Source organism: Silene latifolia, chromosome 9, assembly GCF_048544455.1.
Source record: "Silene latifolia isolate original U9 population chromosome 9, ASM4854445v1, whole genome shotgun sequence".
In the NCBI taxonomy this organism is placed as follows: Eukaryota; Viridiplantae; Streptophyta; class Magnoliopsida; order Caryophyllales; family Caryophyllaceae; genus Silene; species Silene latifolia.
This window is the reverse complement of record NC_133534.1, coordinates 85,755,610-85,827,698: the sequence shown is the minus strand read 5'-3', so window position 1 is coordinate 85,827,698 and position 72,089 is coordinate 85,755,610. Positions and strand designations below refer to the sequence as shown.

At 39.0% G+C, this 72,089-nt stretch overlaps 1 non-coding gene across 1 annotated transcript; it reads left to right on the top strand.

The window, feature by feature from the left end:
• Window positions 1-58,130: 58,130 nt before the first annotated feature.
• Window positions 58,131-58,237, top strand: LOC141602790 (small nucleolar RNA R71). The gene has a single exon (XR_012524699.1). It is a non-coding gene; the product is annotated as a small nucleolar RNA R71 (small nucleolar RNA).
• Window positions 58,238-72,089: the final 13,852 nt, after the last annotated feature.

Genomic DNA, 72,089 nt, shown 5'->3' with positions numbered 1-72,089 from the left:
ATCATGGGAATTATCTTGTTATTGACTTATTATGCCCTAGGCATATTTTTCATCACAAAGACATGCGTCTGTTGGCATACATAATCGTTCTAATGGCGGAAACATTAGCAATCGATTTCATGTAATCAACAACTTAATAGGTTCAGTGAACGACTATGATTCCATCATAGTAATTCCACTTTCATCATCATGAATAAGCCATTCAACCTTGTTGATGTTACAACAGATACGAAAGATCTTATCCTCATAAGACTCTCAACTCTATGCCAATATACTCTCACATAGATTCGGTAATCTAACGTATATTGCATCCTTTCCTAGTCTCCCAATCACTCTTGCCGGAAGAGAGCATTGGTACATTATTCTCAATAATTAATATGTCATCAACATATAAGACATGGAAAAACAATTCTAGCTCCCACTTAACTTCATGTATATCATGATTCTTCAATCATGTGAATGAAACAATTCACTATAATCACATGAATGAAAAGTATAATCCTTTAATGCTAGCTTAAAACCAACTTGTGATCACTTAAGATAGCTACGCATAATATGTTAGGATTCTTAGATCTTAATCTAAGGTTTTGTGTTTGAAACACTTCCTTCTCTAAATTCCCATTTTAGAAAAGCGAATTTTTATTTGCCATTCTTCATTAAAATGAAATGCGGCAATTCCTAACACAATTTGTCTTGATCAACATCTTTATGTAAATCTTATGCATTTGTGTACTCTAAAGCTCTATTTCCCTTTAAAGAGACCCTCACTTTAAAGTAAATCTACTCATGAGCAACAATTTTCGGATTGTAATGCTTCGGCTCGTATGTAACAAGGTCATGATACTATCACTTTCACAAAGTAATATTTTTGAACAATAAGACATGTGCGATAAACTCCCACTGAACTATGCTCTCATACTATCTTCATAGATAATAGTTCAATACCAACTCCCACTCTATAATTCAATTACTTTCACAAAGTAACATTTCAACTATAAGAGATGTTTGTGACGATTCAATCTACTCCCACTCTATCTCTCAAAAATATATCAATATTCATGAGAGATAGCTTTGTGAGTCACAAACACATATATTTAACGGAGTATTAGGAGTTTATCTAGACTATGTATTAGCTTTCAATGGGCCATCCTAACATGACAGCTAGATAATATACGAGTCTTATCCATGTCATCTGTTTAATAGACTCTCTATTCTATGTATCTCATGGTTGACCATCCAATTAGAATTACTTGTCCGTTTTGGATTGCAAATTCCCAAAATTGAGTTCATCAACTCAAACCGACTCATATTAGTTTGATCTTATGGGTAGTGACGCTAGGTCATAATCCATCTTTAATAAATCAAATTTATTACTTAGATCTTTGCCACTACGATTGGGTCGTAATGCTTAGAACTTTATTCAATTGGTTCTCTACATCATTTTAGAAATTTCTCAAATCTCTCAAATGCTTCACTTTTATTAGATTAAGTAAATATACCCTTATCTACTTGAATCATTGGTAAAAGTGACGAAGTAGTCATAAATTCCCCTTGCGGTGATGCTCATTAGAACACATACATCGGCATGTATTAGTCTCAACAAATCACTTGCTGGTGTCCCTTTACCACTAAAGGAAGTACAAATTATATTGCAAAGGAGACAAGATTCGCATATTCCATATGATTGAAAATCAAATGGTTCAATAATTCTAGTCGACACTAGCGTTTAATGCGTTTCTTATTTATGTACCCGAATTGAAAAATCAAATGTTCAAATCATTTGGATTACTAGTTATGAGTCTTTTCGATCGTATTATGTAGATATCTTTACATGAGTTGGAACTGTCTAAAACTTGTGTATCATAAGGATAAGTGACATGGCTCACATCCACGTCTATTTTCAATAAAATACAACAATTGTCTTTGAGGACAAAATATAGATCCTTTCATGTCTCACATAGAAATGATGTTTTAGACTAAGTGGGAACATAATAACAATTATGTAAATCATAACTCAAAGCTATTAGCAAAAACAAGTATATAAATTTCTCTTGAAGTGGTGGCTACCCGAGCTCCATTTCGTTGTCGGAGATTCATATCACTCTTGTTTAGCTTTTCCACATTTCCAAGTCCCACTTGGAGTAACAAGCCCAACTTTGATATCTTCTAAATACTTGGGGGCAATATATGCTTCCATTGGCCCATGACATAATGATATTCATGGTAGGATTGGATACCCATCTTGGTTTTGTGGTAGTCTCACTATCAACTTCCAATTCACAATCGGATTTGGGTTTCTTTTGCTTTTCCTTTATTAATACCAATACTCCTTTCATTTGCAAGGACACTCTTTCTAGAACTCCCACTTGATATGATATTTCTCCTTGTTTCATCAAACAAGGATATCTTGTAATCTATGAGATTCCCCTCATATGAACCTCTTACCTGAGAGGTAGGCATGAGTATGAGGTGTAGAAGTAGTAAAAAGACAAAGATTCCCATCTTCACCAATGCTAAAGCGTAGTACTCTAATCGGGTCGTTGATATACAAGAAGCATTTTTCATAGAATGATTGGAGCCAAGAATTAATGGTGATCGGTGTATGATTATTAGATGATATTGGAGTTGTCATTGCAATTGATAAAACAAATTTGACTACAAAATAGGAAATGAAGGAATTAATTATCATCTATCGTTTTAATAATACTCGTAAATTTAATTACAAGCATTGCATTTATATAGTGACCTCCACCCAACTATATAAATGATTCCGAGATCCAAATTCATATCAACTCGGGCACGGTGAGCCGATTCATCCCTTATTAATATAACTCGGTGGATTAACCTTTTAATCGATTCTACTTTTAGAACTCTCGGTCGATAAAAATTACTCTAATTCTCATCTTTAGCCCGGAACACATGCGACTACGGTCAACAATACTTCCGTTGAGCTCAATCCAAATTTCGATGTAATAACATTTTACTACCCCACTTCGCCAACGTAACAAGGTTTGTATTACGGTGAAGCCGGATTAACTCCCTTGCGAAATTGGTACTTCATGAGTTTCTACTATTTGGTAAGGCTTTATCTCAATTTTTAATATGTGAGAGGTCTTGTCAATTTATTATCTATCACGTTTTAAGTGAACTAAAGCGGTGAACTACGATAATTATAATTGACACGGTTGATAACTCGATATGATATGCATGTGTTGTTACGGCGATTTGGCAATGCATGCAACATATTAAAAGAAATGCAAAGCAATAAATAAAATTCCTAGTATGGCCTTCCTAAAAATAGAAAATCAAATAATCTATTACATATTCGGAAACCAACTCCTTTGGTCCCTTGATTCTTCAAATGGCACGCCTCCCAAGACACCGTCTTTGTCGGATCACCTTTCCGAATGGCACCGTCTTTGAAGATGCTCCATGATTACAAATAATAATAAAAATACAAAGCTATTCCTATTATACATTTGTAAAATGGAAAAACTAATGAAATAAAAATAAAAATAAAAGTGATACGAGATCACATTAAATTACAACCGAATCAATATTCCCTTTCATTACGGGTAATATTGATTAAAACTAAGGCCATACTAAGATAAAATTACATAATTCAAAATTATATAAATAAAAGACATTCAACAATTGAAATATGCAGCATTATAATATGTACCTATCATGCAAAATCATGTGCCAAATCGCCCTATTTAACTTATGTCGTACATATAACCCGGTTTCATGGATATGCGTGATAATAACCTTTTAAAATCACTAATTAACACTTAAATCACATCTAAGCTCAAGTTAATTATCCTAACACATTTTAGGACTCAAAAATTAGTCATCACATAATTTTTGACAATAATTCAACTTGATTTAATTTTATGCTCATTTTTGACCTTAAAATCATAATTTATATGAAATAAATCCAAATTAATACATAAAAGTTTCAAAATTTGAATTTTAAATTTTTGAACATTCTGGAATAATTCCATGACCCTCATAATGTCAAAAAACATGGTTAAAATTTTCGAATTAATTTTGAGAAAATATAGTTGCATTTTTATCGTTTTTATCTCATAAAATGTATAAAGTATACGAAAATTAAACCAATAATTTTTACAACTTTAGATCTGATTAGTGGGATATTAATGCAACTTAAAATAATTTTCTCAAGCCATGCAATACGTTTTAGCTAATTTTTGCTAAAATAGTCACTATTTATGCCATTTTTACTCAAAAATCCATAAATCATGCTAAAGAAGATATTTAAATCTAGAAATTTACATACTCTCTGTAAATATTGCATGTGACATCATATTGAAAGATCATGGCTTAATTCGAAATTTAACTAATTTTAACCATTTTACCTCTTTTAATCCATTTTTATCTCATAAAAATCATAAATCATGCAAAATTAATCAAATTAACTCGTCCTTTTACACACAACTTGTAAAATATGCATGTGAGGTCATATAAATGTTTCAAGGTCAGAAACGAAATTTAACTATTTTTAGCATTTTAATTCCCATTTTAGTCATAAAAATGTAATAAAATGACCAAAAATCCTTAAAATGAGCAATAAATTTCCATGAATCATAAAAATGACCTAAAAACATTTTAGGACCAGAATATATAACATGCATGGTGATTTCGTGGCTTATGCTCATAAATCACAAATTTTTAAGTTTTATATGTTAACCTTTTAACTCGGAAAAACAATAACCGATTATGCATGCAACATCCTTATGCTCTGATACCACTTGTTAGGTTCATATACCTTTTATTAGACTCCTCTAATAGTGAACTAATTAACTTGTTAATTATTTGTTCTTTAGATCTAGTGCATGCATAACAAAATGAAAGATTTATAAGAAAACAATGTCCCTTACATTGTAAATTTCGGTTTTATGGGCACAAGTAAGGTCTCCTACCTTCACTTGTTCTTGAGCTATGATGAGTAATAGGATGATCCTCCAAGACCTCAAGTATAGAAGTCACTCCTCTTGATTGCACCCAAGATTATCCCTTATCCCCACTAAATAATATTTGCTAGATATTTGTTTAGTAGTTTACCTTAAAATTGATTACTAATACTCATATATTACACTAATAATATTAGTAATCTTTATGAACAAATTGAATCAAACTTCTCAAGTTTTTGGAGGAAAAACTATGAACAAGAGAGAGGTTTTGCATGTTGTATTTTTGAGAGTATGAGAGAGCAAAAACAAGAACAACAAAAGTGTTGTGTGTTCACATGTGGACCGGCCACTATGCTCTTAATGAGAGCATTTTCACTTCTCAAAAAACTCTTTTATAAATGCTCTAAAAGTTTTAGGTAGTAGTGTAAGCATGCCATAATTTGTTGGAGAATCTTCCAACAAGAAATGACAAAAACCAAAAGCAACTCCACCATCTACCATTTGGACGGTTTACATAGTTTATTTGGGTCCATTTTTGTCTTATAATATTTGTCCCACAAATGCTTATAAGTCTTATGATTAATTATCTTACATAATTAAATATTAATTTGATCATACAACAATTATGACACAAATTAATAAACATATATTCACTCAACTTATTGAGTAATATTTTATCATTATATCAACATATAATGGGTCCCATAATTACTAGTTGGTTAAAATTACAACTTCTTGTAACTTTAAATAACTAATTACCTCTACCTCAAAACTTATATTAATACCTCAACATAATTTAGTGAATTAACATATTAATCCACTAAATGTGATCTTATTTAATCACATTAACATAAGATACATATTTCCTCTTATTAAAAATAAATTGTTCATTTTTAAGGAATTAATCAACTTGTATCAACATACAATTAATTAACTTTATAGATAAGGGCATCATCCTTTAGGTGTGACCTTAAGGGATCAACTGACCACCACCGTCCCACGACAGTAACGTCAAACTCTAGCAAGCCAATCGTTACCGATTAATGTTGATCAGTTGACTATATAATTGAATCATCCCTTATGTATTCTTTATATGAGATTTAATTATGATATTAAATCATGTGATCGCACTATTGTTGAGGACACATTTCCCAACATAGAATGCAAAGGGAGAACAGAAGGGCGGACACTCGCATGAAAAATATGGAGACCGGAGGTCTCTATTTATACCAAAAAATATGAAGAGTTTTGGAATGACACAAACTTTGGACATAAATCACGGAAATATTCCGTAAACAGCAAAAATAGGCTGGAGAAGAGGCGCAGCATCTGCTGCGGTCCTTCTAAGAGGCGCAGCACCTGCTGCGTCTTTTCCCCAAAGGTTTCCTCAAGCGGAAGAAAGATTTCCGCGTTTCTATTATGAAATTGCGGTGGATCTCTACTTCGTTATTCCGTAAAATATGATATATGAGATATATTTTTCCAAAAGATATAAAATTTAATTTAGGAATAAATATCTAGAACATTCTAGAACGTTTTGACTCGGCATTTTAAACGGTTTCTTAGAAAATGAAGTGGTTTTTGACCCGGACTCCAAATGAACTCTAATTACTTCCAAAACGACCGTATCAGCGCGTAGATGACGACCAAGGGGTAGACACAAGTGTTTGAGCTATCACTTGATAATAAACTTACGGACTGTCATAAATCATTCCGCGTACCAAACATGCGGCCAAATCATCACTGGGTGGTTCACAGAAGGTGTAGAAATGAGGTATCTACAAGATGATGTGAATTTGTCATGTGGTGCTGTGGAATTTAACAGATGATTGATGTTGTATACCGTTGTGAATAAGTGTAACAATGTGAATTATAACTTGTGCTCGCCGGATTGTGCGTGATATGTCAAGTAATAGAGTAAAGTATGGGTAATAAGTGGTAGTTGATTTCCTGAATGTAATATTTAATAAAATTGAATGCACATGTTGGATGGTGGAATTTGATATGCATAAGTAAAAGTAGAGTAATGTTGTTGTTATATATATATATATATATATATATATATATATATATATATAGATTTGGGATCCGGTGAGAAACATCAAGATAATGAGAACAGTTAGAACCACTCACAGCCCTTGGATCTAATGCCGAATGGACGACGAGATTAACTCATCTAACTTAAAATATCTCGCACAACAAACCGCCCCCACCCCAAAACCATAATAATCACCTCATTTTACCAAAACCTATTCTCACTCATCTTGTTTTCTCTCTCTACGATACCATCGCTCTCCTTCATTTCCAACCAACGACCACCGCTGTCACCTACCTACAACGACATTAATTGGCGACGAGATGACTACTCCCACGCAAGAAGAGTCACTCTTGCTTAATTGTTCCTAATTTACGTAATTATTTCCCCCAAATTTTACCTAATTAAAGAGATCGAACCCTAATTCGCCATCTTGTTATTACTTTTCATCTTCAACCTTTGAAAATGCTTCATTTCGCTTTGTCGATCATACAACTTGTGTTTATGGTTCGAGTATTGCCGACATCACCGAGAAAGATTCAATGTTTCTGGTAAAGAACTTCTCCTCATAATACGAACTCTTTCAATTATTTATTTTATAAAGTTTTATTTAAAATTAGTTGTTGATGAGTTTTATGAAATTGTTGAAGTTTTGATTACATACTTTTCTACAGTTTATAATAGTTCGAAATCTCATTAATTAGCAAGTAATTTTTGGCTTATTCAAATGTGGCTTATTGCGTTTCCTGTGTCGGAATCGTTGTTTCGTCGTTAATTAGGCAGGATTGTATCGATTTGTTACTGAAATTGTTTGTATATCGAGTTTAACCATTGTAGATTTAGCATAGGCGCTGTGTTTTGAGCTATTAAATATTCGTTCGGTTTTGGAAACTTTAGGATCAAAATTCTCATTACATTTCGTAACTATTTTGATTTTTCCTCTTTTCTAGCTATTTTCTGAACTATTTTTGGTAAACATTTCACATTAGATTTCAAAACTTTTCTTTTTGAGGCAAGACTTAGGTCAAATTAGCATAGTCTTATTTCCTGAAACTCCTAACAAAGTGAGGTTACAAATTTAAACACACGAATAAGGCAAGGCTTCAAAAGTAGTTGATAGCCAGACATGGGTTCTATCTTCCACTTCCTCTGTCTCGACAAATAATTTACGCTAGCTTTTAGATCGGTTTTTAATATAAGCATGTGCAAGTTCGGTAAAAAGTCAAAGACCCACTTTTCACCGCACGAAGAATACTAAGGAAACACAAGCTGTAGAGCCTATTGGTCAGGGTATACAAAAGAGATAGAGCTAGTATATCATGTGTGGGTTGAAGGTGGTGAGACTAGGAGCTAGGCAGGTTAAGATAAACTATGAATTTTTTGATACGACTTTTGAATTGATTCCCACTACTCCTTGGTCTACGAGTCTGAATTTTCTCATCTAACTGAATATCTTTGTTTGGTTGTTGGTATCTTATCATTCTGCTAATAATCAGGTGGTCTAGTATGGGTCAGTGAATGGAAAGCTCTTCAGTAGCTTGTTGCAGCTGAATTTTTTGGTAGTGTTGTATAGTGATTAATGCTTTCTTCTGAAACTACAACGTTAACCTGTGGTGGAGAATCCTACAAGCCATCCGAAATCAGAAAATTTGTAATATCACTGGTGTGTATGAGTGTTAAATGAGTCAAACTTGTTCAAAAAAATGTGGTTTAGATAGATAGATAGATAGAAATGTGTCACGAGCAGTGGAACTTAATATTGTTGGTTGAAACCAATACGGACGTACTACCCATTTCAATTATTGTGCTTTCTCAAATTGCATACCTATACAAGGTTTCAAGTTTCGATCTATATTTGAAGAGTTTTAGTTCCAATATAGGAGAACGCATATCTTCTTATATGTCCGCCCTAGAATAAGAAACTTTTAATATAGTAGAGTAAGTGACTAATAAGCTCCACGCTGACGTATCTGTCTCTAGAGAGGCGCCTTTTAATATAGTAGAGTATGTGACTAATATCTTCTTTTGATTATTTATGTGCATGAAATAATGTTTTATGTGCATGAAATGAGATTCTATGTGCATGAAATAAGATTATATGTGCATGAAACAAGGTTCTATGTGAATAAAATAAGGTTCTATGTGCATGATATAAGTATTAAATGGGCATGAAATAAGATTATATGTGCATGAAATAAAGTTCTATGTGCATGAAATAAGTGCTAGATGGGCATGAAATAAAATTATATGTGCATGAAATAAAATTATATGTGCGTGAAATAAGGTTCTATGCGAATGAAATAAGGTTCTATGTGCATTAAAAAGTTCTTCAGTTGCATCAGTTGGTTATATCATGATACTAATTACTATTGGTTCAGTTGCAAATTTATTTATTTTGGTGATGGACCCTATATGTTACCTTTGTTTGGACCACCCTGAAGATCATTTTCATCTGTATTTCCATTTCAAGTACAGTAAAATTTGCTTGATGTTGATTAATGACTGGCTGGGAATTCAGGTGCCTTTGAGTTCATCGTTACAATGGTGTATGCAATTTAGATGCAGATCTCTTATGCTTAAGAAGGTGGTCTGGTGTGCTGTTTGTAGTCTCATTTACGGATATGAACAACACGTAATGTTTGTAGGGTGTGTGGCTCCTTACCTTCCTCATCCAACTTTGGTGTTGAATGCAGTGCAGGCTGATGTTAGGACTCGATGGCAGCAGAGGGTTTGGTCAGTGAAGCTATAGGATGTCAGGGACCTGGCTGAGCTCAATTGGTTTTCTATAATGTGTGTTGAGTGTTAAGTTAGGGTAAGATTATGTAATCGAGGGCTCGTTGACACCGTCGTCAGGTACCGAAAAAAAAACCTAGATATACTAACAGAAGCTAGCAGTAAGTAGGGTCGATCTCCACAGGGAGATGGGAAAATGTCAGCTTTAACTAAGTCCGTCAAGCTAACCAATTTCTGGGGGTTTGAATTGTTTGTTCTAATTTAATGAGATTAAGAAAGAGAGGTAAGATGAAGGAATAAAGATTAAGCAAACAAAGAGAGAATAGCTAAGACAGTCGGTTCACTATGATTATTCAGTCAAGCAATCTAGGTTTCAGGTTAATGCAAATACGGTCTATGGGGCAGTGAATATCTCCTTCCGGTCTCAATTCGCCCTAAAGCACAAATAGCTTAGCTTCCGCCCTAACTACGTGCCCTAATGTTCGCTACAAGTCTCACCCTTTCCAATCTTCTGATCTAGGTCAAGGTTTACTGCGATTTAATAACTAATTGCGTCGACTCAATTAGACAGAAACAATTGAATATAGCGATTAACAACATGAACCAAACTATCATTAAACCTAATACTTCAAATTACAATTCCTTAATAATCATAGTTCCCCTATGTCCTAGCAAAGAGATTTAGCGATGCATTATTATTGAATTAGCAATAATCATACATAAACAAGAGAAATTAAACATTATAATAATGCAACAAAAAGATTGAATGGAGGTAATTGTAAATAAAGGAAGAGAAAAAATAAAGAACAATAAAGGAATTCGGATTAAGAAATAAAAGAGGGTAGTGATACCGATTACAAGATTCAAGTCCGAGCAATAGTAGTCTAGAGTAAGAGAGTGTATGAGAGAGTACTCAGAAAAAGAGTATCGTAGTCTAAGGAATGATCTCCCAAGAAGTAACACACGTCCTACTTAACCTAAAATAAATCCTAATTACAAACCCACTCGAAATAAGGCAAAAAACATGATTACAGGATGAAACCTCTCGATCGAGTGGAATAAAACCACTCGATCGAGGACACAACTGGCAATTCCTCTCGATCGAACAGAATTGGGGTTTGATCGAGGACTTCTTATATTAGTCATCTCGATCGAGTATCAAAAAAACTCGATCAAGTGAATCTTCAAGGGATAAAGCATTCGATCGACTGAAAATGATCGATCGAGCTGTATTAGCACGTAAGAGACCTTGACACCTTCCGAAATCTGCTCCCCCGTCTTTTAAGTGATAGATTCCAAGCTCCAATTAATTACTCTCCATAAATGCACGCAAGTGAGACAAGTTTAGGCTCGATTTATCTTCTTTCTGGTCCGTACCTGCAATTTACACAAGACAAACCAAAGTAGACTATTCAGGGGCATTTATAGCTAGATGCTATATAAATAGTACAGAAATGCGTGTAAAAATGAGGTAAAAATCTTATATAAAATATACGCATCAAATCTCCCCAAACCAAACCTTTGCTTGTCCCCAAGCAAACTATGAATGCAACTAAGAACAGATAGTGGAACGGGACCAACTTATCAACTACAAATAATCCACCCAAGACCAGTTTAATGCAACAACTAGCAAGGTGGCAAGTGATAAGTGCAAACGAGTTAAATCAATGTCTCAAACTTTCTGAACCGTCAACCTTGCAAGTCTCATAGATATCGGACTCTCACGAGTCGCTTATCACTCAAATTAAGCACAAGGTGAGTATATAAGTGAAAGATAGGAAGAAATAAAGACACTCACCTAACTCGACCTACAAGAACATGCATGCAGTTTAACATGAATAGAATCTCTATGACCGTACATATGCATTCCAACCAAACTAATGACCAAGACACATGTCGAGGACTTACATTTGGGTAAGTGAGGTAATGGGTAAGAAGGGGCTAAAATGAATTTGGAAATGTGGAGTTAATGGCCAGGCTAGCAACAACGGATCCAAATTTTGAAACTACATCCCAACTTCATACTCAATATATATCAATACAAAACAGCGCAAATTGGATGAACTCAACTCACAATACACCATAAACTTGTCAACTCCCCATTAGATACAAATAAGACATGGGAGTAAAATTCATCTATACAACTTTTCATTTTTCCGCATATGATTTTTTCTTTCTTTTTCATATTTCTTTTCATCTTTTTTTTTTTCGATTTTTTTTCATTCCAATACTTTTTCATTTTTCTCCTTCATTTTTTTTTTCACCCATCCTTCCTATAACAGGATACATTAACCAAAACGCGACACAACACATTCCAAAAAGCTACCATTACTAGCTCGACTAGGGTAGGACAAATTTTGGATTGTAGCTATATGGGACAAAACAGGGATTTTGGCTATGTGAAGCTCATGGGTAAAGTGAAATAAAGGGGATTGCGTCTCCTAACATGTGTCACCAACCACAGACCGTATGCATACAGGTATTAAGAAGACTAAATTCATGTTTATGCAAATTGATGTTACATGCCTTATAAGGAGTAACTACTCACATCCTATATGAAACTGGTCATGAATGTCAGCAGTTTATAAAGCTCTAACCTCATAATGTAAAGTAGGTTGCCAATACGTGAGTCAAGTGTATTCGTTCAGATAAGAGAGAAACAAAAACTCATAGATTATGCACATTACCATGCCAACGAAATGTTAAGAATATGCAAGGCAAGTGTAAAGACTCAATGTAGCTTCAAAGTTCAAGCGTTCCGAATCAAAATAAATGTGAAAAGTGTTGAATTTTATGTGATTTTTTGAGTTAAACACAATGATGCTTGCGAAAATGAATAAACGTGCAAACAAAAATGCAAGAAAACATGCAGACCCAGATATGGATGCATACCTCCCCAAACCAAACCTTACAATGCCCTCACTGTACCAAATGATACCGACGCAACTTAAGTCGATCATAATCTACGAGTTTTTGTTTGCACGTACAATGCCCTCATTCAAAACTTTGAGCGTTTATTTTGAGTCGGAACGCTTTAACTTTGACGCTACTTTGAGTCTTTACCCTTGCCTTGCATATTCTTAACATTTCGTTGGCATGGTAATCTGCATAATCTACGAGTTTTTGTTTCTCTCTTATCTGAACGAATAGACTTGACTCACGTATTGGCAACCTACTTTACATTATGAGGTTAGAGCTTTATAAACTGGTGACATTCATGACCAGTTTCATATAGGATGTGAGTAGTTACTCCTTATAAGGCATGTAACATCAATTTGCTAAAGCATGAATTTAGTCTTCTTAATACCTGTATGTATTCGGTCTGTGGTTGGTGACACATGTTAGGAGAGGAAATCCCTTTTATTTCATTTTACCCATGATCTTCATATCGCCAAATTGCCTGTTTTGTCCCATATAGCTACAATCCAAAATTTGTCCTACCCTAGCCGAGCTAGTAATGGTAGCCTGTTGGGAATGTGTTGTGTCGCGTTTTGGTTAATGAATCCTGTTATAGGAAGGATGGGTGAAAATAATGAAGGCGAAAATGAAAAAGTATTGGAATGAAAAAAAATCGAAAAAAAAAGGATGAAAAAGAAAGAAAAAATGATATGCGGAAAAATGAAAAGTTGTATAGATGATTTTTACTCCCATGTCTTATTTTTATCTTATGGGGAGTTGACAAGTTTATGGTGTATTCTGAGTTTAGTGCATCCAATTTGCGCTGTTTTGTATTGATATATATTGAGTATAAAGTTGGGATGTAGTTTCAAAATTTGGATCCGTTGTTGCTAGCCTGGCTATTAACTCCACATTTCCAAATTCATTTTAGCCCCTTCTTACCCATTACCTCACTTACCCAAATATAAGTCATCGGCATGTGTCTTGGTGATTAGTTTGGTTGGAATGCATATGTACGGTCATAGAGATTCTATTCATGTTAAACTGCATGGATGTTCTTGTAGGTCGAGTTAGGTGAGTGTCTTTATTTCTTCATATCTTTCACTTATATACTCACCTTGTGCTTAATTTAAGTGATGAGCGACCCATGAGAGTCCGATATCTATGAGTCTTGCAAGGTCGACGGTTCAGTAAGTTTGAGACATTGATTTCACTTGTTTGTACTTATCACTTGCCACCTTGCTAGTTGCTGCATTAAACTGGTTTTGGGTGGATGATTTGTAGCTGATGAGTTGGTCCCGTTCCACTATCTGTTCTTAGTTGCATTCATAGTTACTGGTATAAATTTGATACCGCCAAAATTTGATACCGTCAGGTAGCAAAAATAAAACCTAGATACACTAACAAAAGCTAGCAGTAAGTAGGGTCGAAAAACAGCAGCTGGACCATGATTCTGATCGATCGAACATATCAGAATGGTTCGATCGAGAGGATTGGGTGTCAAAAGGACTCGATCGAGAGGATATGTTACTCGATTGAGAGAATTGGATTTGCAGCATTTCGATCGAGGACAGCAGATGCTCGATCGAGTGAAATTCTTAGCAAAAGTACTCGATCAAGCAGAAAAACCACTCGATCGAGCTACCTCACCTGCAAAACGCATATAAGAAGTATTGGAAATACCAGAGATGCATAGTTTAGCGTTCGAAATTCAACACAAAGCTAAAAGAAAGAAAATAAGTTTAACTAAAGTACAATAAAACAGTCCGGGTTGCCTCCCGAAAAGCGCAGGTTTAGGAGGTCCCGCACGACCTTTCAGGATTCAATTAACTGGCTCATCAAGCTCGTCGAAGTACAAGACTTCAACACGGTTGTCGTTATCCTTTGCTTCGTGGTAATGCTTCACATATTGCCCATTCACCTTGAACCTATTTCCCTCGGAACCTTCTAGCTCAACAGACCCAAATTTAGTGATTGCTGTCACTGTATAAGGGCCACTCAAACTAGACTTCAGCTTGCCAGGAAATAATCGCAGTCGGGCGTTAATTAACAACACCTTTGATACCGTCGTTTAGTACCAAAGTTAAATTTATAATTCCAAACTAAAACTATAGCTAGTGATAGTAAGGGTCGAACCACATAGAGACAAGGTTGATTTTGTTTGCTATTTTTCAGTCTATAAAAGTAACAATTAATTGGGGGTTTTGAAATTGGTTGACTAACAGGCTAATTGCAAAAATGAATATTCTTAACAAGATAAAAAGAGGATTGGGAACTTCGGTTCACCATGGCAAATAACAGGTCAGTCAAGCAGCAGAGGTCTCATAATACGGTCTCAGGGAAAATAGGCTAGTCTTTCGATCAAAGCTCAAATAACCTCGCGGTCTAATAATTCCCTAGAATTTATCAAAGCTTTCACTCAAGAGAAATTCTAAATCTGGCGATCAATCAAATTACCAATCTTTCAATCTAGCAAAGAAATCTATCAAAAGATAACAAGACCAATACGGAAGAACTCATGCTACACAACAATCCTAATTTAATACCATGGCTCACCTTATTCCCAATCAAAGGAATTACCTACGCATAATCATAACTACACTAATTGCGAAATTAATAATAAAGAACAATTTTGACATAACGGAATCTAACTAGAACAAAGGGGAGAAATTCGATTGCTTAAATCAAATGAATGAGACAAGAATCAAAATAACAAGCAAAAATAAGAAAGAGGAAGGATTGCATAAAAAGCTTACTAATTGAATTTCAAGAACAAAGTATTCGAATCAAGGTTTCCGTCTCAAGCTTAGATCTGAAAACTGAGTTTTTCCAGAATCCAAAGCATAACCTAAAAGTTGATGCGTTCTACTGATAAAAAGATACTGAAAGTTAATTACAAGTTGGGCTTTTAAAAGTCTAACACGGAGAAATAAATATCAGCTTGAAATCAGGTCGATCGATCGATGTCAAGACGGTCGATCGATCGATTACTCGAACAAGAGCTTCTGTCTGAAGCTCCGGTGGTCGATCGATCAAAGGCTTAGTCGATCGATCAAAATGCTTTGTGCGTGGCTCCTTGTTGCTTCCAATCAACTCTTCACTCCTCGCACGCATCCCAAGGTGAGTGAATGAACTCTCCTTCCTCTTGGCTTCCTTGAACTTGCTTCCGGAGGACGAATTTGGCTTGATTTATCCTACTTCCACGCATTCCTACAATAAATCATAGAAAATGCAAAGTAAACCGTTTCGGGAGAAATAGCAGCCTTAAGCTACCAATTATGCATGGAAATACGTGCCAAAACCGCAGATAAAGTGTATAGAATATGCACGTATCAAATCTCCCCAAACCAAACCTTGCTTGTCCCCAAGCAAGCACTATGACCCGTATAAAAAACTAAATGGAAAGGAGTACATTTCAGAGCTAACTACAAGTCAATGCCAAACCATTTAATGCCCAAAGTCAACTACTGCAAAGCTTAAATCAAGCGAACAAATTTATGCATATCATAGAATTAAGTCGGGCGTTCGACCTTGCAAGACTCACACAATCGGACTCTCCCGGATCACTCTTCTCTCAGCAAAGCAAATGGTACGATAATATGTAAAAGAGAGGGAAGAAAAGTATAGTCTCTCACCTAGACTGCGACCGACAAAACATGTATGCTTGACTAGCATGAATAATGATTCTATTTACCGTACATACGCAAAACCACTGTCAAGGACTATCACATGCCGAACTATTGCAAAATTTGGATATGTGAGGCTAAGTGGGGAAAGAAGGGGCAAAACAATTATGGGAAAGTGAAGGTAAGAGCCAAGCTAGTACCTAACGAACCATCAGAAACCGAATCCCGTTCTTCCTGTAACACCCCCATACTCCGAGTGCCTTACCAGGACCACTCAGGTATGAAGACATCACCATCTCGGTTGCCCGAGGTATGATAATCAAATAGACAAAACAGAAACAACATTTATTGTAAATAGTTTAATGAATAAGCCTCGAAACCAAACTGAAAGTACAATACATTATTCCAAACTATCTGTTCTCAACTGAAATGTAAATAAATGCTAAACTACAAATGAAGACTCTATCGTCATGTCGTGGCCATCCCAAATATCCCAAGACTCATCTCTATACCTGCTCAAGATCTGCTCACCATCCCCGAATGGATCACCGCAGGTTTTACAAAACAACACCGGGGTCAGTACTAATCACACAATCAATATAGATAACAATAATAAGACAAACAGACAAAATTGAATCACACACACACACACACACCACCAACTCCCATCATCTCAATACCGACCGTCCACCGGACCCGCCGCGCTGGGGGACCGCAGCCGTTCCCACCTAAGCCCCGCTCATCGTACGAGCGATAACCCTGTCCATTAATGTGCACATCCCCTTTCGTGGCGGGTTCCACGAAGGGCGAAACTAGGGCGTGAGATCACTCCCGCAAGTGACCCCACTCAGCCGAGAACGCATCTCGAGAGCCATAGAAACCAATCACAATCACAATCACAATCACAATCACAATCACAATCACAATCATCATATTAAACAACTAACTACAGCACATCACCAATATCCCATTATGGGACTAATACTGAGTAGGAAATCCTACCTGGAAAGCACAACACGCAGACGGTATCTACAGCTGTATCAAAACGGCTCCTCTACGAATTCTCCTCCTACCATACACACATAGATGCTACCATTCAAATACTACTCATAAAAACCCCCAATTCCTAAATTAGGGTTTCATCAATCTTAACAAAACATTATATAAATTATATTAAAAGCTTACCCTTGACGCAAGGAATCCAACGACACGAACTACGATACGAACCGACCGTCTGACCTCCGGGAATTGTCAAGAACGCGATTAGGAAGAAGACTAGTTGCTTTCTCTCTTAAACAGGTTTTAGGTTTTGTAAAAAGTGATTTAGAATAATTACGGATATGTTTAAATACCTTAATCGCGTAATTAACAAAACCCGAGAAAACTCCCCCGTAAAACCGGACACTCGATCGAGTACCCAAGGTACTCGATCGAGTACCCCCCTACTCGATCGAGTGCCCCAGCTACTCGATCGAGTACCCAACAGGTCAGAAACTGTTTTATTCCGCAACTTGCCCTTACTCGACAGAGTAAGGGCTACTCGATAGAGTACCCCCAAGACATATAAATACGGAGTATTACAGTCTTCCCTCCTTAAAAGGAACTTCGTCCCCGAAGTTCAAACCACTACTAAAACAAAGGTACTCCAAAACATTCCCGACTCAACACCCAAAACAAAACTCAACATAAAACACGCTACTTACCCAACTCATCCCGACCACCTACCGACGCAACATACAAAAAGGTGTATAAAACTCTTAGAAACTGCTCGCGATCATCTCCTACCCCCCTAAAAGAAACAAGGTTACGTCCCCGTAACCATACATACCTGATCAAAAAGGAAGGGGGTAACGCTCTTTCATGATATCCTCTGCCTCCCATGTAGCTTCCTCAGTCTCGTGGTTAGACCAAAGGATCTTAAGCAAAACTGTCTCACCACTCCTGGTCTTTCTAACCTTTCGGTCTAGGATCTGCTTAGGCACCTCCAGATATGATAAAGACTCATCCAGCTCTAAGCTCTCTGCCTCCAACACATGTGACGGGTCACTCACATACTTCCGCAGCTGCGATACATGAAACACATTATATACTCTCTCCAATGCAGCTGGTAAAGCCAGACGATAAGCAACTTCCCCAACTCGCTCTAAGATCTCATAAGGCCCTATAAACTTCTGACTTAGCTTGCCTTTCTTCCCAAATCTCATAACTCCGCGCATAGGAGACACTTTCAGAAGAACCTTGTCCCCAACCTGAAACTCTATGTCCCGACGATGTAGATCTGCATAACTCTTTTGTCGATCCTGGGCTGCTCTCATCCGTTCCCTGATCATCTTAATCTGTTCCACCATCTCATGCACCATCTCTGGTCCTAAAACCACTGCCTCAGCACTATCGTCCCAACAGATTGGACTCCTACATCTTCTCCCATATAAAGCCTCAAACGGTGCCATACCAATACTGGTGTGATAGCTGTTGTTGTAAGAAAATTCTATCAAGTCCAACCTCTGCTCCCAGCTACCACCAAAATCCATCACACAAGCTCGCAACATATCCTCAAGGGTCTTGATTGTTCTCTCAGTCTGCCCATCTGTCGCAGGATGAAATGCTGTACTCATCTTCAAAGCTGTTCCCAACGATTCCTGCAACTCCTTCCAAAACCTCGATATAAACCTCGCATCTCTGTCAGACACTATGTCCTTAGGGACTCCATGTAACTTCAGCACGTTCTTTCGATAGGCCATAGCCAATTGTGCCTTAGTCCATGTATCTTTCATTGGAACAAAGTGAGCTGACTTGGTCAGACGATCCACTATCACCCAAATCATATTGTTACCTTGTTGACTCTTCGGCAAACCCACAACGAAATCCATGGAAATGGATTCCCACTTCCACTCAGGCACCTCTAAAGACTGAATCTTACCTTGTGGTCTTCTCTGTTCCCCTTTAACTCTTTGGCATGTCAAACAACGGGACACAAACTCAGCTGTCTCTTTCTTCATCCCAGGCCACCAAAACGTTTTCTTCAAATCTTTGTAAAGCTTGTCGCCACCCGGATGAACAGAATATGGTGTGCAATGCGCCTCTGTCATGATTGTCTTTTTCAACTCCTCGTCATTAGGAACACACCACCTACCATCAAACCTCAAGCTACCATCCGTATGAATGGAAAACCGGGACACTGTCCCTTTCTCTACCCCAGCTCTCCACTCCACTATCTTAGGATCCAAAGCCTGCTTATCCCGAATGTCATCATAAAACTCCATATGTACTGTCATATCACCCATGGCATCTCCTTTCTGTATCATATGTATCCCAAAGCTCGCTACCTCATTCCTCAGCCTCATCAAAGATAGAGCTGTACACAGAGAATGTACACTCTTTCTACTCAAAGCATCAGCAACAACATTGGCTTTCCCTTCATGGTAGATGATTTCCATGTCATAATCGCCAATCAACTCCATCCACCTCCTCTGTCTCATGTTCAACTCCTTCTGCGTGAAGATGTACTTGAGACTCTTGTGATCAGAAAATACCTTAAAGATTGCTCCATAAAGGTAATGTCTCCAAATCTTGAGAGCAAACACCACTGCACACAACTCCAGATCATGAGTAGGGTAGTTCTCCTCATAAGGCTTCAATTGCTTAGAAGCATAGGCAATTACTTTACCATTCTGCATCAACACACATCCTAGCCCATTCTTCGAGGCATCTGTATAAACCTCGAAATTCTCGCTCCCTTCAGGCAATGCGAGGACAGGAGCTGTGGTCAAACGCTCCTTTAATGTTTGGAACGCCGTCTCACAACTCTCATCCCAACGAAACCTGTTCTCTTTCCTCATCAACGCCGTCATCGGTCTAGCTATCTTGGAGAAATCTTTCACGAACCGTCTGTAGTATCCAGCTAATGTTAGGTTCATATACCTATTATTAGACTCCTCTAATAGTGAACAAATTAACTTGTTAATTATATGTTCCTTAGATCTAGTGCATGCATAACAAAATAATAGATTTATAAGAAAACAATGTCCCTTACATTGTTAATTTCGGTTTTATGGGCACAAGTAAGGTCTCCTACCTTCACTTGTTCTTGAGCTATGATGAGTAATAGGATGATCCTCCAAAGACTTCAAGTATAGAAGTCACTCCTCTTGATTGCACCCAAGATTATCCCTTATCCCCACTAAATAATATTTGCTAGATATTTGTTTAGTAGTTTACCTTAAAATTGATTACTAATACTCATATATTACACTAATAATATTAGTAATCTTTTATGAACAATTTGAATCAAAAATCTCATGATTTGATCAAGAAGAAGATGAATGTGTGAGAGGTTGCATGTAAAGCATCTTGTGAGAGAATGAGTAAAAAAATAAGAACAAAAAAATGTCCTCTCTCCCCTTGATGATTCCGGCCAAATGCTCTTATTTAGAGCATTTTGGTCTTCTCCAAAAATCACATGCATATTGTGTTTTGTGTAGGTATAGGCTAAGCTACTTTAAAGTTGTGTCATAAGTTGTTGGAGCATCTTTCCAACAACTAAATGACAAAACTATAAAACTCATCCATCCTCTTATAGGGACGGTACATATGAGTTATTATGGTCCATTTTTGTCTTATAATATTTGTCACACAAATGCTTATAAGTCTTATGTTTAATTATCTTACATAATTAATTATTAATTTGATCATACAACAATTATGACACAAATTAATAAACATATATTCACTCAACTTATTGAGTAATATTTTATCATTATATCAACATATAATGGGTCCCATAATAGCTAGTTAGTTAAATTCACAACCTCTTGTAAATGTAAATAACTAATTACCTCTACCTCGAAACTTTTATAATTCCTCAACATAATTTAGTGAATTAACATATTAATCCACTAAATATGATCTTATTTAATCACATTAACATAAGATGCACATTTCCTCTCATTAAAAATAAATTGTTCATTTTTAAGGAATTAATTAACTTGTATCGACATACAATTAATTAACTTTATAGATAAGGGCATCATCCTTTAGGTGTGACCTTAAGGGATCAATCGACCACCACCGTCCCACGACGACAGTAACGTCAAACTCTAGCAAGCCAATCGTTACCGATTAATGTTGATCAGTTGACTATATAATTGAATCATCCCTTATGTATTCTTTATATGAGATTTAATTATGATATTAAATCATCTGATCGCACTATTGTTGAGGACACATTTCCCAACAATCTCCCACTTGTCCTCGACAAGTGTGCGTCACCAATTCTCTTGTCCTATTACAATCTCCCACTCAATGCAAGGTGTCTTGCAGGTCGTACTTACATTTGATCATATCTTGAGTGGTTTTCTCGATCTGGAGATTAACTGTCTGACCGGAATTATCTATCATAGATACCTTCCGAGCGTGGCCACGCATTTCCAGTTAACTACTCCTCGAGTGGCCTTGAGATTTCAAACAACCCTGACAAGGGGTGGACAATTCCTATCGCCCTATTCCCTTCGTTCAGCCACAGTCCATCATAACCCAAAATATACCCAGTTTGACCTCATTTACGAAATCGTAGAGTATAAATCAAAGCTAATCAGAAGTTGTGCCAACTTGGGCGAATAGTCTCTAGTCAAAAGAATTGACTCATAAGAATACTATAGTAGCTCTTGCCACGACCAGGCTTTATGAATTACCGTAACTCTATAAGCGGTCAGCGCCCGACGTTTGTCCCATACAATCCGCCTATGTGATCGACTAGTCATCCCATATGACTCTATGGCACTCGAACTTGCCATCAATCGCATCACACTCTACTCACTTCGAGACGTCACCTCATATAAGTAACTAGGGGCGAATACCATGTCAATCCAGTTCACTTTAATGGGGTTCAATTTGTCTCTACAACCCATTCGGATACGACAAAGTAGCGGGTGAGTTTTAATAAAACTCAAACGATAAATGTGATTATCACATATGAATAGTCAATACACTATTACTACTTCATATTCTATAATCTTTAGTGTATTATTAACACTAATTAAAATGCAATACAAGCTTGGCAAGTGGATATACCCGATATCCATATATTCCAACTTTATTAATTGCTATTTCCTTTCATTCAATGTCATCTCTTATGACATGAATTTCTCTAAGTATATGTCTAGACTTCATACTAGACCTGAGCTCTTTAACTTGAAAGAAGCTCCCACTGTTATCGCATAACTTGTGATAAAGTCATTTGTTGAGGGATTCTCCCTTAATCCCTATGTTGACCATTTTATCACAATTTACTTAGATTCCTTTTGTAGTATTTGCAATGCGCGAAATTTAAAACACCTTTCTTAGTTTCTTTCTCCTTTGTCAATAAGACATCCTAGGATTTCAACAAATCCGTTTTGGTTTGGAAACTAAAGTTTGTGTATCCCATCAACACCTAACTTAGTTTATCATCCAAACATGTGAACGACTCCTTCCCTAATTCTTCTCAAGAATCTCAAGGATGTTCTATAAGGCTCTCACAAACCATATCATGGGAATTATCTTGTTATTGACTTATTATGCCCTAGGCATATTTTTCATCACAAAGACATGCGTCTGTTGGCATACATAATCGTTCTAATGGCGGAAACATTAGCAATCGATTTCATGTAATCAACAACTTAATGGGTTCAGTGAACGACTATGATTCCATCATAGTAATTCCACTTTCATCATCATGAATAAGCCATTCAACCTTGCTGATGTTACAACAGATACGAAAGATCTTATCCTCATAAGACTCTCAACTCTATGCCAATATACTCTCACATAGATTCGGTAATCTAACGTATATTGCACCCTTTCCTAGTCTCCCAATCACTCTTGCCAGAAGAGAGCATTGGTACATTATTCTCAATAATTAATATGTCATCAACATATAAGACATGGAAAAACAATTCTAGCTCCCACTTAACTTCATGTATATCATGATTCTTCAATCATGTGAATGAAACAATTCACTATAATCACATGAATGAAAAGTATAATCCTTTAATGCTAGCTTAAAACCAACTTGTGATCACTTAAGATAGCTACGCATAATATGTTAGGATTCTTAGATCTTAATCTAAGGTTTTGTGTTTGAAACACTTCCTTCTCTAAATTCCCATTTTAGAAAAGCGAATTTTTATTTGCCATTCTTCATTAAAATGAAATGCGGCAATTCCTAACACAATTTGTCTTGATCAACATCTTTATGTAAATCTTATGCATTTGTGTACTCTAAAGCTCTATTTCCCTTTAAAGAGACCCTCACTTTAAAGTAAATCTACTCATGAGCAACAATTTTCGGATTGTAATGCTTCGGCTCGTATGTAACAAGGTCATGATACTATCACTTTCACAAAGTAATATTTTTGAACAATAAGACATGTGCGATAAACTCCCACTGAACTATGCTCTCATACTATCTTCATAGATAATAGTTCAATACCAACTCCCACTCTATAATTCAATTACTTTCACAAAGTAACATTTCAACTATAAGAGATGTTTGTGACGATTCAATCTACTCCCACTCTATCTCTCAGAAATATATCAATATTCATGAGAGATAGCTTTGTGAGTCACAAACATATATATTTAACGGAGTATTAGGAGTTTATCTAGACTATGTATTAGCTTTCAATGGGCCATCCTAACATGGCAACTAGATAATATACGAGTCTTATCCATGTCATCTGTTTAATAGACTCTCTATTCTATGTATCTCATGGTTGACCATCCAATTAGAATTACTTGTCCGTTTTGGATTGCAAATTCCCAAAATTGAGTTCATCAACTCAAACCGACTCATATTAGTTTGATCTTATGGGTAGTGACGCTAGGTCATAATCCATCTTTAATAAATCAAATTTATTACTTAGATCTTTGCCACTACGATTGGGTCGTAATGCTTAGAACTTTATTCAATTGGTTCTCTACGTCATTTTAGAAATTTCTCAAATCTCTCAAATGATTCACCTTTTATTTGATCAAGTAAAATATACCCTTATCTACTTGAATCATTGGTAAAAGTGACGAAGTAGTCATAAATTCCCCTTGCGGTGATGCTCATTTGAACACATACATCGGCATGTATTAGTCTCAACAAATCACTTGCTTGTGTCCCTTTACCACTAAAGGAAGTACAAATTATATTGCAAAGGAGACAAGATTCGCATATTCCATATGATTTAAAATCAAATGGTCTAATAATTCTAGTCGACACTAGCATTTTAATGCGTTTCTCATTTACGTAACCTAATTGAAAAATCAAATGTACAAATCATTTGGATTACTTGTTATGAGTCTTTTGGTGCGTATTATGTAGATATCTTTACATGAGTTGGAACTGTCTAAAACTTGTGTATCATAAAGATAAGTGACATGGCTCACATCCACGTCTATTTTCAATAAAATACAATAATTGTCTTTGAGGACAAAATATAGATCATTTCATGTCTCACATGGAAATAATGTTTTAGACTAAGTGGGAACATAATAACAATTATGTAAATCATAACTCAAAGCTATTAGCAAAAACAAGTATATAAATTTTTCTTGAAGTGGCGGCTACCCGAGCTCCATTTCATTGTCGGAGATTCATATCACTCTTGTTTAGCTTTTCCTCATTTCCAAGTCCCACTTGGAGTAACAAGCCCAACTTTGATATCTTCTAAATACTTGGGGCAATTTTATGGTTCCATTGTCCCATGACATTAAAATAATGATATTCATGGTAGGATTGAATACCCATCTTGGTTTTGTGGTAGTCTCACTATCAACTTCCAATTCACAATCGGATTTGGGTTTCTATACCTTTCTTTGCTTTTCCTTTACTAATACCAATACTCCTTTTATTTGCAAGGACACTCTTGCTAGAACTCCCACTTAATTTGATATTTCTCCTTGTTTCATCAAACAAAGATATCTTGGAATTTGTGAGATTCCCCTCATATAAACCTCTTACCTGAGAGGTAGGCATGAGTATGAGGTGTAGAAGTAGTAAAAAGACAAAGATTCCATCTTCACCAATGCTAAAGCGTAGTACTCTAATCGGGTCGTTGATATACGAGAAGCATTTTTCATAGAATGATTGGAGCCAAGAATTAATGGTGATCGGTGTATGATTATTAGATGATATTGGAGTTGTCATTGCAATTGATAAAACAAATTTGACTACAAAATAGGAAATGAAGGAATTAATTATCATCTATCGTTTTAATAATACTCGTAAATTTAACTACAAGCATTGCATTTATATAGTGACCTCCACCCAACTACATAAATGATTCCGAGATCCAAATTCATATCAACTCGGGCACGGTGAGCCGATTCATCCCTTATTAATATAACTCGGTGGATTAACCTTTTAATCGATTCTACTTTTAGAACTCTCGGTCGATAAAAATTACTCTAATTCTCATCTTTAGCCCGGAACACATGCGACTACGGTCAACAATACTTCCGTTGAGCTCAATCCAAATTTCGATGTAATAACTTTTTACTACCCCACTTCGCCAACGTAACAAGGTTTGTATTACGGTGAAGCCGGATTAACTCCCTTGCGAAATTGGTACTTCATGGGTTTCTACTATTTGGTAAGGCTTTTTTCTCAATTTTTTAATATGTGAGAGGTCTTGTCAATTTATTATCTATCACGTTTTAAGTGAACTAAAGCGGTGAACTACGATAATCATAATTGACACGGTCGATGACTCGATATGAAATGCATGTGTTGTTATGGCGATTTGGCAATGCATGCAACATATTAAAAGAAATGCAAAGCAATAAATAAAATTCCTAGTATGGCCTTCCTAAAAATAGAAAATCAAATAATCTATTACATATTCGGAAACCAACTCCTTTGGTCCCTTGAATCTTCAAATGGCACGCCTCCCAAGACACCGTCTTTGTCGGATCACCTTTCCGAATTGCACCGTCTTTGAAGATGCTCCATAATTACAAATAATAATAAAAATACAAAGCTATTCCTATTATACATTTGTAAAATGGAAAAACTAATGAAATAAAAAAAATAAAAAAAATAAAAGTGATACGAGATCACATTAAATTACAACCGAATCAATATTCCCTTTCATTACGGGTAATATTGATAAAAACTAAGGCCATACTAAGATAAAATTACATAATTCAAAATTATATAAATAAAAGACATTCAACAATTGAAATATGCAGAATTATAATATGTATCTATCATGCCAAATGATGTGCCAAATCGCCCTATTTAACTTACATCGTACATATAACCCGGTTTCATGGAAATGCGTGATAATAACCTTTTAAAATCACTAATTAACACTTAAATCACATCTAAGCTCAAGTTAATTATCCTAACACATTTTAGGACTCAAAAATCAGTCATCACTAAATTTTTGACAATAATTCAACTTGATTTAATTTTATGCTCATTTTTGACCTTAAAATCATTATTTATATCAAATAAATCCAAATTAAATCATAAAAGTTTCAAAATTTGAATTTTAAATTTTTGAACATTCTGGAATAAATCCATGACACTCATAATGTCAAAAACATGGTTAAAATTTTCGAATTAATTTTGAGAAAATATAGTTGCATTTTATCGGTTTTATCTCATAAAATACATAAAGTATCCGAAAATTAAACCAATAATTTTTACAACTTTAGATCTGATTAGTGGGATATTTATGCAACTTAAAATAATTTTCTCAAGCCATGCAATATGTTTTAGCTAATTTTTGCTAAAATAGTCACTATTTATGCCATTTTTACTCAAAAATCCATAAATCATGCTAAAGAAGATATTTAAATCTAGAAATTTACATACTCTCTGTAAATCTTGCATGTGACATCATATTAAAAGATCATGGCTTAATTCGAAATTTAACTAATTTTAACCATTTTACCTCCTTTAATCCATTTTTATCTCATAAAAATCATAAATCATGCAAAATTAATCAAATTAACTCGTCCTTTTACATACAACTTGTAAAATATGCATGTGAGGTCATATAAATTTGCCAAGGTCAGAAACGAAATTTAACTATTTTTAGCATTTTAATTCCCATTTTAGTCATAAAAATGTAATAAAATGACCAAAAATCCTTAAAATGAGCAATAAATTTCCATGAATCATAAAAATGACCTAAAAACACTTTAGGACCAGAATATATAACATGCATGGTGATTTCGTGGCTTATACTAATAAATCACAAATTTTTAGTTTTATATGTTAACCTTTTAACTCGGAAAAACAATAACCGATTATGCATGCAACATCCTTATGCTCTGATACCACTTGTTAGGTTCATATACCTATTATTAGACTCCTCTAATAGTGAACAAATTAACTTGTTAATTATATGTTCCTTAGATCTAGTGCATGCATAACAAAATAAGAGATTTATAAGAAAACAATGTCCCTTACATTGTTAATTTCGGTTTTATGGGCACAAGTAAGGTCTCCTACCTTCACTTGTTCTTGAGCTATGATGAGTAATAGGATGATCCTCCAAAGACTTCAAGTATAGAAGTCACTCCTCTTGATTGCACCCAAGATTATCCCTTATCCCCACTAAATAATATTTGCTAGATATTTGTTTAGTAGTTTACCTTAAAATTGATTACTAATACTCATATATTACACTAATAATATTAGTAATCTTTTATGAACAATTTGAATCAAAAATCTCATGATTTGATCAAGAAGAAGATGAATGTGTGAGAGGTTGCATGTAAAGCATCTTGTGAGAGAATGAGTAAAAAAATAAGAACAAAAAAATGTCCTCTCTCCCCTTGATGATTCCGGCCAAATGCTCTTATTTAGAGCATTTTGGTCTTCTCCAAAAATCACATGCATATTGTGTTTTGTGTAGGTATAGGCTAAGCTACTTTAAAGTTGTGTCATAAGTTGTTGGAGCATCTTTCCAACAACTAAATGACAAAACTATAAAACTCATCCATCCTCTTATAGGGACGGTACATATGAGTTATTATGGTCCATTTTTGTCTTATAATATTTGTCACACAAATGCTTATAAGTCTTATGTTTAATTATCTTACATAATTAATTATTAATTTGATCATACAACAATTATGACACAAATTAATAAACATATATTCACTCAACTTATTGAGTAATATTTTATCATTATATCAACATATAATGGGTCCCATAATAGCTAGTTAGTTAAATTCACAACCTCTTGTAAATGTAAATAACTAATTACCTCTACCTCGAAACTTTTATAATTCCTCAACATAATTTAGTGAATTAACATATTAATCCACTAAATATGATCTTATTTAATCACATTAACATAAGATGCACATTTCCTCTCATTAAAAATAAATTGTTCATTTTTAAGGAATTAATTAACTTGTATCGACATACAATTAATTAACTTTATAGATAAGGGCATCATCCTTTAGGTGTGACCTTAAGGGATCAACTGACCACCACCGTCCCACGACGATAAACGTCAAACTCTAGCAAGCCAATCGTTACCGATTAATGTTGATCAGTTGACTATATAATTGAATCATCCCTTATGTATTCTTTATATGAGATTTAATTATGATATTAAATCATGTGATCGCACTATTGTTGAGGACACATTTCCCAACAGCTAAACCCAAGAAACTTCTCACCTCAGCAACATTCTTTGGTGCTTCCCACTTTGTCACTGCCTCAATCTTCGCCGGATCCACAGCTACCCCATCTTTAGAGATTACATGCCCCAGAAAGGCAACTTTCTCCAACCAGAACTCACACTTGGACAGCTTAGCATACAACTCATAATCCCTCAAAGTCTGCAACACGATCCTCAGATGCTCCTCATGTTCCTCCTTAGTCTTAGAGTAGACTAAGATATCATCGATAAACACCACCACGAACTGGTCCAAGAACCGTCTGAAGATCCTATTCATCAAATCCATAAACACTGCCGGCGCATTAGACAACCCAAATGGCATCACCACATACTCATAATGGCCATACCTCGACGTGAAAGCTGTCTTCGGTATGTCCACATCTCTAATCTTCACCTGATGGTACCCCGACCTCAAATCAATCTTAGAAAAGACTGTTGCACCACTCAACTGATCAAACAGGTCATCTATCCTTGGCAAAGGATACTTGTTCTTTATCGTCACACGGTTCGGCTCCGTGTCGATGCACACCTCAAACTCCCATCTTTCTTCTTCACGAAAAGAACTGGTGCTCCCCAAGGCGATACACTTGGTCTAATGTATCCCTTCTCTATCAAATCATCCAACTGCTTCCTAAGCTCCTCCATCTCCTTAGGACCCATACGGTACGGTGCCTTAGAGATTGGCCCCGTCCCTGGCTTCAACTCAACGGTGAAATCTATCTCCCTCTTCGGTGGCAACCCCTAATCTCCTCCGGAAAAACATCTGCAAACTCTCCCACCACTGGTATCTCGTCAACCGCCGGGCTCTCTATCCGGTCATCTCTCACATGGCACAAAATCGAGGACATCCTTTCCTCGGATAAGACTTCAAGGTAACAAATTTGCAATCAACTTAACTTTGGGTTTGACTAGAAACCCACGGTAAGACACACTAACACCCTTAGGGCCTCTTAGGGACACTTTCTTTTGATGACAGTCTATCTTAGCTTTATACTTTCCTAACCAATCCATCCCAACTATCATCTCAAAACAATTAAAAGGAAACTCTAGCAAGTCTACAGGGAAATCGACTTGCCCAACTATCAAAGATACATCTCTAAACAACCTCCCACACGATACAGACTCACCCGAAGGTATGAAAACTTGCTCCCTAACAGACTCATATACTCTCAAACCCAACTGTTTTACATGACTCGAAGACACAAACGACTGAGAAGCCCCCGAATCAAACAAAACAAACATAGGAATACCATTAACAAGGAATGTACCGGTGATAACGTGCGCATCCTCCTCACCGCCTTCTTGTCCATCATGAACAACTTGCCACATCGGTCTTCGCCCACCTCCCGGACAAGATCGGCCGATGCGGTCGGCTTAGCACCCGACCCTTGATTGTTGTTGTTGTTGTTCGTCGGTGTCTTCCGATAAGAATTACCGCCGTTGCGGTTGCCTCCACTCTGGTAGCTCGACCTCCCGGTTTGGCCATGATCCCGCCGGTCATTGCTCGCGAAGCTCGCGCAGTCTCCGGAAAGATCCCGGTGCACTCGTGCACTCATGTCTCTTGTGGCCTACGCCACCACAACCAAAGCAGTCACTCCCCAGCTATTGCTCACACTCCCACGGCCTCTCCCAAAGGAAGTTCCAAAGACTAAACCCGGACCCAGAAGAAAACCCCTTAGATTGATTGTGGTTGCCTTTCTTGAAATTAGATTGGCCACCACCCTCGCTCTCGAGACTTCCTCTTCTCTCCACCGACCTCTCCCGAGCCATCTCCACTAGTCTCTCGGCTCTCCCCCCCTCTCATACGCTTCCTTTACATCGCAAGGACTCCCACGGGTAATTTATCCATAATTTTCGTGGTTAGCCCTCTCTCAAACCTCAAAGCCGATTCTCCTCACTCAAACCCAAATCCTCGGCATATCTAGATTTCTCATTGAACTCGCCCGTAGTACTCACCACATACATCTCAAAGAGTCATCTTAAACTTGTCGAACTCCTCTCTCAACTTACTCCTCACATGTTCTGGCACGAACTCCTTCCTCACAGCCCTACGAAACTCCTCCCAAGGTATAGCAGGTAACCCCTGGTTGGTATATATCTCCTTGGCACTCACTTTCACTGAATCCCACCACTTGCCACCGCCTCCCTCGGATAGAATGCAGGCTGATCCACTCTCATCTCATCGGACGCGAACTAAATCTAGTATGTTCTCCATCTCCCTCAGCCAACTATCAAGAAGGTTAGGCTCCTCAACTCCCTTGTACTCCTTCGGGTTAAACCTCGCAATATATAGGCTGACTTTAGCATGGTCAACCTCCTTCTCCTTACTCCTATCCTTGTCCTCATTCACTCTCTTCAGGGTCTCAGTAAGAGCATCCTGGTGCTCTAACATCTTGACGATGTCGTCCGTAGTCATAAGCTCAGCTCTCGCATACAAAGCATTTCTCTTGGGTGGCATCTTGAAGCTATATAAGAAAGGGTAAACATAAACACACGTACTAGACCTCAAAACACGAAAACGCGCTGCCCAGAACCTACTCGATCGAGTATCCAAACCCACTCGATCGAGTAACGGGCTACTCGATCGAGTGCCCCCATGTACTCGATCGAGTACCCAAACTCCAGAACCAAACAGACCTTCTGATCTCTAACCCACTCGATCGAGTATCTAGGCTACTCGATCGAGTGACCCCATACTCGATCGAGTACCCCTAGTTACTCGATCGAGTGCCCCAAAACGCGATTCTGGACTCAAAATCGCCAAAAACCTACCCGATCGAGTCAGCCTCACTCGATCAAGTACCACCAAAACGTAAGAGCTACCCGCATATTACGTCATATACTAACATGCTAACCTTATAAATCACATTATATCATAACAATCATGCTATTAATTGCCACGTTGTAAAACATTCCATCATGCTATCATTTCATCAACAATGTTTATATATATATAACATCACTTTTCTTTTATCTCATCAACTTCCAATTCGAACATCCAACCATCAACACATTCCATCACATTGTTACGTAAGTTACTAAGCACACACATGACTCAACACACACATTTCCCCCATGTGACCGGTTCAAAGTTGTAGGGCGACCCCCGCGACTTTAGGACGTCTCCCAAGCCTTTGCACTAGCTCCTACCACTTCTACCCCGGGTTCATTTTAATTGACTCCCTATGTTCATTAAGTTCATTGGTTACGGGTTTCGGGATCGTCGCTCTCGATACCATTTGTAACACCCCCATACTCCGAGTGCCTTACCAGGACCACTCGGTATGAAGACATCACCATCTCTACGCCCGAGGTATGATAATCAAATAGACAAAACAAAAACAACATTTATTGTAAATAGTTTAATGAATAAATACAATCCTCGAAACCAAACCGAAAGTACAATACATTATTCCAAACTATCTCGTTCTCAATCGAAATGTAAATAAATGCTAAACTACATCGGAAGACTCTATCGTCATGTCGTGGCCATCCCAGCTATCCCAGTACTCATCTCTATACCTGCTCAATATCTGCTCACCATCCCCGAATGGATCACCGCAGTTTTACAAAACAACACCGGGTCGATTAATCACACAATCAATATAGATAACAATAATAAGACAATCACACAAACAACCACACACACACACACACACACCACCAACTCCCATCATCTCAATACTTGACCGTCCACGGACCCACCACCAGGGGGGACCGCAGCCGTTCCCACCTAAGCCCCGCTCATCGTACGAGCGATAACCCTGTCCATTAATGTGCACATCCCCTTTCGTGGCGGGTTCCACGAAGGGCGAAACTAGGGCGTGAGATCACTCCCGCAAGTGACCCCACTCAGCCGAGAACGCATCTCGAGAGCCATAGAAACCAATCACAATCACAATCACAATCATCATATTAAACAACTAACTACAGCACATCACCAATATCCCATTATGGGACTAATACTGAGTAGGAAATCCTACCTGGAAAGCACAACACGCAGACGGTATCTACAGCTGTATCAAAAAGGCTCCTCTACGAATTCTCCTCCTACCATACACACATAGATGCTACCATTCAAATACTACTCATAAAAACCCCCAATTCCTAAATTAGGGTTTCATCAATCTTAACAAAACATTATATAAATTATATTAAAAGCTTACCCTTGACGCAAGGAATCCAACGACACGAACTACGATACGAACCGACCGTCTGACCTCCGGGAATTGTCAAGAACGCGATTAGGAAGAAGACTAGTTGCTTTCTCTCTTAAACAGGTTTTAGGTTTTGTAAAAAGTGATTTAGAATAATTACGAATATGTTTAAATACCTTAATCGCGTAATTAACAAAACCCGAGAAAACTCCCCCGTAAAACCAGACACTCGATCGAGTACCCAAGGTACTCGATCGAGTACCCCCCTACTCGATCGAGTGCCCCAGCTACTCGATCGAGTACCCAACAGGTCAGAACTGTTTTATTCCGCAACTTGCCCTTACTCGACAGAGTAAGGGCTACTCGATAGAGTACCCCCAAGACATATAAATACGGAGTATTACACTTCCAACTCAATAGAAAATAACCATGCCTTTATTGACTAGGCAACACAAAAATCCAAACGAACGCCTCCAAATCAAGAGGTAAGCGCATGAGGCGTGTCTTTATTTCAGCCAAGACTCTTTTTTTTTCTTCTTCATTTTTGTTTCTTTCTTTTTCTTTCATTTTCATTTTTTCTCAAAATCTGAACTGGTGGTCGATCGACCAATGATGGCAGTCGATCGACCACCCTGCACACTCCAGAGCATTCTGCCCAGGTAAACATACTTCTCTTTTTTTTTCATTTTTTCTGAATTTTTCCCTTTCTTCCTTTTTTCAGGCTGAAGTAAATCCTTCACTTCTCAAAAATACCCGCTCCAACATTACAAGAGCGAACCAAAACAACTTAAAACAACAAATTCCTCTACTACTTCCTAGCTTGGCACAATGGTAGGCTAAGTATGGGGTGTAGCTGAGGGCAACTGGCAATTTTGGCTTATAGTGGAGTTAATGGGGTAAAATGAGAAAGGGGAGGATACAATAATTCTCCAAACATGCAATACCGACCACAAACCAATGCGTATAGGCAATAAGCAATCAAAACTCATACACGTGCAAAACATGAAATGAAGGGAGTAACTACTCTCAATCCTAAAATAACCGGTCATAAATGTCACCAGTTATAGGCTCTATATCTCTGAAGGTATAAGTAGTTTGCCAAAAGTAATGAGTCAAGTCTAATTGCCCGAAATGGATTCCATAACGAAATTTGAGAGATCACTTTTAATTCTTGCTAAGCAGCTATGAAAAGGCAAGGAATGGCATATTTGACTAATAGAGCAAAATCATCATTAAAAACTCCAATCCGACTCAACTATATGCAAAAGTAAACGTGATATTTTTGGTTTTTTATGCATTTTTTCAATTTTTTTTCTTTGTTTTTTTTTTTTTTTTTTTTGAATGGTGAAAATAAAACAAATGCAAGCAGAAATGCACTAAACATGTGACTGAAATGCAATAAAAAACAAATGCAGATGCAAAACAAAAGGCATATGCAAATACCCTCCCCAAACCAAAACGCACAATGTCCCCATTGTGCTCAACAAAGAAATCACCAAAGCGAGAAAAATGGGAGAATAAAAGCATGAAAAAAATAAAAGGAAGCGAAAATAGAAAGGAAAATAACTCACAAAATACGACCTCCCCAAACCAGCCAAAAACGGGGAGGTCACCAGCATCTAATCTCCACCCTCGTAGTCAGAGTCTCTGTCCTCGTCGGACCCCGACTCACTCTCCTCCTCCTCCTCAGCAGCAGCAGGAGTAGCTCTCCTGCAAACGGAGGGAGTGGCTCTCCTGGAAGTAGAGGGACCAGTAGTGGTGGTGGTAGGAGTAGGTCTGCTAGCAGCCTGAGGGTAGCCACCCACAGGGGGAACAAAGTAAGAAGGGTGAGCCCAGTCACCCTTTGGAAGCATCCCCCCCCCCCCCCCCCCCGAGCTAGCTCCTCGTAGACCGGGTACAGGGCGATGGCCGTGTCCAACCTGTGCTCGTTGAAACTCCTGCACAAATCACTCGGGACACGTGACATTGCCCTCCTGTCCATGACCGGAGGGACAACTAGGGGGTAGGTGGTCGAAAAGTGGTCGTGCCGGCGGGGAGGGGGTGGTAGTGGAGGTAGGGGGTGCCTGTGAAGAGGAGGCACGAGCCCTCCTCGAAGTGCTAGCAGAAGGTGTGGCCGCCACCAAAGGAAGCCCGTAACTAGGCGGGGCGGCCGAGCTGCCCCCTCAACAAAGGGGTAAGGGGCGGGACGGGAGGGTAGCTCAGTGACGAATGCGGTCACGGATGAAAGAATCAATCTTCCACCGCATCTGTCTATCGATCCAATAGACACCCCTCGCGTAAGAGAGGTCCATAAAACGCAGCTCGGGGTCAATGGGGTCCTCCCGTCGAGGGAAAAGTAAAACAAGGCGGTTGGCGTTACGTGTCACCAAACCGCCACAGGCAATGGTGGTCAAGGTGCCCTCACTTACAGTCTGAAAGTGAGCGGCGGCCAAGTAGGCAATGTTATAGATGCAGGCTCTCCGACGCTCAACGTTCAGATAACCCGCCAAAATTGAAAGCTCAATATTATTCACATTATTAGACTCTTTACGGCCAAAAATGGTATTACCCATTAGCCGTAGAAAATAACGAAGAGGGGGCAAGTGGACGGAAGTGCCCATCCTCCTCAACCCGTAAGTGTCACCAATACAAGACCACATGGCCCGGTGGGTGTGATAGGGGTCCGAGGTTCTACCCTCGAAGTACAGACCCAGAAAACCCGCAAAATCAGCAAGTGTCAGAGAATAATTAACATTAAAAAGTCGAAAGGAAATGCAGTGTTTGGTCGCATCAGCCTCAAAGGCTTTGGAATCAAAAGCGTAAGAGGAAAAGAATTCAAGGGTCATAACATAATATGTGAACTCAGACATGTCCACAAGACCCGTCATACCCGTCCCATTTAGCAGGGACACGACCGACTAAATAACACCTAGTTTCTCCAAAGTGTCTTTGTGGAGAAACCGGGTAGCTGTGACCTTTACAGTCGAAACAAAGAAGGAGAATTTAGCGCGCTGAATAGGTTTATCAAAGATAACCTGCGGATAGTCAGGTAGACTATCCGTAGTGGATTCTATCATCAGGGGCGGTCCGCGTGGCCGCTTAGCAGGCCTTTCGCTCGATTGCCCCTCTTGCATTGGCTCCTTCCCTTTTGTCATTTTTTTTCCTGCAAAAGAATCAAATTAGCAACAATCAACCAACTTAAGTTTCAATTTCCAGAAACCCGAATCAAAATCAGATGATCCACGCAAATTAGGGTTTTGAAATTTTTGGGGAAAACTGAAATAACCGTCTCCTAGTTGCTAATTAGTGTCGAAAATCAAAGGGGAAGGGCTAGAATAAGCAATTAAAGTGTATAAATTACCAGAAATCACACCCTAAAATCGTTTTCCCCAAATCGATTTTTCGTCTCAAGGGCACATTACTCGAAAATTTCGCATGGAGCTTCAGCAAAACTCGAATAAAAAGCATAAAGATGGAATTAGAGACATACCTGGAAGAACTTTGAAGATTAAAGCAATAAAAATCAAGTGATTAAGACGGGATGTAGGTGAAAATCGCAGCAGGGGGGAACTTAGGGTTTCTTTTGTTTTTCAGATTTTTGGGAAGTGAATGAATGAGAAAAGAAGGATGAAAACTTCCCTTATTAACTTCCTCTGAACCCGCGGACTGGTCGATCGACCAGTTTACTTGGTCGATCGACTGATCCCTCATAATCATGGCTTCTGGACTCTCATTGGTGGTCGATCGACTATGTGACCCAGTCGATCGACCACTTCCCTATACACAGTAGCCTCTGTTCTCCTCGCTTCAGTCGATCGACTGAACATCCTAGTCGATCGACTATTTGAACTGGAAATTGGAATTAAATTCGTCAAAATTCATTTTGCCATCAAAACTTCTTGTCTTTCTCTCGCAAAAATCCAGTAAACCACTTACGCACTTTGCATAAAATAAGTTCCTGCAAAAATTATCAAAGGCGCGCAAGTTCTCCAAACCAAGAAATTGCAAATTTAAAGAGAATAAAGAAAACAAAAACAAGAAAACTTAAAATGCAAAATGAATGGAAAAAAAAAACAAAAAGGAAACCTAAATTACAAAAAGATACAATCAAGGTTACCTCCCGATTAAGCGCTGGTTTAAGAGGTCCCGCACGACCCTTTTACCTCACTTTTCATCATCGATAGCGGTCGAAGTACAAAACCTCGACCTTCCCAACATATGCATCTGATCCATGATAGTGCTTCACATATTGGCCATTTACCTTGAACCTTTCTCCAGCAGAAGTCTCCAATTCAACGATCCGAACTTTGTGACAACCGTGTGACCGTATAGGGGCCGGTCCACCTGGATTTCACTTACCAGAAATAAACGGATACGAGCGTTAAAGAGAAGTACCTTATCGCCAATATGGAACTCGCGCTTGATGATTCTCTTGTCGTGCCAGCGCTTTGATTTCTCCTTGTAGATCCTCGCATTGTCATAGGCCGCACCTAAATTCCTCTAGCTCATTCAAATTTGTGTCATGCGTTTCTCACGAGAGAGGTTAGGATCCAAATTCAAATCACAAATAGCCCAAAGAAGACTTACGCTCTAACTCAACAGGTAAATGACATGTCTTACCATAAATCAATCGGTACGGTGACATCCCGATTGGCGTTTTAAACGCTGTTCTATAAGCCCATAAGACATCAGCTAACTTAAGACTCCAATCTTTCCGTGATTTAGAAACAACTTTAGCTAAGACTTCCTTCAATTCTCTGTTAGAAACCTCAACCTGACCACTAGTTTGGGGATGATACCCCAAACCTCTACGATGTTGGACACCGAATTTAGTCAATAAAGCACTAAGTTGTTTCTCTTTAAAATGCATTCCCCCATCGCTAATGACAACCCGAGGGACACCAAAACGAGGGAAAATAATCTTTTTAAACAATTTAATCACGGCCTTTGCATCGCAATGGGGAGTAGCAATAGCTTCTACCCATTTGGATACATAATCTACGGCTACGAGGATATATTTATTACCTTGACTGCTCGGAAAAGGTCCTTGATAATCAATGCCCCAAACATCAAAAATCTCAACCTCAAGTATGCCTACCTGTGGCATCTCATGTCTCTTGGAAATATTCCCCGATCTTTGACAAGCATTGCACTCAGCAACAAAACTGCGACAATCTGCATGTAAAGTAGGCCAATAGAAACCAGATTGGAGTACCTTAGCTACGGTCCTGGACGGACCGTGATGACCACCATAAGCAGAAGAGTGGCAAGCCTCTAGGATATCCTTCACCTCCCATTGAGGTACGCATCTCCGGATGAGACCGTCTGCGCATTCCTTGAAAACATAAGGATCATCCCAAAAATATTGTCTGGCATCATAAGCAAACCGCTTCTTCTGCTGCCATGAATGCTCGGGTAGTATCTTACCTGTCACAGCAAAATTAGCAAAATCAAGAAACCACGGAGGTGGATAAGACCCTGAAGTAGTAATAGCTAACGACTCTCATCAGGAAAAGAATCATTAATAGGCAAAGAATCCTCCCTTTCTGTCAGCTGCAGACGAGATAAGTGGTCAACTACCACATTCTCTGCTCCTTTCTTATCTTTGATCTCCAAATCAAACTCCTGCAAAATGAGTATCCACCTCAAAAGCCTTGGCTTCGCATCTTTCTTAATAAAGAGAGTCTTCAACGCTGCATGATCAGTATAAACAATAACCTTAGAACCTAACAAGTAAGACCGAAATTTGTCTAAGGCAAAAACAACAGCTAGAAACTCTTTCTCAGTGGTAAAATAATTAATTTGAGCCTCATCCAGAGTTCGGCTCGCATAATATATGGCATTCAGAGCTTTATTCTTCCGCTGTCCCAAAACCGCACCGATCGCATAATCGCCGGCATCACACATGATCTCAAACGGGAGGTCCCAATCAGGCGGCTGAATGATTGGCGCAGAAACTAGGGCCTCCTTTAACCTATTAAAAGCGACATGTCACTCATCAGTAAATTCAAAGACAGCATCCTTAAGGAGCAAATGTGTAAGTGGTTTAGCAATTTTTGAAAAATCCTTAATGAAACGCCGATAGAAACCAGCGTGACCAAGGAAACTCCTCACTCCTTTAACATTCACGGGAGGAGGTAATTGCTCAATCACTTGCACCTTTGCCTTGTCAACATGTATACCTTTATCAGAAATCAAATGCCCCAACACAACTCCCTCATTGACCATAAACTGACACTTTTCCCAGTTTAAAACAAGATTAACATCTATACAACGATGCATGACTTTATCAAGGTCAGCTAAACAACGATCAAAGTCACTGCCATAAACTGAGAAATCATCCATGAATACTTCCATAATATTCTCTATATAATCAGAAAAAATCCCCATCATGCACCTCTGAAAGGTAGCAGGGGCGTTACACAATCCGAAAGGCATTCTACGATACGCAAAAACACCCTGTGGACAGATAAAAGTAATCTTACTCTGATCGTCCGGATGAATAGGGATCTGAAAGAACCCCGAATATCCGTCTAGAAAACAGAAAAATTTGTTAGAAGCAAGTCTCTCAGTCATTTGGTCAACAAAAGGGAGGGGGAAATGGTCTTTCTTGGTGGCGGCATTCAACTGTCTATAATCAATGCACATCCGCCACCCTGTCACTACTCGAGTTGGTATTAATTCATTTTTATCATTTTTAACCACGGTAGTCCCTCCTTTCTTCGGGACTACCTGAACTGGGCAAACCCACTTGGAGTTGCCAACTGTATAAATAATACCTGCATCAAGTAGTTTCATCACCTCGGCCATAACAACTTCCTCGCATCTTCGGGTTCAACTTGCGTTGACCACCCGTCTCGTAAGGCTTGTGGCCTTCTTCCAGCTCTATCCTATGCATACAAACATCGGGGCTTATGCCCTTAATGTCGTCAAAGAATAACCCAAAGCCTTCCTGTTTTCTTAAGTACACACATCAAAGAAGACAAATGGTCATCATTGAGCTTAGAGCTAACAATAGTGGGTACTTGCTCCGTATCATCTAGAAAAACATACTTAAGATTAGGAGGAAGTGGCTTACGCTCTGGCACCTTTACCTCTACAAAGATAGACAGAATCGGCTTCAATAGTGTAGCAAGTGTTCACCAAGTTATCGTTGGCCAGGCTTAAAAGCATCTCATCTTCTTCTTCATTGAGCTCGTAGCTCTCCATTGAGGCAACCAAAGCATCTGGCTCCTCAAAGATTCTCCACCAGTATTACCCGCATCATCATCCGAATGGGTTAGATCGGCTAAGGGATCCTTGGCTAAGGATTCCCTCCAATTACAAGTAACAACCCCATCAACAATATCAATGGAATAACACGTATCCTCATCAGCAGGTTCAGTTGCTTTGTGAGCAAGACTGAACTCAATGGTGTCATCCCCTACCTCTAAGGTGATGGTTCCGCATTTGACATCTATCATAGCCCCAGCTGTATGTAAGAACGGTCTGCCTAAAATAATAGGTATCTGACTATCCTCTGTAATGTCCAAAACAACGAAATCGACAGTAATAAAAAACTTACCCACTCGAACGGGTACATCCTCTAGAACACCTATAGGTCTCTGAGTCGATCTATTTGCCATTTGAACGGTAATATCGGTCACCTTAAGTCTACCAATGTTTAACCTTTCGCAAACATAATACGGCATGACACTAACAATGGCCCCTAAGTCACAAAGGGCCTTTCCAATTACGTGGTTACCTATAGTACAAGGAATTGAAAAACTACCCGGGTCCTTTAATTTAGGTGGCACATTAACTTGTGAAAGAGCGTTACATTCCTCCACAAACGCAACATTACCATCATCACGAAAATTTCTCTTACGATTCAAAATATCTTTCATAAATTTAGCGTAAGAGGGTACCTGGGTAATTAAATCAGTGAAAGGAACCGTTACCTCGAGATTCTGGACCATCTCCAGAAACTTACCAAACTTACGCTCCAGCTTGGTAGCCTTCAAACGCTCCGGATACGGGACTGTAACACTGGCCGTAGGATCAGTAACCTTCGGCTTCCGTAGGTTTAAAATCCCCGTCAAATCATCAATGAGTGACGAATCATGCAAACTAGTTGACGGATTTGCATCCTGCTCTGGAGATCCAGTCGATCGACTGGTATGGTTGGTCGATCGACCAAGTAAGCTGGGCGTGAACAGTTCCTGTCCAAAATTAACGTCATCAGGTATCTCAGTCGATCGCCCGAGGATGTTGGTCGATCGACTGGATGTGCTAGGTGTGAGTAGTTTCTGACCAGAAACTATTTTGTCTGACAATTCAGTCGATCGACTGGGAATGTTGGTCGATCGATCTGAATTACTGGCATTCAGACTCGTTTTTGCATCAGAATTCAAACGAGCTTCTTCATCATTATCCGAGTCTTCCCTTGGCTTGTCGGGACTTTCATAAGAAAGGCCACTTCTGAGATTTATGGCATTGATCGTCTCAACCGGCCCTTCACATTTGCTTGAAGAATTAGCGGCTTGCTTAGCCTCCATATTCTCCAATTGTTTCACAAAATTCCGTGAGGACTCAATCCCGGCTGCTTCCATATTCGCCACTTGAATCAAAAGGAGTTGGACCATCTCTCTTAACTTCTCGATCTCATCTGAGTTTTGAACAGGAATTTCGACTTTCTCCTTGGAAGCTTCAGAAATCTCGAGCTTCTCGAGACGGGTAGAAATGGAAGTCATAAGTGTCATAACGGCAGTCATTTCTTCACTTTGCTCTCGTGACTTTCCACGTGAACTTCCAAACTCAGCTTTATGGACTGCCATCTCCTCAATGGTGTTCCAACCTTTACTTTGACCGGTATTATTTTGAAACCTGCCATTAGCAGCTGCATCCAAGATGACCTTGTAATCATCATATAAAGCATTGTAAAATAGATTACAAAGATACCATTGCTGGAAACCATGATGAGGGACAGCTCGGACCAAACGTTTGAAACGTCCCCATGCTTCACAAAAATCTTTGTCGGCTCCTTGCTGAAAACTCGTGATTTTACTCTTCAAGGCATCAGTCTTCGAAAGCGGGAAGTACTTCTTGTAGAAGGCTAATGCTAAAGATGTCCAATCAGTGACTCCAGCTGCAACCCTATCTAGGTAGCGGTACCAATCTCGCGCCGAGTCCTTCAAGGAGTATAAGAACATAAACCCCTTTACTTCATCTTGAGTTACCCCATCCGGTATAGGTATTGAACAGCAATAGTCCGTGAGAATTTCCATATGTTTCAAGGGGTCTTCATCTGGCAGACCCGCGAACTGATTCCGTTCCACTAAATCAATATAAGAGGAACGAAACTCGAATTTACCGGTAGAAGGGGTAGGTAACTGGTGCCCCTTTGGAAGGTGGTGCTCCTTTGGCTGAAAATTATTATATATCGTAGCCATAACTTCCAAAGTGAGAGTACTCAAGTCTTCCTCTCAAAAACCTGTCTTCTAACTGTGCAAAAGCAAAACTAGAAGCAAAGGTAAGCAACGGCCTCAAGGAACAAAAGTTCCTTGAGACAAGAAAAATAAACTAAAATAAAGCAAACAGAATTACACCGTCTCCCCGGCAACGGCACCAAAATTTAATACCGTCGTTTAGTACCAAAGTTAAATTTATAATTCCAAACTAAAACTATAGCTAGTGGTAGTAAGGGTCGAACCACAGAGAGACAAGGTTGATTTTGTTTGCTATTTTTCAGTCTATAAAAGTAACAATTAATTGGGGGTTTTGAAATTGGTTGACTAACAGGCTAATTGCAAAAATGAATATTCTTAACAAGATAAAAAGAGGATCGAGAACTTCGGTTCACCATGGCAAATAACAGGTCAGTCAAGCAGCAGAGGTCTCATAATACGGTTTCAGGGAAAATGGGCTAGTCTTTCGATCAAAGCTTAAATAACCTCGCGGTCTAATAATTCCCTAGAATTTATCAAAGCTTTCACTCAAGAGAAATTCTAAATCTAGCGATCAATCAAATTACCAATCTTTCAATCTAGCAAAGAAATCTATCAAAAGATAACAAGACCAATACGGAAAAACTCATGCTACACAACAATCCTAATTTAATACCATGGCTCACCTTATTCCCAATCAAAGGAATTACCTACGCATAATCATAACTACACTAATTGCGAAATTAATAATAAAGAACAATTTTGACATAATGGAATCTAACTAGAACAAAGGGGAGAAATTCGATTGCTTAAATCAAATGAATGAGACAAGAATCAAAATAACAAGCAAAAATAAGAAAGAGGAAGGATTGCATAAAAAGCTTACTAATTGAATTTCAAGAACAAAGTATTCGAATCAAGGTTTCCGTCTCAAGCTTAGATCTGAAAAATGAGTTTTTCCAGAATCCAAAGCATAACCTAAAAGTTGTTTTTCTCGATAAAAAGATACTTTGAAAGTTAATTACAAGTTGGGCTTTTAAAAGTCTAACACGGAGAAATAAATATCAGCTCGAAATCGGTCGATCGACCGTCAAGACGGCCGATCGATCGATTACTCGAACGAGTAGCTTCCTGCGAGCTCCGGTGGTCGATCGACAAAGGCTTAGTCGATCGATCAAAATGTTGTGCAGTGGCTCCTTGTTGCTTCCAATCAACTCTTCACTCCTCGCACGCATCCCAAGGTGAGTGAATGAACTCTCCTTCCTCTTGGCTTCCTTGAACTTGCTTCCGGAGGACGAATTTGGCTTGATTTATCCTACTTCCACGCATTCCTACAATAAATCATAGAAAATATAAAGTAAACCGTTTCGGGAGAAATAGCAGCCTTAAGCTACCAATTATGCATGGAAATACGTGCCAAAACCGCAGATAAAGTGTATAGAATATGCACGTATCAACCTTCTGCCTGACAAGAAATTCTCGAGGTAAGATCCTTCTGTCATGCCATCTCTTTGTCTTCTCCTTGTAGATTCGTGAGCTATCATAGGAGTTGAGCCTAACCTCCTCCAGTTCATCTAGCTGCAATAGACGGTTCTGACCACATAACTTAGGATCAAAGTTAAGTTCACGAATTGTCCACCAAGCTTTACATTCTAATTCGACAGGTAAATGACATGACTTCCCATAAACTAACCGATAAGGTGATGCACCAATCGGCGTCTTAAAGGCAGTTCTATAAGCTCATAATGTGTCCACCAGTTTAAGACTCCAGTCCTTCCGTGATTTAGAAACCACTTTAGATAAGATCTCTTTAATCTCGCGATTAGAGACCTCGACCTGACCACTAGTTTGGGGATGATACCCCAAACCACGCCGGTGTTGAACACCAACTTTAGACAGAATGGAAGTTAGTTTCTTTTCTTTAAAGTGCATTCCCCCATCACTAATGACGACCCTAGGGACTCCAAATCGGGGAAATATAATCTTTTTAAACATTTTGATCACGGTCTTGGCATCACAATGGGGTGAAGCAATTGCCTCCACCCACTTAGACACATAGTCAACAGCTACTAAAATATACCTGTTACCTTTACTTGATGGGAATAGTCCTTGGAAATCGATGCCCCAGACATCGAAAACCACAAACTCTAAGATACCATTTTGTGGCATCTCATGTCTCTTTGAAATGTTCCCTGATCGTTGGCAGGCATCACAAGCTGAAACAAAAGCCTTAGCATCAGCAAACAAAGAAGGCCACTAAAAACCAGACTGAAGTACCTTAGCCATGGTGTGCGATGGACCGTGGTGACCACCATATGAGGATGAGTGACAGCCTTCCAAGATCACTTTGGTCTCCCACTGCGGAATACACCGTCTATAGAGATCGTCTGCACATTCTTTAAACAAATAAGGATCATCCCAGAAGTACTACTTAGCGTTATACAGAAAACACTTCCTCTACTGATGAGAATGGTCGGGCGGCAGTGTGCCAATGACAACGTAATTAGCTAGATCTGCGTACCAAGGATCTTGGTAAATAATAGAAGACAAAACAGAAAACAAAGAATCATCAGGAAAGAATCATCAATAGGTAAAGAATCTTCTCCCTCTTGCTGTAACAGTCTTGATAGATGATCAGCTACAACATTCTCATCACCTTTCTTATCTTTTATCTGCAAATCAAACTCCTGAAGAAGAAGTATCTATCTCAATAGCCGTGGTTTAGCTTCCTTCTTAGCAAGAAGGTGTCTCAGCGCTGCATGGTCAGTAAAAATAGTAACTTCTGACCCTATCAAATAAGAACGAAATTTTTTTAATTGTCTGTCTAACCTTGATATGTTCGATCGATCAGAATCATGGTCCAGCTGCTGTTTTTTGACCTTTAAGCTACTGTGTGCTACCCATGACCTCCCATGTTCATGGTCGGTTTGGGGAGGTCCCTCCTTACGACGTCTTGTAAGTTTTCTGACTCCCGCTATCCTTTTCTCCTTAGTTTGCATTTCTTCCTCTATTTTTGGTATAATGAGGGCATTGTACGGTTTGGTTTGGGGAGGTATGCATCCATATCCGTGTCTGCATGTTTTCTTGCATTTCCGTTTGCACGTTTATTCATTTTCGCATGCATCGTTGTGTTTAATTCAAAAAATCACATAAAATTCAAAACGTTTCACGTTTATTTTGAGTCGGAACACTTGAACTTTGACGCTACTTTGAGTCTTTACCCTTGCCTTGCATATTCTTAACATTTCGTTGGCATGGTAATGTGCATAATCTACAAGTTTTAGTTTCTCTCTTATCTGAACGAATAGACCTGAATCACATATTGGCAACCTACTTTACATTATGAGGTTAGAGATTTATAAACTGGTGACATTCATGACCAGTTTCATATAGGATGTGAGTAGTTACTCCTTATAAGGCATGTAACATCAATTTGCATAAGCATTAATTTAGTCTTCTTAATACCTGTATGCATTCGGTCTGTGGTTGGTGACACATGTTAGGAGAGGCAATCCCCTTTATTTCATTTTACCCATGACCTTCACATAGCCAAATTGCCTGTTTTGTCCCATATAGCTACAATCCAAAATTTGTCCTACCCTTGCCGAGCTAGTAATGGTAGCCTGTTGGGAATATGGTTTGTCGCGTTTTGGTTAATATATCCTGTTATTGGAAGGATGGGTGAAAAAAAATGAAGGAGAAAAATGAAAAAGTATTGGAATGAAAAAAAAATCGAAAAAAAGGATGAAAGAGAAATATGAAAAAGAAAGAAAAAATGATATGCGGAAAAATGAAAAGTTCTATAGATGATTTTTAATCCCATGTCTTATTTGTATCTTATGGGGAGTTGACAAGTTTATGGTGTATTGTGAGTTGAGTGCATCCAATTTGCGCTGTTTTGTATTGATATATATTGAGTATGAAGTTGGGATGTAGTTTCAAAATATGGATCCGTTGTTGCTAGCCTGGCTATTAACTCCACATTTCCAAATTCATTTTAGCCCCTTCTTACCCATTACCTCACTTACTCAAATGTAAGTCATCGGCATGTGTCTTGGTCATTAGTTTGGTTGGAATGCATATGTACGGTCATAGAGATTATATTCATGTTAAATTGCATGCATGTTCTTGTAGGTCGAGTTAGGCGAGTGTCTTTATTTCTTCCTATCTTTCACTTATATTCTCACCTTGTGGTTAATTTGAGTGATGAGCGACCCGTGAGAGTCCAATATCTATGAGTCTTGCAAGGTCGACGGTTCAGTAAGTTTGAGACATTGATTTAACTCGTTTGTACTTATCACTTGCCACCTTGCTAGTTGCTGCATTTAACTGGATTTTGGGTGGATGATTTGTAGCTGATGAGTTGGTCCCGTTCCACTATCTGTTTTTAGTTGCATTCATAGTTACTGCTATGAATTTGATACCGCTAAAATTTGATACCGTCGTCAGGTACCAAAAATAAAACCTAGATACACTAACAGAAGCTAGCAGTAAGTAGGGTAGAAAAACAGTAGCTGGACCATGATTCTGATCGATCGAACATATCAAAATGGATCAATCGAGAGGATTGGGTGTCAAAAGGACTCGATCGAGAGGATATGTTACTCGATCGAGAGAATTGGATTTGCAGCATTTTGATCGAGGACAGCAGATGCTCGATCGAGTGAAATTCTTAGCAAAAGTACTCGATCGAGCAGAAAAACCACTCGATCGAGCTACCTGACCTGGAAAACGCATATAAGAAGTATAGGAAATACGAGAGATGCATAGTTTAGCATTTTAAATTCAACACAAAGCTAAAAGAAAGAAATTAAGTTTAACTAAAGTACAATAAAACAGTTCGGGTTGCCTCCCAGAAAGCGCAGGTTTAAGAGGTCCCGCACGACCTTTCTGGCTTCAATTAACTGGCTCATCAAGCTCGTCGAAGTACAAGACTTCAACACAGTTGTCGGTATTATTTGCTTCATGGTAATACTTCACATATTGCCCATTCACCTTGAACCTATTTTCCTCGGAACCTTCTAGCTCAACAGACCCAAATTTAGTGACAGTTGTCACTGTATAAGGGCCACTACACCTGGACTTCAGCTTGCCAGGAAATAATCACAGTCGGGCGTTAAACAGCAACACCTTCTGCCCGACAAGAAATTCTCGAGGTAAGATCCTTTTGTCATGTCATCTCTTAGTCTTCTCCTTGTAGATGCGTGAGCTATCATAGGCGTTGAGCCTAAACTCCTGCAGTTCATCTAGCAGTAATAGACGGTTCTTACCACACAACTTAGGATCAAAGTTAAGTTCACGAATTTCCCACCAAGCTTTACATTCTAATTCGACATGTAAATGACATGACTTTCCATAAACTAACCGATAAGGTGATGCACCAATCGGCGTCTTAAAGGCAGTTCCATAAGCCCATAATGTCTCCTTCAGTTTAAGACTCCAGTCCTTCCGTGATTTAGAAACTACTTTAGATAATCTCTTTAATCTCGCGATTAGAGACCTCGACCTGACCACTAGTTTGGGGATGATAACCCAAACCACGCCGGTGTTGAACACCAACTTTAGACAAAATGGAAGTTAGTTTCTTTTCTTTAAAGTGCATTTCCTCATCACTAATGACGACCCTATGGACTCCAAATCGGGGAAATATAATCTTTTTAGATATTTTGATCACGGTCTTGGCATCACAATGCGGTGAAGTAATTGCCTCCACCCACTTAGACACATAATCAACAGCTACTAAAATATACCTGTTACCCTTACTAGATGGGAATGGTCCTTTGGAATCGATGCCCAGACATCGAAAACCTCAATCTATAAGATACCATTTTGTGGCATCTCATGTCTCTTTGAAATTTTCCCTGATCGTTGGCAAGCATCACAACCTGACACAAAAGCCTTACCATTAGCAAACAAAGAAGGCCAGTAAAAACCAGACTGAAGTACCTTATCCAAGGTGCGCGATGGACCGTGGTGACCACTATATGAGGAAGAGTGACAGCCTTCCAAGATCACTTTGGTCTCCCAATGCGGAATACACCGTCTGCAGAGACCGTCTGCATATTCCTTAAACAAATAAGGATCATCCCAGAAGTACTGCTTAGCGTTATACAGAAAACACTTCCTCTGCTGATGAGAATGGTCGGGCGGCAGCGTGTCACTAACAATGTAATTAGCTAGATCTGCATACCAAGGATCTTGGATAACAATAGAAGACATAACAGCAAACAAAGTATCATCAGGAAAAGAATCATCAATAGGTAAAGAATCTTCTCCTTCTTGCTGTGACAGTCTTGATAGATGATCAGCTACAACGTTCTCAGCACCTTTCTTATCTTTTATCTATAAATCAAACTCCTGGAGAAGGAGTATCCATCTCAATAGCCGTGGTTTAGCATCCTTTTTAGCATGAAGGTGTCTCAGCGCTGCATGGTAAGTAAAAACAGTAACTTCTGACCCTATCAAATAAGAAAGAAATTTTTCTAAAGCATAAACTATAGCTAGCAGCTCTTTCTCAGTAGTGGTGTACTTAACTTGAGCCTCATCCAGAGTTCGGCTCGCATATTAAATTGCATTTAAAGCCTTGTCTTTCCTTTGCCCTAATACCGCTCCTAGTGTATAATCACTAGCATCACACATAATTTCGAACGACAAATCCCAGTCGGGAGGCTGTATGATCGACGCAGATACCAAGGCCTACTTTAACCTATTAAAAGCAAAAAGACACTCATCAGTAAATACAAAAGGGGCATCCTTAAGCAGCAGCTGTGTAAGTGGTTTAGCAATTTTTGAAAAATCCTTGATAAACCGGCGATAAAAGCCAACATGACCAAGGAAGCTCCTCACTCCTTTAACATTAACAGAAGGAGGTAATTGCTGAATCATTTCCACTTTTGCTTTGTCAACTTCTATACACCTGTCAGAAATTAAGTGACCTAGGACAACTCCCTCGTTGACCATGAAATGGCACTGATGTGACCAATATTTGAGCATATTTAGTCCTCGAATTAGACTCGTTCCTATGCTTTTTAGTGCATAATTGGGTCATTTACTATCTTTAGTCTTTCGCTTTGCATATTCTATAAGGTTTTGATCCCTTTGTATGAAAGGAGAAAGAACCTTGCATTTTCGTGGCAAAATGGAGCTAAATTGATCGAATTTAATGACCAAGCATCAAAGTGAAGACAAGACTAGAAGGCCTATGTAAATAATGAAGTAAATGGTCAATGATGAGAAGATCCTTGCATCTCCAACAAAATCCTTGAGGATTGTTGGAGGAAGAAAAGAAGAGAAGCTTGCTGAGCTACTATCCGGGCGTCGCAGGCACGGGACGAGCGTCCTAGCTGGCTGCAATCCGAGCGTCCCATAGCCAGTCCGCTCGTCCTAAACCTCTACAATCCGAGCGTCGCATCCCTCGGGCCGCTCGGATTCCTTCCCAGTGCAGCACGTCTCTCCCTTAGTCCGCTCGCGATGACCATATTCTTTGAAGACTAGCGAAGCGGAGATGAGCATCTCCTTCGAGAGGAGCACTTCCCCAACTTTTCTTAATGGTCTTAATGGTCATTTAAGCCCTTAGTAACCCTAATTTATGTACCTAATCCTTAGTATAAATACCCCATTGTACTAATTAGATTAGCATCCAATCATAACATCCTTCTTATCCTCTTTTTATGTTCTAATCTCATCTTAATCTTGTAATCAACTCTTAATTAAGCATTAATACCAATCTCAATTCCTTAATTTCTCTATTGTTCATCCTTTATTTTGGGTAGTTGAAGATTATTTGGGTATTATTGGGAGATTGACAACCTTCCATCAATCATCAAGTACTTTTATTATTCTTTGCTTATTATTTTGGAATCATCATTAGGTATAATTCTCTTAATCCCTTTTTAATTATTGTTAATCATTTCCATTCATTCATCATGTTTTGCCTTGTTAATATGATTGACAACCTTGTTAGCATGATAAACATGATAATGAGTGAGTAGTCTCTTAACTAGGGTTAATGGGGAATTAGGGGAAACCAACATGGGGGATGATTCATGCTTAATCTAATATGTTCACATAATTTATTTGCTTGCTTGTTGTGATCTCAACTTATGCACATGTTATGTTTGATGAAGTTCGAGCCTATGAATCCTTGCATTTTTTACCCATCACTTACCTTTTCAATGAGACTTGTAAGACATAACCAACTCGAGTCTCATTACACCACGCATATAGTTGAGTAGGGAGGATTAAGTCGACTTGTAGGTGTTGTACAATCTAATCGATTCGGCTCTGGGACCCGAACATTCCTAGGATTGTAAGATATAAACTAACTCGATCCTATCACAACAATAATTGCTTGCTTATAATTTGAGAATATGTTTGTATGATCAATTCCCATGTATCCCCTATGAAGTCATGACACCCTAGTGCTTTTAATCAATCGTTTAAATCTCATTTTTATCATATGGCTTGTTTATTTACATTGTTAGTTAGCTTAGTGATCTCTTATCTCAACCCAAATTATGACACCCTTAGACACGACCATTTGCAATCGAATATCCTACATCAATACCCGTCCCTTGGGATCCGTCCTTTTCTTACCTCTTTACTAATAGTAGAGTAGTTTGTGAAGTTATAAATATTGTTTTGGTCTAGGTAACTTTTGACGACGAGTAACAAAGCCGGCGAACAAAAAAATGGCGCCGTAGCCGGGGACGGTGTCAACTTGATTTGATTTTCTTTGATTGTTCTTAGTTGTGTCTTTCTTTGCCTTAGGGAAGTAAAACTCCCAAGGTTTGTTCTAATTGTTTTCAAGTTGTTAGATATTTTGCTAGATGGATATTATAGATTGTTTTGTTGAGGACCACTTGAGTATACCTTTCTTCAAAGACCCCTTGCAAGCATTGGAAGCCTTAGAAGCAAGTGAGGCCAAAACTATGCATTGGGAATTGGAGGTGGATCTTCTTGAGGCCGCTCTAGCCAACAACGAACTTACTCATGAGCAATCTGAATTAGTACATAACATCCTTGTAGAAGTATATCAACCCATAAAAGAAGAACAGGCAATCGAAGATGACATCATACATGCCGAAGAGCAAGAAGAATTTGTCATGAAATTTGAGTATGATGAGATTTGTAAGCTTGAAGAGCAAGTTGAATATGCCATGAGAATGGAATGTCTAATGGAAATGGAGCAAGTTCTTAATGAATCTTCAATGGAGTAAAGTGAGGTATAAGTTTCAACTACAAAACCCCTTCCCCCAAATTTGAAATATGCTTATCTTGGTAAATCTAAGACCAAACCCGTGATTGTTAATGACAAACTTGATAAGAACCAATTGGAAAAATTGCTTGAAGTGTTGAAACAACATGAAAAGGCTATATGTTATAGTGATCGGATCCATTTGGTGTTCACAATTAAGCATATGTGGTCGTTGGTCAATGGTCGATACAAAACACAATTTATACTCCACGAGCAACTCTGCAATTAGTAAAGAGGCAAGTAAAGGTCGAATCCCAAGGGACGGGTATTGAAATGAGAATTCTATTGTAACTAGTAGTGTCTAGGGGTGTCACAAATTTGGCTGATGTAGAAGGTCACTAAACTAAAATAACAATGAAAATAAACTAGCAAGATGAATAAAATAAGGGGTGTAAACAATTGATTAAAAGCACTAGGGTGTCATGGGTTCATAGGGGATTCATGGGATATGATCATACAAACATGTTCTCAAATTATAAGCAAAGCAATTATTGTTGTGATGGATTGAGTTGGGTTATATCTTACAATCCTAGGAAAGTTTGGGTCCCGGAGCCGAATCGATTAGATTGTACAACACCTACAAGTCGTCTTAATCTTTCCTACTCAACACATGCATGGTCTAACAAGACTCGAGTTGGGTTATGTCTTACAAGTCAAGTTGAAAGGATAGAAGATGATAGTAAATGCAAGGATTCATAGGCTTAGCATTTCATCAAATATAACATGTGCATGTATTAAGATCAAAACAAGCAAGCAAATAAGATATGAAAGCACATTAATTTAAGCATGAATCATTCCCCATGTTGGTTTCCCCTAATCACCCATTAAACCCTAGCTAAGAGACTACTCACTCATTATCATATTAATCATGCTAGAAAGGTTGTCAATCATACTAACATAATGAAACATGATGAATAAATGAAAGTAATTAGCAATAATTAAAAAGGGATTAAGAGATTATACCTACTAATGATTCCAATAATAAAGATGCAAAGAATAATAGAAGAACTTGATGATCGATGGAAGGTTGTCAATCTCCCAATAAACCCAATAATCTTCTAATTACCCAAAATAAAGGAAGAACAAGAGAGAGATTAAAGAACTAAAACTTGAATTAAAACTTGAGTAATATTTGATTACAATATTGAAGAGAGATTTGATTGATATTAACTACACTAATTATTGATCAGAAGAACATGCTCCTCTAATTAGACTAATGGGGTATTTATAGTGAAAATTAGGGAGGATGCATTAGGGTTAACTAAGGGCTAAACTAGTAATTACACTTTTTAAGTTGAGCAAGGAGACTCCGGTATTGTCCGAGAGAAGGGCTTCTCTTATCGTGGCTTGAAGAACGAAAACGTGCTGTACTGAAATCCGTGCGGATGGGAGTCGGGACGGCCAGATCTGGGCTGGAGAATCCGAGCGGATTCTTGGTCAAGACGCTCGGATTGGCGAGGTGGAATCCGAGCGGATTCCTTTGAGGGACGCTCGGACTGGCGAGGGCGGACGGACGGATTGTGTACAATCCGTTCGGATTGTCCGCAGCAGCTTTTTCTTCTTCTTTTCTTCCCTTTTCTTCATGAATTCCTTGGGGATTTCCTTGGGGACTCAAGGATCCTTTTCTCAACAATGCTCTTCTACTATAATATGTACAAAGGCCTTCTAGTCTTGTCTCTCCTTGATGCTTGGTCATTGAATACAATCAATTTAGCCTCGTTTTGCCATGAAAATGCAAGATTCTTACTCCTTTCCTACCAAGGGATCAAAATCTCAAAGAATATGCAAAACAAAGAACTAAAGATAAGAAATGACCCAAATAGGCACTAAAAAGCATGGAAACAATGGTAATTTGGGGGCTAAATATGCACCAATTATGGTCGCATCAAATATCCCCAAACCGAACCTTTGCTCGTCCCGAGTAAAGAGGTGACAAAGACTAGGACCAATACTAACCTAACCTAATAATAATAGCCGATGTGAGACAATTAGCGGGTCTCACTCCGCCCCTTCAACTCACAACAAGACAACCATGAGGTAGGATGCCTTATTGCAAGGCAAGGTGGGTCTTGCCAAAATGGCGACACATCCAAACATTAAGCACACAAAAACACATAATGGATGCATCTACAAAAGAATAGCCACTTTCCTCATCTAAGTGGCGGAAATTACCTACAAGGGAAGTAATTCAAGGGTACACAATCCTTCATAGATGCAATTTGTTCAAACTACTAAGCCTAGAAGGATACCAATAAATCACCTCCAAAATGTGTCAAGCTAGGGTACCTTTGTCCTCAATCGTTAAATGCTTTTGTCAAGAGTAGACTCCCTATGGTGTTAGAAACACTGGAGGATCGCGGAATTCCCCCTCTTGCCTAGACAAGAAGAAGGGTCGTCCCCTCTCTACCATGCACAAAAATGGATATGATGGATAAAGGGATCGATAGTAATTGAGTTTCATTTTGGGAGTTTGCTTTTGTTTTTGTTTTTCCCCCCAATTTCTTGTGGCATATAACATTTTGAGAACACTTTCTTTGCCATTTCTTTTGATTTTTGGCATTTCAATACTTGACAACTTTTTTGCATTTCTTTTTGAACATTTTCAAAGTCACCCCAATTAGTAACGAGGGTGCCTTGTATTTGAAGCTTAGGAGTTCTATTTTTGCTCCTCTTTTCATTTGATGCATTTTTGCAAACTTTCTTTCGCTTTTCATTTCATTGAACTCAAATTGATTTCTTTTTGTGCCCATTCCCTTTGATGACAAAAATGTGGTAGAACATGGATGAATGATAGAAGTATGCATGGTTTCAAGGGTCACCTTGGAATAAACGGTAGCCAAGGAGTTATCACACCACAAGGTACTCTTGACTAGGCCTTAATCCATGGGTCAAAGGATACTAGCATGACACATCCTAGGGTGTTTTACAAGCATTCTAACAAGCAAAGTCTTAAGAATAAAAAGCATCTACTAGGGCCTATATACACTTGTCAAGCTTCCCAAATAGACGGTTTCGCAAAATTTTTCTAACATGCAAACTACATGCCATGATGCAACTAACATATAAACATCCTAATGCAAATGATTCTACCAACTAACATGCCATATAAAGTAAATGCAAGTCCTAAGTTCACATTGTTTTTACCGCATCAATCAAAATGAAGCCACATAGTCATTAACATAGAGAGGAAAAAGGAGATTGGAAAGATCATACCATGTGGTCTTCAATATCCTCATGTCTCGGATGTGGCATAGTCGATCAAAGTGAACAAGGATAAACAAACACAATATATACAAGACAATATATACAAAGGAAATGAACTTGTTTTTGGTTTTTCAATTTTTTCGATTTTTTTGATTTTTGAAATTTTTCAATTTTTATGGTTTTTGAATAAAAGTGAAGTGTTAGAATTCCCATCCCCACACTAATATGGGCATTGTCCTCAATGGCCAAAATGATGGAAATTATGCAAAATGATGCATGATTTCTATACTAAATGCAATTCTACACTAAGCTACACTACATGATGCATGGTTTTTGTTATGACGGAGAGGATAATTTAGATTACCTCCCGTTGTGTATGCATTAACTTCCCCAAACCAAATGAGACACTATTGCTAATGTCAAGGATGGGTATAGTTCATGCACACACTATGCTATGCATGAAATTAGATTGTCATTTTGGATTTTCAAAAATGGGAACAATAAAGAACACCTCAATGGTACCGAGGTGTGAGTCCTTTGATGTTGCTAGGACTCCTCCAACAATGATCAAAATGAAATAAAATACAAAGAGATATAGACATACCATGGGAGTGTAGGAGTCTCCAAGGCTAGTCTTCCATCATGCTATCATCATCACCACTTCCCTCATGAGAGGTGGTCACATTGCCACTTTCCTTGGCACTTTCTTCATCACTTTCTTCATCATCATCTTCACCATCTCCTTCATCATCTCCTTCATCATCTCCACTTGCTTCTTCCTCAATGTTATCATCAAATTCTTCACCACTTCCAACAACCTCATTGTCTTCCACCACGTCCCTAGATGCACCCGGAAATAAGGCTTCTTTATCCGCCCAACTAGGCAAAGGACAAGATGGATCAAGGAGTCCTTGCCTAGCTAGATGTAAGAGGGGAGGATATTGAGCCAAATAAGCATTCTTCCGATCTTCATAAGCTTGCTTGTGCATGGCTTGCATAAGAAGAGTGACATAGTCTTTTCCAATTTCAACTCCTTGCGGTTTGAACTCTTCATATTCAAAGGGGTAAGGTGGTATGACAATGGAAGAGGAGGGAGTTTCATGATCACCCTTTTGTTGTTGAATGATGTACTCGGCTTCCTTGGATAGGGGAAGTAAATAGTTGGCCCGGTGGACACTAAGACGGCAAATCTTGGCGGGTAAAGTGAATGATCGAGCCTCACTAGTAAGCCACCCATACTTGTTGTCAAGGGGATTGTGAGAAACCCACTTAAACTTGTTAATCATGATGGACATATCAATAAGATGGCCACCTTCCTTTGCCTTGTACTTGCTATCCTTATTGAAATTAGGATTAAAGTGCTTGGCTAGGACCGTGACAAGGCCGCCATTAACAATAACGGTTTGACCCTTCTTCCCACTATCTACATGGAGCCATCTTCAATTTTCTTCCTCCATTGGAGTTTCGATTTCTTCCTTTCATCTTTCCGGCTATAATGATCAATCATGAAACATGGCTCATGCAAACGAGGAGCTCTCATGGTCTTGTCAAGATTAAAAGTTATGCTTTCATCTCCCACTTCTAGAGTGAGCTCTCCATGTTTCACATCAATCACCGCACCCGCGGTGTGTAGGAAAGGTCTTCCTAAGATGATTGGAATGTTGGAATCTTCCTCCATATCAACAATGACAAAGTCCACCGGGATGAAAAACTTCCCAATTCGCACGGGGACATCTTCCCATATCCCTAATGGTGTCTTCGTCGATCTATCGGCCATTTGAAGAGTGATATTGGTGCACTTAAGCTCTCCTATTCCCAACCTTTTACTTACCGAGTACGGCATGACACTCACACTAGCCCCTAGATCACATAAGGCTTTGTTGATCGTTGTGTCGCCAATGGTACACGGTATTGAGAAGCTTCCCGGATCCTTTAACTTTGGAGGTGAACTCCCTTGAAGTATTGCACTACTCACCTTAGTGAAGGCGATAGTCTCAAGTTTCCGGATCGACTTCTTCTTTGTGAGGATATCTTTCATGTACTTTGCATAGGCCGGAACGTGATTGATTAATTCCGTGAAAGGAATTGAGACTTCTAAGTTCTTCACAATTTCCATGAACTTTCCAAGTTGATCATCAAATTTGGGCTTGGCTTGACGACTTGGAAAAGGAAGTCTAACCACAATGGGCTCCTTCTCTTTGGCTTTGTCTTCATTTTTCTTTGAACTTTCTTCTTTTGATGATTCCCCTTCTTTGGGACTTTGCACAACAACTTCATTTTCACTAGCTTTCACAACTTCATTCTCAACTTGCTCCTTTGGTGCTTCATATCTTGTACCACCTCTCAAGTGAATGGCACTAACTAACTTTCATGTCTAGGGGATTACTTTGAGGTGGTAATTGCCCCTTTTGTCTTTGTGAGCTTGAAGATGCTAGTTGAGTCAATTGTGTTTCCAACATCTTGGTGTGAGCTAGAATGTTGTTGATGGTGGTGTCTTTTGCTTGGCTATCTTTTTGCATTTGAGTGAAAAATTCTTGTTGATTCTTTTGCATTTGGAGGACCGCTTTTTGGACATCAAAACCTTGGTCATTTTGGTGATTGTATGGATTTTGATTTGGTAACCTTGGTTTTGATTGTAAAAGGGTCTTTGATTTTGATTTCTCATGGGTGGTGGAGTGTATGTTGTTTGAGGGTTTTGAACATTTTGGCTTTTGTATGAGAGATTTGGATGGAACTTGGTGTTTTCATTGTAAAAATTTGAATAAGGGGTACCACTTTTGTAAGCTTGGAAAGCATTAACTTGTTCGGTTGTTCCCCTACATTCACTTGAGTCATGACCCAAGGTTCCACAATTCTCACATATCCCGCTTGGGATTGATGAGGATGCCGTCATGGCATTGACATGATGCTTTGATGTTTTTGATTTTTCCTCAAGCCTAGCCATAGCTTGTTCAAACTTCAAGTTGATTGTGTCAATGTGAGCACTAAGTTGAGCACCTAATTGAGTAACGGTGTCCACTTCATACTTTCCTCCTCTAGTAGCCTTGCGAGGCCTACTATATTGTGAATTATGGACCGCCATTTCCTCAATCTTGTTCCATGTTTGATTGTCATCAACTTCGGTGAACATTCCATTTGATCCCATATTGAGAATGTTCCTTGAATCTTCATATAAACCATTCCAAAATTGTTGCACTAAAAACCATTCGCTAAGTCCATGGTGAGGACATGAGCGACAAATACCTTTGAACCGCTCCCAAGCTTCATACAAAGATTCTTCATCCCTTTGCTTAAAACCCGTAATTTGAGCTCTTAGCATGTTAGTCTTTTCCGGTGGGTAGAATTTTTTGTAGAAAGCTAGAGCTAGCTTTTTCCAAGAATCTATTCCAAGGGTGGCCTTATCAAGGCCCTTCAACCATTGCTTTGCGGTGCCGATTAACGAAAAAAGGAAATAAGACCCATCTTATTTGGTCTTGAGTCACGCCCGTTTGAGAGATAGCTTCACAATAATCGCAAAAGGTTTCCATATGAGAATGAGGGTCCTCACTAGGCATTCCCCCGAATTGGCTCCTCTCAACTAGTTGGATGAAGGCGGACTTGGCAATAAAGTTTCCGGTGAGATGTTGTGGGGTAGGAGTACCATTTGGTAGATCCTCCTCGGTGGGTATAGAGTGTGACGAGAATTTAGGCATTGTAGGTGGATTTTGTGTGGTATTGTTTAATGGGTTCTCTTCTCCTTCTATTGCGAAAGGATTGACAAACTCACTAGTGGGTTGAACAACTTCACCAACACCTCCCAAATTCCTCCTAACAAGTCTCCTATTATTCGTCAAGGTTCTTTCGATTTCAAGGTCAAAAGGTAACAAATTTCTTTGTAACCTTCTAGACATGCAAAATATCAAACAACTCGAAAACAATTAGAACAAACCTTGAGGAGTTTTACTTCCCCAAGGTGAAAAAGACACAACTAAAAACAATAAAAGAAATCTTAAATCAATTAAACACCGTCCCCGTCAACGGCGCCATTTTTGATCGGATCCATTTGGTGTTCACAATTAAGCATATGTGGTCGTTGGTCAATGGTCGATACAAAACACAATTTATACTCCACGAGCAACTATACAATTAGTAAAGAGGCAAGTAAAGGTCGGATCCCAAGGGACGAGTATTGAAATGAGAATTCTATTGTAACTAGTAGTGTCTAGGGGTGTCACAAATTTGGTGATGTAGAAGGTCACTAAACTAAAATAACAATGAAAATAAACTAGCAAGATGAATAAAATAAGGGGTGTAAACAATTGATTAAAAGCACTAGGGTGTCATGGGTTCATAGGGGATTCATGGGATATGATCATACAAACATGTTCTCAAATTATAAGCAAGCAATTATTGTTGTGATGGATTGAGTTGGGTTATATCTTACAATCCTAGGAAAGTTTGGGTCCCGGAGCCGAATCGATTAGATTGTACAACACCTACAAGTCGACTTAATCTTTCCTACTCAACACATGCATGGTCTAACAAGACTCGAGTTGGGTTATGTCTTACAAGTCAAGTTGAAAGGATAGAAGATGATAGTAAATGCAAGGATTCATAGGCTTAGCATTTCATCAAATATAACATGTGCATGTATTAAGATCAAAACAAGCAAGCAAATAAGATATGAAAGCACATTAATTTAAGCATGAATCATTCCCCATGTTGGTTTCCCCTAATCACCCATTAAACCCTAGCTAAGAGACTACTCACTCATTATCATATTAATCATGCTAGAAAGGTTGTCAATCATACTAACATAATGAAACATGATGAATAAATGAAAGTAATTAGCAATAATTAAAAAGGGATTAAGAGATTATACCTACTAATGATTCCAATAATAAAGATGCAAAGAATAATAGAAGAACTTGATGATTGATGGAAGGTTGTCAATCTCCCAATAAACCCAATAATCTTCTAATTACCCAAAATAAAGGAAGAACAAGAGAGAGATTAAAGAACTAAAACTTGAATTAAAACTTGAGTAATATTTGATTACAATATTGAAGAGAGATTTGATTGATATTAACTACACTAATTATTGATAAGAAGAACATGCTCCTCTAATTAGACTAATGGGGTATTTATAGTGAAAATTAGGGAGGATGCATTAGGGTTAACTAAGGGCTAAACTAGTAATTACACTTTTTAAGTTGAGCAAGGAGACTCCGGTATTGTCCGAGAGAAGGGCTTCTCTTATCGTGGCTTGAAGAACGAAAACGTGCTGTACTGAAATCCGTGCGGATGGGAGTCGGGATGGCCGGATCTGGGCTGGAGAATCCGAGCGGATTCTTGGTCAAGACGCTCGGATTGGCGAGGTGGAATCCGAGCGGATTCCTTTGAGGGACGCTCGGACTGGCGAGGGCGGACGGACGGATTGTGTACAATCCGTTCGGATTGTCTGGCAGCAACTTTTCTTCTTCTTTTCTTCCCTTTTCTTCATGAATTCCTTGGGGATTTCCTTGGGGACTCAAGGATCCTTTTCTCAACAATGCTCTTCTACTATAATATGTACAAAGGCCTTCTAGTCTTGTCTCTCCTTGATGCTTGGTCATTGAATACAATCAATTTAGCCTCGTTTTGCCATGAAAATGCAAGATTCTTACTCCTTTCCTACCAAGGGATCAAAATCTCAAAGAATATGCAAACCAAAGAATTAAAGATAAGAAATGACCCAAATAGGCACTAAAAAGCATGGAAACAATGGTAATTTGGGGGCTAAATATGCGCCAATTATGGTCGCATCATATAGTCTAGATGATCTTAAGGGGATAAGTCCCAATTTTTGCATGCATAGAATTCATCTAGAAGAAGACCATAGACCTACCATCCAATCTCAAAGGAGATTGAACCCCCACATGCAAGAAGTTGTTAAAGGAGAAGTTATGAAATTACTTGATGCATGAATTATATATCCCATATCGGATTCTTTATGGGTTAGCCCGGTTCGAGTGGTACCTAAGAAAGGAGGTACCACGGTGGTAACAAATGATAAGAATGAGCTAATACTCACAAGGAAAATCACCGGTTGACGTATGTGTATTGACTATCGAAAATTGAATTCCGCAACAAGAAAGGATCATTTCCCCCTACCATTCATTGACCAAATGCTTGAGAGGTGAGCCTCTAACAAGTTCTTTTGCTACCTTGACGGGTATTCGGGATTCTTTCAAATCCCCATACACCCGGATGACCAACACAAGACCACCTTCACATGCCCTTATGGTACTTTTGCTTATAAGAGAATGCCTTTTGGTTTATGTAATGCCTCCGCTACTTTCCAAAGATGCATGATGAGTGTCTTCTCCGACTACCTAGAGACCGTAATGAAGTTTTTATGGATGATTTTAGCGGTTATTGGAAAGACTTTGACTCTTGCTTGCACAACCTTTCTCTTTTATAGCAAAAATGTGAGGACGTTAGTCTTGTTTTGAATTGGGAAAAGTGTCACTTTATGGTCAATGAACGAATTGTTTTGGGTCATTTAATCTCAAAAAAGGGCATCGAGGTCGATAAAGTTAAGTTTGACGTGATAAAAAAACTCCCACCTCCCTTGAATGTTAGAGGAGTGAGAAGTTTTCTCGGTCACGCGGGTTTCTATCGCCGTTTTATAAAAGATTTCTCAAAAATCGCGAAACCCCTCACTCAACTCTTACTTAAAGATGCCCAATTCCATTTCACTAATGAGTGTGTTGAAGCCTTTAATATAATTGAGGAAGCACTAATCTCGGCACCGATCATTCAACCACCAAATTGGGAACTACCATTCGAGATTATGTGTGATGCTAGTAACTACTCTGTTGGAGCGGTTCTTGGCCAACGGGTTGGAAGGGCTTTGCATGCTATCTACTATATAAGCAAGACTCTTTATTCCTCGCAAGTGAACAATGATACCACCGAGAACGAGCTCCTTGCCATTGTCTATGCATTAGACAAATTCCGTTCCTATTTGCTTGGATCAAAAGTGATCGTTTTCTCGGATCACCGTGCTCTTCGACATCACTTGATAAAGAAAGAAGCAAAACTGTGCATCCCTCAATGGGAAATTCAAGGAGTTTTGGAAGGATGCCACTCATCCCCTTATGGTGGACACCATGGAACAAGAAGAACTATTTCAAAAATCCTTCAATCGGGCTTCTTCTGGCCTACTACGTTCCAAGATGCTAGGGAATTCATCCTTCATTGTCATGCTTGTCAAAGAACAGGAAATATCTCCTGGAGGAATGAGATGCCACAAAAGGGGATACTAGAAGTAGAGATCTTCGACGTTTGGGGGATCGACTACCAAGGACCATTTGTGATATCAAAAAGGAACAAATACATCCATATGGCCGTAGACTATGTCTCAAAATGGGTGGAGGCAATTGCCACCCCAACCGATGATGCAAGAACGGTCACTAAACTCTTCAAGAAAATAATCTTCCAAGGATTCAGAGTACCTAGAGCAGTCATAAGTGATGGAGGGACGCATTTTCACGAAAAGAAGCTCACATCCCTTTTCACCAAATATGGTGTTCAACATAGAACCGGTTTGGGATATCACCCTCAAACAAGCGGTCAAGTTGAAGTCTCAAACAGAGAGATCAAGCAAATTCTTGAGAAAGTTGTTAACAAGACTCGTAAGGATTGGAGTATGAAACTTGATGACGCTCTTTGGGCTTATAAGACGGCGTATAAGACTCCCATAGGAGCCTCCCCTTACAAACTTGTCTATGGGAAAGCATGCCACTTGCCGATTGAGTTAGAATACAAAGCTTTTTGGGCAATCAAAGCTCTCAACCTTGATCTCAAACTAAGTGGTCAAAAGAGGATGATGCAGATTCAAGAGTTGGAAGAATTCCGACTACAATCTTATGAGAATGCGAAGATCTACAAAGAAAGGACAAAGTTGCTTCATGACAAGAAGATCAAGCAAAAGGCCTTACACAAGGGAGATAAAGTCCTTCTGTTCAACTCCCGATATTGTCTCTTTCCCGGGAAGTTGAACTCTAGATGGATGGGTCCTTATGTGATCACCGAGGTAGGAAGGTATGCAGACTTCGAGATAAGGTCGGAATATGGAAGCAAATTTAAAGTTAATGGCCATAGATTGAAACCATATTATGAAGGAGCATTTATTGGAGAGGTCGAGGTCACCTACCTCATGCCTCCTCCCCCTTGAGAAGATTGTCAAAGAGAAATTTTGGTGGAGTCCTCTCCAAACCACCACTTGTAAATATACTAACTTCTATAACTTGTATCATTAACTTTATTGCATATTTATCATAAGCATGTTTCATGCCATGAGAGTAAGTGAGGGAGGGTCACTAATCGTTTTTGATGAATGAAGGATCTAGCAATTGAAGCGTGGGGAAGCACTTTCACTAAATTAGAGGAAAAGCAGGACAAACCCGAGCGTCTCACAAGGAATCCGCTCGTCCAGACCATGATCCGAGTGACCTAGCTGTAAGCCGCTCGTCCTAAGAGAAGTTGGGAGGCAGCTATTTTGTTCTGACTAGAGATCCGAGCGTCCTCAATGACAATCCGCTCGTCTCTGTCGAGACGGTCTTCTCTCCAGGAATCCGCTCATCCTGATGGTATTAATTATTGGCATTTCCCCTTGGAAGGGAATTCGATCGTCCTCTTTTGTATCCACCCGTCCTATTGCAGTAAGACGCTCGTCCCGACCAGCAGCCGCTCGTCCTGGCTACTTCAAAAATTAGGATCTATCCTGGATGACAATCCGAGCGTCGCGTGAGGAATCCGCCCGTCTCCATTGAACACGATCCAAGCGTCCCGAGAGCGAGCCGCTCGTCGCCCTGCGTCTTTTATTCCCAATTTTCTTGCCAATTAAATTCTTCCCCACCACACATTTTATGACACCTCATCCTTCCTTCCATTATATAATATAAAACCCCCTGTCTTATGACCCAAATCATATCTCAAGCACTCATTTACCCCTTAAAAACAAAAACCCCAAAAAATCTTGGGTTTCACAAGTTTCAAGAAGAAGATCTAAATCACAAGGAACGTCTCCATATTTCAACAACTCAAATTCCAAATCTACATCCAAGAATTGGACCACGAGGATCATTATCTAGAGAAAGAAGAAGACCAAGGGTAAGAGGAAGCTCATCCACTTCTCACATCAACACTTTAAGAAGAGAACATGAGGAGATAGTTGACCTCACCAAGCTTGATGAATTTTCCAATATAGAGTTTGTCAATGATGTTCAAAGGCTCATTTTCCACCGATTACTTGGTAAGAATATTCTTCCTACCAAATTCACGTGCCATAAAACCTTGAGAAAACTTGGAATCTATCACCAAACGGAAGCTCTCCTCGAGTTATTTGGTCTTTCTACTTTGTTCCATATGCATGAACGAACATATCGGTCTCTAGTCCTTGAATTCTTGAGTTTCTTAAAGATTACAACTTTGAACAAGACAATATGTGTAAACTAGATTGGAGAGTACAACTAGGATGATGACCCTTGTCGAATTCGCAAGTGTGCTTGGGCTAGATGTTTCGCCTACCCGAACATCATGGCCGAGAAATTATAGTGTGGCACTCTAATGGAGAGCTGATGTGACCATAATTAGCGCATATTTAGCCCCCGAATTAGCGTTGCTCCCATGCTTTTTAGTGCATATTTGGGTCATTTCTTATCTTTAGTTCTTTGTTTTGCATATTATTTGAGATTTTGATCCCTTTGTAGGAAAGAAGTAAGAATCTTGCATTTTCATGGCAAAACGAGACTAAATTGATCGAATCCAATGACCAAGCATCAAGGAGAGACAAGATTAGAAGGCCTTTGTACATATTATAGTAGATGAGCAATGTTGAGAAAGGATCCTTGAGTCCCCAAGGAAATCCCCAAGGAATTTATGAAGAAAAGGGAAGAAAAGAAGAAGAAATCTTGCTGAGGCACAATCCGTGCGGATTGACTACAATCCGGCCGTCCTCCACCCGCACAATCCGTGCGGTTTTCCACCAAGACGCTCGGGTTTAGCCACCACAATCCGCCCGGATTCACCTGAATCCGCTCGTGTTCCATCGCCAGAATCAGCCCGTCTCGACACTAATCCGCTCGGATTCCTCTACAGCGCAATTTCGTCTTCTCCAAGCTATAAAGAAAGAAGCCCTTCCTTCGAAAAATACGGGCTCCTCCCTGCTCAATCTAAAAAGTGTAATTACTAGTTTAACCCTTAGTTAACCCTAATGCATCCCCCTAATCTCCACTATAAATACCCCATTAGTCTAATTAGAAGAGCATGCTCTTCTTATCAATTCTTAGAGTAGTTAATACCAATCAAATCTCTCTTTAATTTTGTAATCAACAATTAATCAAGTTCTAATACAAGTTTTATTTCCTTAATCTCTCTTTTGTTCATCCTTTATTTTGGGTAATTGAAGATTATTTGGGTTATTATTGGGAGATTGACAACCTCTAAATCAAGCATCAAGTACTTCTTTTATCTTTGCTTTATTATTGGAATCATTAGTAGGTATAATTCTCTTAATCCCTTTTTAATTATTGTTAATTACTCTCATTTATTCATCATGTTTCATTTTGTTGGTATGATTGACAACCTTGCTAGCATGATCAACATGATAATGAGTGAGTAGTCTCTTAGCTAGGGTTAATGGGTGATTAGGGGAAACCAACATGGGGAATGATTCATGCTTAAATTAATATGCTTTCATGTTTTATTTGCTTGCTTGTTTTGATCTCAACTCATGCACATGTTATATTTGATGAAATGCTAAGCCAATGAATCATTGCATTTACCACCATCTCCTATCTTTTCAATGAGACTAGTAAGACATAACCCAACTCGAGTCTCATTAGACCATGCATGTTGTTGAGCAGGGAAGACTAAGTCGACTTGTAGGTGTTGTACAATCTAACCGATTCGGCTCCGGGACCCAAACTTTCCTAGGATTGTAAGATATAACCCAACTCAATCCATCACAACAATAATTGCTTGCTTATAATTTGAGAACATGTTTGTATGATCAATTCCCATGATTCCCCTATGACCCCATGACACCCTAGTGCTTTTTAATCAATTGTTTACAACCCTTTAATTCATCTTGCTTGTTTATTTCCATTGATATTTTAGTTTAGTGACCTTCTACATCAACCCAATTTGTGACACCCCTAAGACACCACTAGTTGCAATAGAAATCTCATTTCAATACCCGTCCCTTGGGATCCGACCTTTACTTGCCTCTTTACTAATTGTAGAGTTGTTTGTGAAGCTATAAATTGTGTTTTGATTCGGACGTGACCCAACGACCACACCTTAAATTGTGAACACGAAACAGACCGATCAAAAATGGCGCCATTGCCGGGGACGGTGTTTACTTGATTTAGATTTCCTTTTATTGTTATTAGTTGTGTCTTTCTTCGCCTTGGGGAAGTAAAACTCCTCAAGGTTTGTTCTAATCGTTTTCAAGTTGTTCGATATTTTGCGAGATGGATCTTATAGATTGTTTTGTAGAGGACCACTTAAGTATACCTTTCTTCAAAGATCCCATGCAAGCATTGGAGGCCTTGGAAGCAAGTGAGGCTAAAAATATGTATTGGGAATTGGAGGTGGATCTTTTTGAGGCCGCTCTAGCTAACAAAGAACTTACTCATGCACAATCCGAATTAGTGCATAACATCCTTGTGGAAGCATGTCAACCCATAGAAGATGAGCAATCCATCCTAGAAGATATTCTACAAGCTCAAGAGAAAGAGGAACCCATCATGGAATTTGAATATGATGAGGTTGACGAAAATAATGTTGAGTATGCTGTGAGAATGGAATGTCTAATGGAGATGGAGCAAATTCTCAATGAAACTACAAAAGAGGAAAGTGAGGTACAGACTCCTACTTTAAAACCCCTTCCCCCAAATTTGAAATATGCTTACCTTGATGAATCAAAGACCAAACCCGTGATTGTTAATGATAGACTTGATGATGACCAATTGGGAAAATTGCTTGATGTGTTGAAACAACATGAGAAGGCCATAGGTTATAGTCTAGATGACCTTAAGGGGATAAGTCCCAACTTTTGCATGCATAGAATTCATCTAGAGGAAGACCATAGACCTACCATTCAACCCCAAAGAAGATTGAACCCCCACATGCAAGAAGTTGTCAAAGGAGAAGTCATGAAATTACTTGATGCGGGAATCATATATCCCATATCGGATTCTTTGTGGGTTAGCCCCGTCCAAGTGGTACCTAAGAAAGGAGGCACCACGGTAGTGACAAATGAAAAGAATGAACTAATACCCACAAGAATGATCACCGGTTGGCGTATGTGCATCGACTATCAAAAATTAAACTCTGCAACAAGAAAGCATCATTTTCCCCTACCATTCATTGACCAAATGCTTGAGAGGTTAGCCTCCAACAAATTCTTTTGTTACCTTGACGGGTATTCGGGATTCTTCCAAATCCCTATACACCCGGATGACCAACATAAGACCACCTTCACATGCCCCTATGGTACTTTTGCATATAGGAGGATGCCTTTTGGTTTATGTAATGCCCCCGCCACTTTCCAAAGATGCATGATGAGTGTCTTTTCCGATGTAACACCCCCATTTATTTAAGGGCCTGAACTAGGACTCCTCAGATAAATGACGGTGTTACCATCTCGGAAACCCGAGGCAGTAGATAACAAAGGAAAGAAACACAAGATTTTTATTAAAATGTTCATAGTGAGGTTACAACTGGAATTTAAACAAAGCCTCCAAAAATATGACCAAGAGATAAAGTCTGATAAATCTACTAATAAGACTAAGGTGGGCTAGGCACTAAGTCGGTCATCCAAGCTCTCTTCCCGGCCAGCTCCCATCGGTCTCGAAATACTGTCAATCTGCTCCCCAATAATTGGATCATCACAGGCGTACACGAATACACAGGGTCAGCCGCGAAGCTGAGTAGGGGAAACAATTAAACAACAAAATATGATATGCATGATCCTCCGTCACCTCCATCTCCATCTCAACTCGTATCTCATATCTCATTTCTCATATCTCATAACCCGACAACCCACCATACCGATCCCGGTAGACTATATATATCGACCGTAGCCGATCTGCCAAAGACCTTGCAGTGAGGACACCAGGGCAAGTCTGCCGAACCCGCCTGGGCCTTGTCACAACTCACATCGTATCTCAACATCGTCACTACCACACCATCCTCCAACTCCAATGCATATGAATGCTCAAAAGAAATTGGTGCAATACAATATATATATATATATAAATCGATGAGCTGATAAATCATAAAATTATGCTGATTACCCGATGTTGTGATATCATACTCAATATAATCAATTCAATCAATCATCTTCCCGTATATGAAACATAACGTAAATCAACAACCACGAATCAAGTCAACACAATTCAACAACGATAATAGGACAAGTGTATTTCCCTACCTCAAGGTGCCAGCAATTCCAATTAAGAAGTTCAAGCAGTCCAGAAAAATAAAGCAACAAATCTGATTATCGATCCTTCACGAATCCGTCACCTAAAACAATTATAATATTTATAATTACTAACTACTAAATATAGCAATCTCCCAAAATAGAAATTTTCCCGATATAGTAACTTTCCATTTTAACCAGTCCCGACTCAAAGTCCATCTCTAATTATTTAAACGACTCGGGGATTAAATTAAATAAATTATTTAATGTCTCGGGAATAATTTATTTAAAAGACTCGGGAATTAAATTAAATAAATTATTTAATGTCTCGGGAATAATTTATTTAAAAGACTCGGGAATTAAATTAAATAACTAATATGATAAATAAAAGATTAGACGAATTATATGATTTAAGAAATACCCGAATCACTTTAAACAATTCAAACATCCCAACTCAAACCCGTCTTTAATCATTTTAATGCACTCGGGAATTAATTAATTAATTTAGAATACGCCCCACTACGAAACATAGCGATTAAATTATGAAAAACCCGTTCCAAAACCAAAATAGCCCGCACCCCCTTCACACGCACCCACTCTCCTCACGCACCACCTAAACCACCGCGACAACCACCAGTCGTGGTCCCCACATCAACCCAGCCACCAACAACCACCCCCACTGGGGTCGACTGCCGCCGGCAGTTCAAACCAAGGCCGCCATTTGGCCTGGTTCACCACCACGCATCACCAACACCTCTCGTTCTCAACCTGCCACCACCGCACTATTAACTAACCACTGCCCAAACAACCACCAGTCAACTCGCTGCCAACCCACGCACACAGACACCACAGCACCACTATTTCGACCTCCCCCTAGTCCACGGTGGTGCCGCCCAAACCTTACCCCTTTAAACTCGCCTGAAAACCCGTGTTATAACCCCTTTGCCACCCCGTGTCGCTGCTGCCTTTTTCCGCCACTATCACCACCAACAACCGCCCTAACCACCACCACTACACTCGCCCCTTACCACCCTACTCCTATACCCTGTCAACAACCCCCATAAACTCCCTTAACAGACACGACACAACCACCAAGACCCCGACAGAAAATATGAAAACAGAGAAAAGGGTTAACTGCTTACCTTCCCGCCACTACAACGGCCACCACGGCCACCCACAGTCCTCGCCATTCGCCCCTAGCTCCTCCCTGCTGCACGGTCACCACTCAGGCTCACTCTCTCTCTCTCTTTATGCGTGAAAGCAGATGAATGGTGTTGATGAAGAAGGGAGGCGTGAGGGAGGCGGGTTGAGGGAGTAGGACGTTTTGTGTTAGGGTAGAATTAGGTTAAACTTAGGTTAAAATTAGGTTATATGGTAAATGGGTAAATGGGTTATAACATTTGGTAAATGGGTAAATGGGTTATGACATCTTGACCCAAAAATGCCACCTAAAACTATAAACCCGACTCATCTTACAATATGAATCAATTAATTACTTTTACGATACTACTAAATAATAATATCTCGCTCAAATAAAATACGGGGTATTACATCCGATTACTTAGAGACCATAATGGAAGTTTTTATGGATGATTTTAGTGTTTATGGAAAGGACTTTGACTCATGTTTGCATAATCTTTCTCTTGTATTGCAAAAATGCGAAGATGTTAGTCTTGTTTTAAATTGGGAAAAGTGTCACTTCATGGTCAATGAAGGAATTGTTTTGGGTCATTTGATTTCGGAAAAGGGCATCGAGGTCGATAAAGCTAAAGTTGAGGTGATAGAGAAACTCCCACCTCTCGTGAATGTTAGAGGGGTGAGAAGTTTTCTCGAACACGCGGGTTTTTATCGTCGTTTCATAAAGGATTTTTCAAAATAGCGAAACCCCTCACTCAACGTTTTCTTAAAGATGCCCAATTCTAATTCACTAACGAGTGTGTTGAAGCTTTTAATAGAATCAAGGAAGCATTAATCTCGGCACCAATCATCCAACCCCCGAATTGGGAGTTACCTTTCGAGATTATGTGTGACGCTAGCAACTACGCCGTTGGAGCGGTTCTTGGCCAACGGGTAGGGAGAGCTCTTCACGCCATCTATTACATAAGCAAGACCCTCGACCCTTCCCAAGTGAATTATGACACAACCGAAAAGGAGCTTCTCGCCATTGTCTATGCTTTGGATAAATTTCGTTCCTACTTGCTTGGATCCCAGGTGATTGTATTTTCGGATCATCGTGCTCTCCGACATCTCTTAATAAAGAAGGAGGCAAAACCAGGATTGTTGAGATGGATTTTGCTTCTTCAAGAATTTGACTTGGAAATAAGAGACAAGAAAGGAGCCGAGAATGTAGTGGCGGATCATTTGTCAAGGATCCGGTTTCATGATGAAAATGGAGAAACCCCGATCAATGACTCATTCCCCGACGATATTTTGATGGCCATTCAAACACAACTTGAAAGGCACATCACCCCATGGTTTGCCGATTATGCCAATTATATTGTTGGAAAGATACTCCCTCCAAATTTGAACCACAACCAAAGGAAGAGATTCCTATTCGAAGTGAAGAGGTACTTTTGGGATGACCCAAACCTCTACAAGGAGTGTAGTGATGGGCTCTACCGGAGATACATCCATCAATGGGAAATCCAAGGAATCTTGGAAGGATGTCATTCATCACCCTACGGTGGGCACCATGGAGCAAGGAGAACCGTTGCAAAAATTCTTCAATCGGGCTTCTATTGGCCAACCATGTTTCAAGATACAAGGGAATTCATCATTCATTGCGATGCTTGTCAAAGAACGGGGAATATCTCTTGGAGTAACGAAATGCCACAAAGGGGCATTCTAGAGGTGGAGATCTTCGATGTTTGGGGAATCGACTACCAAGGTCCCGGGACATCAAATGGGAATAAGTACATCCTTGTGGCCGTAGACTACGTCTCAAAGTGGGTGGAGGCAATTGCCACCCCAAATGATGATGCAAAAACGGTCACCAAGCTCTTCAAGAAGATAATCTTCCCAAGATTTGGAGTTCCTAGAGCAATCATTAGTGATGGAGGAACGCATTTCCATGAGAAGAAACTTGCATCTCTTTTGACCAAATATGGTGTTCAACATAGAACCGGCTTAGGATATCATCCTCAAACAAGCGGCCACGTTGAGATTTCAAATAGAGAGATCAAGCAAATCCTTGAGAAAGTTGTGAACAAGACTCGGAAAGATTGGAGCACAAAGCTTGATGATGCTCTTTGGGCTTATAGGACGGCCTACAAGACTCCCATAGGAGCCTCCCCTTACAAGCTTGTCTATGGAAAAGCATGTCATTTGCCAATCGAATTGGAGTACAAAGCTTATTGGGCAATCCGAGCACTTAATCTTGATCTCAAATTAAGCGGTCAAAGGAGGATGATTCAAATCCAAGAGTTGGAAGAATTCCGACTACAATCCTATGAGAATGCAATGATTTACAAAGAAAGGACGAAATTGCTTCATGATAAGAGAATTAGACAAAAGGCCTTGCACAAAGGAGACAAAGTCCTTCTATTCAATTCCCGCTACCGACTCTTTCCGGGAAAATTGGACTCTAGAGGGATGGGTCCCTATGTGATAACCGATGTTGGAAAATACGGAGATTTTGAATTCAAGGCGGAAGATGGAAGCAAGTTCAAGGTAAATGGTCAAAGGTTGAAGCCCTACTGTGAGGGAGCGTTTATTGGAG